The sequence below is a fragment of the Eschscholzia californica genome, unplaced genomic scaffold (assembly GCF_041429995.1).
Source record: "Eschscholzia californica isolate CP2 unplaced genomic scaffold, dmEscCali1.0.p SCAF_3, whole genome shotgun sequence".
NCBI lineage: Eukaryota > Viridiplantae > Streptophyta > Magnoliopsida > Ranunculales > Papaveraceae > Eschscholzia > Eschscholzia californica.
In genome coordinates, this window is record NW_028238420.1 from 34369905 (window position 1) to 34423818 (window position 53914).

General features: G+C 39.4%; 1 long non-coding RNA gene across 1 annotated transcript; it reads left to right on the plus strand.

Annotated features, from left to right (window-relative positions):
- The first annotated feature begins 8054 nt into the window (after positions 1-8054).
- LOC147549759 (uncharacterized) lies at positions 8055-31231 on the plus strand. Its single transcript, XR_015237857.1, has 2 exons — positions 8055-9608; positions 28400-31231. It is a non-coding gene; the product is annotated as an uncharacterized LOC147549759 (long non-coding RNA).
- The last annotated feature ends 22683 nt before the right edge of the window (positions 31232-53914 follow it).

Below are 53914 nucleotides of genomic sequence, written 5' to 3' on the forward strand. Positions count from 1 at the left end.
TGGGAATTAGCTCACTTTCTCCTCTCTACTTGATGTGGTAGAGTAAGAAAGCTTAGAGAGAAATTCCACACCTTATTCTCTGCCCTAAGAGTGTTTATATAGAACCCTAATAAGAATCCACCTCCTTTTAGGTTTCCTAAAACACCCTTTAGAATAAGATTTAGGGAAATAGTCGAAAATAGCAACTATTGGTATTTTCTCAATTCCCTAAGGAGGAGGTGTCCAAACACCACGAAAATTGGCAGATATAATTTTTATTATATCAGAAACTAACCCTCCAAAATTCAGCCCAATCCGAGTCCTAGAAGTACCCGAACCGGTCTAGGCCCAAAAACCCTGTTTTTGGCCTTTTTGTACTATCTTTGCCTAATTCCTTTTAGGCCTATGAGATATGTTTATGGGACACTCCCATGATTATATCTCACTCCCACTAGTCATATCCTAGATCAATTTGTCACTCTTATGTGTAACCCGTTGTAGGATCCGATCGAAGTTAGCCGCGAATTACTTCGTAATTCGACGATCGTAGTTGGTCTCTAGCTACAACTCTACGATCCCTAAATCAATCGGACTTGATGATCTTCCACATCAATTGTCCTATCCGACAAATTGTTCGCATTGTCACCTTGGTCGAAGGACATCTCCTTCAACTCCTTCAACTGTCACAACGAGGCAACAGTAAAAATTAGTAGGTTGTTCTTACTTTGATGGGATTTGACCTAATTTTCTCTATTTTGCACCTGAGTTGTTCTCATTTTGATTAGATTTGTCTTATATTTTTTTGATATTGAATCTGGTTCACCGGATCTAGAGAGAGGGAGTTAAAATAAAATAAAAATTTAGAGAGAGAGAAGAGAGAGTTTAAATTTTTTATTCTTTTTTAATGTTTGAAGGTCGTCGGTCGGAAATTACCCGGCCGGCGACCTTCGCCGGAGAAGATGATGAGGTGGCGAGAAGATGAGGTGGCAGAGAGAGGCGATGAGTTGGATGAGAGAGAGGTGATGACTAGTTAACGGTGTTATAACGGAATCTGAAAAAGGGGGTCATCTGGGTATTTTTTTATAAAGTAGGGGGTTAGGCAGGAAACTGGTCACAAAGTTGGGGGCAATTTGAGAAATAACCCAAATAATAATGTAAATGGATATCTAGTCCATTTGTATTCATCTAGAGAGAAAACACAAACCCCTAGAATACATATTAAATCTTAATACCTAAACCAACCTTCCATATATATAAAAACTGTTTAACCTTCAAAATCCCCAAATATCCGTTTCCATTTTTATCTCCCATCTTCTCTCTCCAATCACGTTTCTATTCAAAGTAACCATTATCTTCACCATCCTCCAAAACGAAAACCTGTTTATTTCCTCTCTCTAAAACCGAATCATCTTCATAAACCTCCAGCAAACCTCCATTAAACTCAGAAATCTTGTTCCTTCTTCATTATAGCAGCTGAATCATCCAAGTTTTATCAGATTTTACATTGTCAAAGTATTTGTTCGTTCCATTGATAAGATCTAATATTCCTTCTCAGGTTAAAGTAACAGATTCTCTCTCTCTTTCTCTCTCTCTCTATCATTAAACATAACAGATTTTGATTTTGTTATCAAATGTTTGTTTACTAATTCATTAACTTCGTATTTGTGAGGTTTCTTTTCTCTTTCTAAGATATTCAAAACTGTTTATGATGTTGATGTTTAATCCTTCTTTACTGATTCCTTCAAATCGATTATGTTTTCTTTTCATCCGATTATCATATCATTTTTCATTATATTTAGGTTTAAGCTTTTTGTTTTTCTGATATTTCTTCACCTCAGATTTTTGGTTCCGTACAATTTTACGAACCATTTGTTATTCCGTACGTTTATCATAACAGAATATACAATATAGGTAATTTACAATACATTTTCATACTTTCTGGTACATTACGCAAACATCTTTCGTACGATGTTTTTATCAGAGAATACAAAATATAAGTAGTTTGTTATAAATTATATATAATTTATCATAAAATATAAAACATTTCATAAGAAGACAAAAATTATGTATAATTTATTTACCATAATGCGTAATTTTCACCCTTACCAGTAGCCATGTTAAGCTGACCAAACTACTCAAATCCTTCAAATATTGTCAAAATTTGTCAAACATAAAAATTATATGTAATTTATTGCACATTATACATATTTTTTCACCTAACAGTGACCTTTTGATTCAAACTAAAATTCTGTTTGTCTCCCAACACATTATGAAGTTTAACAAACAATATGCATAATTTACTCCATTATACATGTCGTTTCTAGCAAATTATATGTTTTGTTGACAAATGTATATGTTTTCTTTTTGTAGTTTTGCTGTTACTTATGGAATTTCCTACAAAATCATCCAATCGAAGTAAGACCACAAAACTAAAATCTGATGGCTGGAATAAAATATTTACTGAAGTTGGTCATTTGTTTCCTGGTGGTGCAAAAGCATTTGGATATGCTCAAGACTACATCTCTTCGACAATATAGTGTAAACGTTTTTTTTGTAACAGAATGTAAACGATGTGTAATGTAAAAGAAATTATGTGTAATTTATTGAACATGACACACATACAGTTAATAAATTACGTTGTATACATGACAAATGATGGTTTCCTCGTCATAAATAACACATAATTTACGTATTTGTTTCCTAATTTGTATTCGATGTGTATTTATGTATGAGTAAAAACGAAAACAAATGTTGTTGTAATGTTTCTAGAAAATATATACTATTTCCAAATCTGAAAATTAAGTGAGAGAAAGTGATATATACGTTTTGTATATTAACCCCCAAATCACGCTAAATTGATCCCATAAAATATACTCTTTCCAAATCTGAAAGTTAAGTGAGAGAAAATTGATTTGAATTGAAAAAAAAAACTACATAGTAAGATAGAGAAAATTGATTTGGTTTCCAAATATGTAAAGAAGAGAAAAAAAATTTGATTTCCGAATCTGTTTAGAGGAGAGAGAAATTATGATTTGTTTCTATCCGCTTTTTGCTAATAAATCCCCCAAATCACGCCCAAATTGATTTTCGTCTTTTCAGCGTTTGATTAGTTTCTGGTAATGGCGTTTCGAAGATTTAGTTAGGGTTTTTGAAAACGATTGGTTTTGGGAAAGTTTGAATTTTGTTTCTAACTGATTTGTGGATGAGAGAGAAAGTTTAGATTCAATTATATCTGTTCTCCTACTTTTATCCCCAAATCACGGTACATAATAGGACATTTCAAATTTCAGTCTGACCCCGCATTTTAAATCCTGCGAAAATTGAATAGGACATGGAAGGAATAAAATCATATATAGTAAGGGTTTTTAGTCCCAAGTGCAAAAGGATTAAAAATACATTTTTTGGGAAGATTGGACCCTAAACTTTTTTTTAACATTTTTCGGTCTATATACCCATGAACCCATTAATGAATCTCTTGACCAAAGAATTATAGAACATCAAAACCATAATCAATGAGACTTTGTCATAAGTATACAATGACAATCCATGAAACGAAAAATTAATAATTAAATGATTCGTTCTTTTTTTCTTGTGAAAATAAAAACCAAGATAAAAGTACAAAATTAGATAGAGGAGATGATAAGTATTAAATGGGATTATTTCCCAAATGGCCCCCCAACTTTGTGACCAACTTCCTGTTTGGCCCCCTACTTTAGCAATAATTTCCGTATGGCCCCTTTTTTCCATTATCTTTAACTTTTCGTTACTCTCTCTTCTCCATCTCATTTGCTCTCTCTGCCATATCATTTCAAGACGCCACATCATCGTCTTCACCGGCAGGGGTCGCCGGCCGGCTACCTTCAAACTTTTTTTTTTCTCTAGAACAGATCTAGAGAGAGGATTCATCATTGTAGACGGTAAAATGTCTACGGGTCGGAAAGTCTGACAGTCAACGGGTCGACGGTCAAAAGTCCTGTCGGGTCGGGTCGGATGCTTCGGGGACCGGCTACGTGTCGAAAAGAACCTGCACACAAAAAGAGAGAAGAGATCGTGAAGCCTCTGGGACACCGGGATGGTGCCGACCTAAGGGGGCTCCGACAGTCAAGTCAGATACTCGATCAAATATAAATAAAGTGAAAGTGGGCGATAGGGAGGTAACCGTCGTCGGAGTGCTTAGGTGTCACGGCTCGTGGAGTTGTCGGAACAGATCCCCACGGTAATGATATACTTACTGTTATTAGAGAGTGATGGTGATGATATATTGTCGTTAACTTGCTAGTTGTAAGTGAACTTGCGATAAGGTGCTGGTCGTAAGTGGATCGGACGGTGAGAATCGTTGGATGGATGATGATGATACGTCTAGCGTCTTCTCGCTAGGTGAGTGATGCGGCGAGGAGGTAGCCGTATTAGGATGGTGATACGGCCAGCTAGTTACTGCGAAAGGGTATTACGGCCAGCTAGTTACTGCTGGATGAGAGGAATATGAGACCTGAGAGCTTTCTTATGCGATAAGGTGGTGGTGGTGGTGGTAACGGTGTCGATACGACTAGCCAATTACTGTTCAATTCGGGACTACCAAGCTCTTATCTCCCAACTTTTAAGACAATGAGTCAGAGACTTTGGAAGAGTGAAGAGCTCTTTGAGAGACTTATCGAAGGGAATGGTAGTGAAGATGGATTACTCGAGTGTTGCAGTCGAATATTGGATGCCCTTGTCTGAGTCTTGTTTCTCGTATTTATAGTGGTGGAGAGGGATTGCCTTGATGACAACCAGCCAGTAACCGACGTATTTATTTCGTGACATTACTCCTGAGAGATACGTTAAGGGCTAGAGCATCTGACCGTCAGATGAATATTCGAATTTCTCGAGGGACAACCAAGATGTTACCGCGTGTGCGGTAAGCTACTGGCCGGTAACGCCCGTCTTTAAGTGGCAGATACAGAATATTTACCACTAGTGCGGTTATGGATTGCGCAATAACCCTCTGGCCGTAAGACTGCCTAGTACTGGCAGGTGGCTGTCGCGTGACACGTGTCAGATACGCTTAGTGCCAAGCGGGTATGGATTCGGTGACCGGAGTAGCGACTTGGGCCGTTATTGGGCCTTCTTATTTAGCCTCGCGGGTTTTACCCATACAAAGCGGTTGTTCCCTTATTCTACAGGCACCTCGTGGGGCGGATATTTGCCCATACAATTTGCCCCCCACTCTCTAAGTCTGTATGCAGAGTTAGAGAGTAGTGAGGTATGACCATGTGAGCGGAAGAGTGCGCATCTCGATCATATTTTATCAACGGGAGTGCCACTTTGCATCGTAGAGTGTTTTGCTCGAATTATCGAGGCGCCGATAGCTTGTGGAGACGTGGTCAGACAGAGAATCACGGAAGGACTTGTCGAAAAGAAAATGGTCGCGGAAAAGGATGCGACAGAGTAGTAAGGGGTCGTTCAGATGTCACGCGTTGGTCGCCCGGGGACGACCAGCACGCTACTGCGCGGACGACCAGCTCGCTACTGCGCGGGCGCACCGTAGCGCGCCACGTTGCGGACGCTGGTCGTCCCAGCTCGCGTCTGCGCGGGCGCGCCGACGCGCGCCGCCGCTGGTACCGAACCTTCTTCCGTCAATCGAGTTCCCCAGAGACACCTAGTTTGTTCTCGCGTTTCGAGGGTCCTTGCTGCGTTTTTGTGTGTCTGCGTGTCCATGGGTCACTCAGTCGCTTTGTGCATATCCGGAGTTTTCGACGATCGAAGGTACTCGCATACGGGGACCTCCTTGGCGGGAAGGAGGTGGATGACACCTTGGATTAGACCCTATAAAAGGGGTGGAGTATCATTATTTTACTTACCATTTGAAGCTTGAAGAGAGAGATTTTTTGGGGGATTCTTCACTTGTAATCAGGTATTTTTCTCTCTCCTATTTGGTTTTGTTGAGTTCTTGAATTGTTCTTCAATTGATATTGAATATCCATGATGTTTTGATCTTTAAAGTTAGTTTCCTTATTTGTCGTAATGTGTTTTTGAGATTGCATACCTTGAGTTAGTTACTGCTAGGATCGATATGTTGAGTGAACTACTGCTAGGATCGATACCTTGAGTGAATTATTGCTAGGATCGATACGTTGTGTGAACTACTGCTAGGATTGATACCTTGAGTGAACTACTGCTAGGATCAATACCCTGAGTGATCTACTGTTAGGATCGATACCTTGAGTGAATTACTGCTAGGATATGTTTCGTTTAAATGCACCCTTCAAGCTAGTTGTTGGGTTTGAAGACTTATCCCTTTGTCCTACAGACTTTGCATCCCGAGATGAGTCATCATGGGCAAGGTAGTTCTTCTAGATCGCTTCGCGTGCCAGAACCTTCTGAGTTCCGGCGACAGAAGGTGCTTGAACGGGTGGCCTTGAAACCCTCATCTCTAAATCTGGCTTCAACCATTACGGAGGGCGGATTACGGGATATACGGTTTATGTTCAATATCCCCGACTCCATAGAGCTTAGGCTTCCGCAGCCTAACGAACTTGTTGACGAAGACCATGGCGGCTGGACCGCGTTCTACATGATTTCCTTCTTGATGGGATTTAGGTTTCCCATCCCTCGTTTGGTGCATGGGGTTTTGAGTTACTACGAGATAACTCCTTCACAACTCATGCCTAGCGCGTGGAGACTTCTCTTGTGCTTGGAAGTGCTGGCCTACCTACAGCAAGTTGAGCTTTCAGCTAGCGATGTAATTCGCTTCTATCACTTGACGAGCCATTCTAGGGACAATGGTCGTTATGGTTTCAAATTTCGGAACCCCGGTGCTCACTTAATCACTGGAATGCCGGCTAGCGACCGAAAGTGGCAAACTTGTTACTTCCTTGCGCGCGGTGACCTTGTATATGGTGACCGGGGGTAGGGCAGATTCCTTTCAGTTGGCAAGATGCTCGTAAGTATGTAATTGTTTAACTTAGAGTACCTTATGCGTTTGCGTTGCTGTAGCTTAAGTTTGTATTGTTCCTTTGACAGATTGTTCGTTCAACAACAAGCATGTTGAGCGCCTGCCGCATTGGAAGGAGAGGATTTCAAAGTTATTCGAGCGCCGTGATCCAGAGAGGAGTTCTTCCTACCTTCTGAGTCACTCTCTTATTACAGGTTCCCCTTTGTGGGACTTTGTTCCTGGTGCGACCCTAACAAGTCGTCCCCCTGCACCTGCAACGGCTATAGAGATTCGAGGTGCGCTTCTAGCCTACGAAGAGTTATTTGGTGCTCCGGTACTCTTTCCACCTCCTTCAGCAAGTACAGAGTCATTCGCATCGTCGCAAATGGTGGGATCTGGTTACATCCCTGCTCCTTACGCGGACATCCGGAAGGGTGGCCAGAGGAAGAGGTCCAAGACAGGCACCGGTTCGAGTTCTCTTCTGCATTCTTCTTCGTCTGTTCCTGTTACCGAGGAGGTCCCAGCTACAGAGTCGGTTTACTCGGCGATACCCCTATCTGGGTCTTCTGGTGGGGTTTCTATGTGGAGGCATGATGTGATGTGAAAACATCACATTTAGGTCACTTAACTTAGATGAATTAGTCCATTTTATGCTTCAATTCTAATAAGATATGTTTATATTCATGAAAAGGTACCATAAAAGAACTATGCAAGGAAATGAGCTAAGGAGACCCTAGAAGAGTCAAAAGCACTTAAAAGACTCTAAGAAAAGGTCCTTAAAGTCTAAGAGCAAAAGGGAGCAAGTAAGGAGATAAAGACTCACCAAGGGTATTATGGTCATTTGCATCTAAGAGGGTCAAAATATAATTTGAGAAAGTCTATGAAGTCTTTGGAACATGATTATCACTTTGGTGAAGACTAGAGACGAAAAGCATAAGAAATGAGCAAGTTAGGAGACAAGGGCAAAATTGTCATTTGCACCCTTTGGTCAAGTTAGAGAGCCCATTATTCAAGTTAAAATGAAATGGAGTCATTGAATGAGTCAAAATAACTTGAAGAAGTCAAGCTAGACAAAGGAGTGACTATAACTACTAAGGAAGGGCAAAGTGGTCTTTTGGGGTAGGAAATAGAAATTAATGCCCTAACTTGGTCTCTACACTTCATCTTCTTCCTTATGTGCTGATTTTTAGAGAGAGAAAATGTAATGGAGGCCAGGGTTTTGAGTTTCATAAAGATCTAGAGAGAGAAACTTAGATTTAGAGAGAAATAGCAAGGAAAACACCAAAAAAGGAGCAAAAGGGGCACTTGGACAACAATTATAGCATCGGGGCAGCAGCTACAATGGCCGATCAGCAGCTAAAACGGCCGACCAGCAGCTCCATTGGCCGACCAGCAGCTTGCTAAGGCATGGGACAACACCTAAAATGGCCGGAGAGCAACCCTTTTGGCTCCTTTGCTTGGTTTGCTTAGATTTTTCACTCCATTTGTTCTCCAAGGGTTTTTCTTACTCATTTTCCTCTTGTTCTTGTTTGGGGTGATTTAATTGATTATCTAGCTTAGTCTTGTTTGATTTTAGGGTTGTTAGCTACTTGTATGTGATGAATTCTAGAGAGAAATTAATTTATATGAGGGATTCATGTTATCAAACTTAAATTGGAGTATGTTTGTGAATGATTCCTTTTATATACGATTGAATTTGTTTATTAATCTTTCTAGAGTTTGATTGCTACTTGTTCTTGCTTAATAAACCTAGGTAGAGAGAAATTAGAAATAGAGATAGTGTAATTACTTGTCTCACGATGTCTACACCATTAATTACACTCTCATTTGGGGTTGAATGCAATAATCTCTCTATGTGTAGCTAAGCCTCTTGTTGAGGATTATGATGAAATCTTGATATGCTTATGTATGTGGTTGTATTGGTTAGATGAGTATGTTTTGATGTCTCTCTCACGAGGTTAATCGTTTAAGCTTGTTTCATGTCTTATGTCAAACATATGTCATAGTTACTTCTTAAGCGATCTTTCTGATTTTAGACTCGATGTTTAATGGAATATGATGACCCTTTGACTAGTTATGACCATTAGGTATATCTAGCACTTATAGCATCTAATGTAAAGTCGAGATGACTCAAACTCAATAACTGACCCAAGCAAGAACTTACATAGGTATATCTCGATGGATTCACGAATCCTTGACCTCTTTCATATGTTGAATAAGACCCTAGCCTCCCAATAAGCTTTAGTTAATAGTTTAAGTTTAGTTATTTCCCTTTTGTTTATTTTCGATTCATGCCTAACTATCAAAACCCCCATTTATCTTTGTTCTTTCTATTTTTGTCTAAGTTAGCTAGTAACACTTAAACCCGTGAACGAGACCCTCCGATAAACAAGTTATTTTCCTATCCTTGGATCGATCCTGGTTTTGCCGGGTTACTACTTGATACCTCCGCTTGGGTGTGCAACCTTTCGGGTGCATCAAGTTTTTGGCGCCGCTGCCGGGGATAGGTCTAGTAGTTTGAATATCGTTTGTCGTGTTGTTCATTAGTTTGGTGTTATTTGTTTACTTAGACGTTTTCTTTGTTTATTTTCGTAGTTTCTTCTTAATTTTTTTTTATTTTCTCTAAGGTACTCATCCAAGGAGTTTTAAAGGACGAAAGTTAACAAGTTTGGGGATATAAAGGGAGACAAAAGAAAAGGGAAAGGATCAAATTATGGTAACAAACGCCACCTCTAGTATCGTTCCCTAACCTTTACCTATTTGAGCGGCTTAAGTGCATTTGCATCTTGTCTATTATTGATAGTAGTAGTTGAATTGAACACTTGTGATTGCTTGCATTTTGCTTTAATTGTGCTTCAATGGATGTTTATGGGAATGATAGTTGGAATGATGGGTGTGAGGTTCATCGACCACTTAGAAGTCTTAGAGACTACCTTGAACCTAATATGGCTAGCATACCTTCATGCATCATATTTCGAGTAATGAGTGTGATTTAGACATAGACCCTAAGATTATTCCATTACTTCCTATATTCCGAGGCCTAGAGAATGAAGATCCATATTTTCATTTGAGAGAGTTCGATGAGATTTGCTCGATACTCCCAATCAATGGAGTACTTGAGGAAGTCGCTAAGCTCAAACTATTTCCATTATCACTAAAAGAAAAGTCGAAGATATGGTTTCATTCTCTAAGGCCTAGGACTATAAGAAGTTGGGATGAGATGACTAGGGCGTTTTTGAAAAAGTTTTTCCCAATCCATCGAACCAACACCTTAAGAAGAAAAATTATGAATTTTGAGCAACACAAAGAGGAGACCTTCTTTGGGTGTTGGGAGAGATTTAAAGACCTCCTTCTCGCATGTCCACATCATAACTATGAAATATGGAGGGTCATCGGATTCTTTTACGATGGCTTGACCTCTAAAATGAAACACTTCGTGGAAGTGATGTGCAACGGAGGGTCTATGAGTAAAAATCCTAATGAGGCTTGGGAGTATCTCGACCTCTTAGCGGAGAAGGCTCAAGATTGGGACACACCCGTTAAGAGTGACGGAGATATAGCCGAAGGAAACCATTACTCAAAAGGAGGCATATGCTTTTTAAAGGAGAACAGGGAAGTAGAAGATAAAATTGCCTACATGGCTCGGAAAGAATTTATAGATATGCATGATGGTGATTTAGCGATTGATAGTGTCTGTAGCATTTGTGCAAGTCAAGAACACCTAGCAAGTAAATGCCCTACTATTTCTCTTTGTCGAGATGTCTCGCTAGGATGCACAAATGTCGTAAACACTCATATGAAGCCTGTAGGTTTGAGGAGTGATGTCTTTACCAATGATTATGAGAATCTTCAAGAGCCCTTAGTTAGTTCTTATGTGTCTCATCATGAGAGGACTCTTGAAGATGTTTCGAAATCATTTTGTGAAGCAGAAACTCAAATTAGCCAAAACACCTTGCACGCCCTTAAAGAGATGGAGGAAAAATTGAAAGACATCGAGAAAAGGGTTTCACAACCCCAAACTCCAACAGATCTCAAGGGTATAGGTGAGGGTAATACAACTAGTGCTAATGTTAAGTCCAACTTCATTCTTGGAAGTGATGAAATGATTAGATTGGATACTCCTATGAAGGTAGACATACCCGAGGATCGTACAAATTCTGAGAGAGGAGATGGACATAACGAGGTTTTAAAGTCGAAATCTAAGTCTGAACTAGTTGATGAACTTCATTCCGCTTTTCATACACAATTGTTCCCTACTCGTGATATGAATATGCTTGCATTGATAGTTAAGAGGGACAATACTACTAGTGCTCAGGAGAATCATAACGACATGACTAGTTTTTTAGCTGAGACCTTTGTAGCTAGTAAAGATGGACGAGATGTGGATGCCCTCTTGAGCGGGGCTATAGATTTCCCTAAGGACACATATGATATCGAGACAAGAATAATGTTTAAAGGATTGGTTGAACCCTTACTTAAGGAAATTTCTGACTTAGTCTTGAGCCTTATGGGCAACCCCTTAGGTTTTAGTTCGACATCTCAACCAATATCTCATACCTATGTAGATCCTTTTAGTGAAATGCATGTTTTCCCTGTTAGTATATCAAACTTTATTGCATTGTCATCATCCAAGTTTGGGGATTACCTTTACCGTCTCACTTATGTACCAATGCCATTACATTATTGTGAGACGGTTCTTACCGGTTACATTTTTTCTTTGGGAAGACCCCCAAACCTTTCGTCTTTTGTTATATGATTGGTTGGTCTATTGAGGTGGGACCTTGATGTTTGTGGGTAGCATCTCTGAAAACCCTCCACGAGACAAAACTCGTGCTCTCGTGCATACGAGAGACTCAAAGGCTAGTTGCATAGCTTGATGCAATCGAGTGATCCTGTGTGAGTGGTCATTTTTATATGGTCTGTAAGGATTTACACCCTTCTACTAGTGTTTATAGCGGAAATATGACATCTAATGTCTACACTAGTATTCCCAGGATCACATGCAAAACTAGTAATTAATCTAATGGAGATAGTGGATTACCTTAATCGCTTTTCCCTCGAACTAGTTGAATTGATTGAAGAAGACCAAGAGCTTCAAGTGTAGCTCCTCTACTTGGGACACGAGCAATCAATTTGATCTCCCACCTTGTTGTATAGCTAGCACACCAATGGTGGTTGGAAAGGAAGAACACCTTCTTCTTTGACTAGATTGATAGTAATGGGAATTAGCTCACTTTCTCCTCTCTACTTGATGTGGTAGAGTAAGAAAGCTTAGAGAGAAATTCCACACCTTATTCTCTGCCCTAAGAGTGTTTATATAGAACCCTAATAAGAATCCACCTCCTTTTAGGTTTCCTAAAACACCCTTTAGAATAAGATTTAGGGAAATAGTCGAAAATAGCAACTATTGGTATTTTCTCAATTCCCCAAGGAGGAGGTGTCCAAACACCACGAAAATTGGCAGATATAATTTTTATTATATCAGCAACTAACCCTCCAAAATTCAGCCCAATCCGAGTCCTAGAAGTACCCGAACCGGTCTAGGCCCAAAAACCCTGTTTTTGGCCTTTTTGTACTATCTTTGCCTAATTCCTTTTTAGGCCTATGAGATATGTTTAAGGGACTCTCACTCCCACTAGTCATATCCTAGATCAATTTGTCACTCTTATGTGTAACCCGTTGTAGGATCCGATCGAAGTTAGCCGCGAATTACTTCGTAATTCGACGATCGTAGTTGGTCTCTAGCTACAACTCTACGATCCCTAAATCAATCGGACTTGATGATCTTCCACATCAATTGTCCTATCCGACAAATTGTTCGCATTGTCACCTTGGTCGAAGGACATCTCCTTCAACTCCTTCAGACTCCCACTTGGACTTAGAACAAGTGCAATGCCTCGATTCCCATGTCAATTTAGTATCCCATCTGATACGTCACATCATTCAGACTTTCTTGATATCCGAGTACAACTGTAAAAGACAAACGATTAACTTTTAATCCGTTTGAGCGCGGCCACGCATTTTCAGTTGCTACTCATCAAGTGGCCTTGAGACACTTTGTACCTAATGTGATTAGGGTGACACAATCCATTCTTGCGCTCCCACTTAACTTCATGTCTATCCTGTCCTTCCCAGTATCCGTCTTTATAACCTCCTTTTACGGCGCGGCATTTAACGGAACCAAAGTCGGGCATTCCTTACATAAGATGAGTGGAGCACTCATGTTTTGAGGAATCTCTCCAATTGTCTTTATGAGAAGTATTGACGTTCATCACGAATGATGTACTTCTCATTTGAGGGTTATCCAGTGTATAAACCTTTTATACACCCACGTAGTCGAATAGAATATACTATTCCTATAGCCCATGAAACTGCGCTAACCCATCGACTCCCGTGCTAGTCTTCGTGAGTCATTGTTGTCCATGCAATGACCTGGACCAGGGATTTTTGATAATAAATATTCCAAGTTCACTTAATAGGGTTTCATTCATCAGATCACGTATCTGACAAACCTATTCGGAACGTTTTATTATCTATGGACTGTCGTTTAAACACTAAACCAAGTTTAGACGACTGGTGAAATAATTCTTATTATTTCTGATAACGAGAGTTGTAAATCTGAGCCTCTTCCGTAAAACTCCTTTTACCCACTCAGTTTTACTTGTCGAGGTTTAAAATTACACCTCATGCCTTAGACTGTGTATGAATCTCATACTATGTCTTAGGTGACAGTTTAGTTTGACTACCGTGGTAGTCGGTTTTAAACTTTGCTTATTATCAATTAATTTGAAGATTACTATCTTCAACCTTGATAATATCTAGTAATCTTTACTAGAGTTAAGGCCTTTAATTCTTTGTGTAGTATTTGCAACAGTTCCCGGCTTAAAACACTTTTAGCCTACTTTCCTTCCATGTCTGGAAGTTTGCTACGATGACATGTTCAACTTTGTACTATTTCATCCTTTAGCCTTCTAGGATGTACTAAGTAGTGTTTCGGTTTTCCAATCCGAATTCGGATGTTTAAATGCTAATCATGTCCAACATGATTGACTTTACGTTTTCGAACATAAATGTCTCTCTCATGCGTGCTAGCTCATCGGTGTCTTTTAGACTCCGAGTTTTGCAACGCCCTCTGTCATGAGTTTTTGGGTCGAAATTCTTTTAGACTTTCCGAGTCTTAGATTTTCTGTTTTGGATCTCAAGCATCTCAGCGTACTGAGTCTCTCTAATCCTATCATCCTTTTGATCTATGCTTATAGATCTTCAGATGCCCAAAATGACATTTTATCCTTTTGTGTGTGGTCCTTTATTGAGTCAGTTCGTTACTGTTATACAACACCTTATGTCGTACTCAATCTTTTGTATGTAGTCTGCATACGGACCCGGAAGGTTTGTTTCTCCCACTTACCTTCTTGAAACTCGTGATTCAAGATTTTCTTCATTCCTCAGGAATCAAACTTCTTTGATTGCCTTTTGAATCGAAGGTTCTAACTCTTGCGTGCTTTTAATCCGTCGATAGATTTCTGAAGCATGCCTATGGACATAACTTGATTGGAAGAATCTTATTCTTCTTGTCTAGTTTCGGGAAACATGAATGTTTCCATCCTTCTCAGTTTTCTACTTTGGAAAACCAATTTAGGTCTTCTGTTGACTTAAATTATCAAGCTTCATGTCTTGACGAGATATGGATTCCACGATGATTTTGGCTTCTAGCCAAAATCTAGAGTCAGTTTCCGTTTCTGCGCAGGTCTTTTATCTCTTCAGAAATAACCTTTATTCTCTGAGTCTTTGAGATTTTATTTTGACCTTTCAGGGCTTTTGAACAACAACTTGGAGTTTATCTCAACTACTTTGAGATATACCTTTAGAGACACTTTCACTTGCTTTGAGAGTTCTCCTGCGAATGACATTCGCATTTGTGCGGTGGGTTTACAAGATCATATCTTTTACCTTTCCTTTTCCAAGGAGCCGCAGTTTGTTGCTCTTGGTCGAATTTAATCGTCTTGTACAAGTTTTCATGATTATTCTTCATGACTCTTCATGATTTTTCTCATGATCGAATTAAATCGACTTGTACTTTTCTCCCACTTATTCTTGTAACAATTAGTGCTTTTCTCCCAGACTGCTAATTATTAGAAGAATACTATCATGAGCAACAAACACTTTGTTCTCTTGATTGGTTGTGGAAGAAGCCCAAATTTCTTTCAAAAGAAATTGCGTCAGATATTAGCTAGTTTTGTAATGCTTTTACAAGCTTAGCTGTTAGACGGACTTTGGTAAGTGTGAAAACAATCGTTTATAGAATATGTCCCAAAATATTCGGAAGACTGGCTTAAACCCATCTTTGATCGAATTATGCATAGCAATGTTCGATTACTCCCACTGAATCCACCATCCCTCAGATGTGTTCCATGGAGCGAGTTGGGAAACGGTTTCTCAACTCCTTTGATGGTTATCAAGTATTTGACTCAAGTTTTTACCACTCCAATCTAATCGGATGACTTAAACTCTCTGGTCAAAATGATTCTTTTACTTCGGTTTGTACTTTGTTTGAACCTTTCAACATTCCGACTTATACTTTATGATTTGTACGTTTCCATACTTCATGAAGTTGTCAGAGTACGTATTTGAAGTTTCTCTCGTTAGCTTCTGCAAGTAAACTTATAGGTCTGCATAACACCGTATGAGTCCTAATAGATTACTAGTCTCTATGCCTTTTGAAAAGGGTGACTTTGTCAATTAGTCCTCAAGACCCAATTGACAATGCTGAAGTTTAATGAGTTTGAATCTCTTGATTTTAGCCATTATCAATGTTAACCTTCAGTTAATTTTGCCACTTGTTTAAAACATCATATGTTTCTAAAAGAACAAAATAATCACTATTAAGTTCTAAGCTAGATCAGTGTCTAAAAGAAGACTTTGATCCCTTTCAGCATCCCTAGCATTACTGCTTCTGCTCCCTCTTGGATCTTTACTTCTTTTAGTCAAGTATGTAATTCCCTTAAGCTCCCACTGAGCAGCTCATCTGGTCTTAAATACCTGATGAAGGAATTTTACGATACTTGTTTTTAACTTTGTTAACAAGGATACGGAACCGGAATTCGTAATTCCATTCCTTTTGTCCTCCAGGTTCTAAAGGTAGTTTCCTTTTAAATGGTCTAGCCATTGTTTTAGAAACATTCACAGTAATGAGGAATACTCTTGATCATGTACTCGGCAACTGCTTTTCTTTGATCAAATGTTTGTCTCATTTGACTGATCCTTTTGCCCTTTTGAATCTCAAGATCTCTTTCTTAGATTCTTTGTACCAAATCTCAAGAACCTTTCTTAGACTGGATATTCCCGTATGTTCTGCTCAGTTTGTTTGTAACAACCTGAGTGACTCATTTAAGGTCTTTATCAATCTCTGTTCAATCGATATTGAATTGGGTGATAGATGTATTCTGTTGTCTTCCCTTAGGATGACTTTCAGATTGCCTTGGAGGTCTCGTACCTCTCCATTTATGACTTCTGTAGGAATTTCTTCCTTAGTTTGTCTTAATGGTTATGCTAGCATTCATTACTCTTCCAAAGAGAATGTTATACGATTGCTTGCAAATGGCTTTTGACCTTCTCTTGTATGAGTCAACATTGGGATTGGGTATTCTAGTGACCTTCCTTTTGAATCTGAGAACTATTCTCGGATTCATTCTTCCATTCTAGGAAGTGGATCAGCACCTCCCTTAGGTGTGATTCAATGTTGAAATCGTTTGTGTCATCTTAAAACTACATAAAGAAATGGCAAAGTTTTAAAACTCGTTATCGTTTTTGAAAAACTTAGTTTTCCCACATTATTCAATAAAAATCGTCCCCGATTGAATAAGTGATTCCAAGACCCCAGTTCTTCGGAGTAAAGCGGACGAAGGCCCTACCCTTTGACTCCGTCGTTCCGGGTGAGTGAACTACTTCACTGATCATACCTTATGACTCTTGGTTGATAGATTTCATTAATGAATGACTAATCTATCCTTTTGCCTCGAGTATCCAAGACTCTCTTGCTGATCTCGTTGAGTAGAACCATTTAGATGTGTAGGCCTCTTCTATAGACCTACCCGCATTGTCCCAAGGTAGAGGAGGTACTCTGCGAAGGCCGACCCACCTTCCTCGAACAAGGGCGCAACGAGTGTCTTAATCTGGATAGGCGATTACTCAAGATTACGTTTTGGGGACTTTTACGCTAGTCTGGCGTTTGTTATAGTGAACTATTTAGCCTAACTAACATTAATGCACCCGAAAAGGTTACACACCCAAGCGGAGGTATCAAGTAGTAATCCGGCAAAGCCGGGATCGATCCAAGGATAGGAAGGTAGCTTGGATGTCGAAGGGTCTTATCCCCCGGTCTATGTATCAAATGCTAACTTAGGTTAAATAGGAAAGGAAACAAAGATAAATGGGGATTTTGATATGATGAATAAGTAATAAGAGAAGAAAACGAGTAAAACTAAACTAAGCAATCAATGTAAACGGGCGAGAGAGGTTTGAGAGAAGAGTCGAAGGAACAAGAGTCGGGAGACGGTAAGACTCGATTCGGGCAACAAATAAGTGAGAAAGGTGTCGAAGTCCGGGAATCCATAATGATAAACCTACGACTATGTGTAGTCCGATTTAATGTGTCAAAGTAAAATCGATATTCGACTCCTAAAGTAGATGTCTCTAAGTACTACGTATATCCGGAGATCATACTTAGTCAAACAAACGTCTATATCGAGTTAATCCCGAGTCATCGAAAGTGTCGTCTAGTCGCCTAACTATGTGAAGTGCATGACAAGACACATGAAATTATGACTTAGACTACGATTGATATCGAATACTTCGTTTCGTCTATTAACTATGCGAAGTGCTTGACAAGACACATGAAAATACGATCAAAACGATAATCGAAATAAATGAACATCAATTTCAAATCAAAACATCAAATCATATTAAACGTAATCACGAATTCATCACATTTCATCTCATATAATCGACACACTAAAGTTAGCTAACATGGTGATTAAATAAGAAATGGAAAGAAGATGATGAGAGAATCCCCCTTTTTCAATGTGGTTCGAGGCTAAGATCGTCGGAAAATATGAGTCTTTAAGGTGCAGCCGATCTCCCCTTAGCAAATTTTGGGTTCCCCATAGCGATCACCATCATCTTCTCCATTTATCACAAACCTCCATTAAAGCTAAACCCTAGCTTTCTCTCTCTAGCAATTTCTAACCCAAAATCAAATCAAACCATATAGGAAGCAAGCCAAGATGATGGGAAGTAAAAGCCCTAAAGTTTCGGATCAAGAAAGTGACCGGAAACTATAGCAAAATCCGGCCAAAGAATGGTGAAATTCCGGCCAAGAACCAAGAAGATCCGGCCAAAAAGCTTAGGTCCGGGCCAAAGGCTTCTTGAGTGCGCGTCCCGAGCTTGCTCCCGAGCTGCAGTCGCCTCCAAACCTGCTCGAGGCTGCTGTTCATGGCTGTACCGTGCGTGAAGCTTCCTTTAATGGAGCTGCTCGGGCTGCAGCTGCTGTTCCTGGCCAAATCCCGAGCTGCTCGTGCCGTTCTTTAGCTTCCCGTGCTGATGTTCGTGCACACTTCAAGACCCGAGCAGCAGCCATCTTCTTGTGCTCGTCCCGAGCTGCTGCCGGCCAAGACTAGGCCGGCCTTAGTGCTGGCCGGCCTAGCTTGGCCGGATCTTCCTCCTTTCTTCTCTCTTTTCTCTCTCTTTCAACCTTCAAAACTTTCTCAAGAACAAACCCTCAAGCTCTAGCCTCCTTTTTCTCTCCCTTCCTTCTTGCCTCCTTTCCCATGGTTGAAGATGATGAATAGTGTCCCAACTTGTGTTTACACAACCCTAGACTTAGTCAAACTTGACTAAGTCTTAGGCCATTTTGACTTGGACCAAAAAGGTGCCCATAGAATCTCTACTATTCTCTTCCTTTTTGGGCTCTTGGGTTGGGCTTCTTTCTAAAGCAAGGGAGTGCCTTCATCTTGTCTCTACATTTAGAACCAAGGGGGGTGCCTTCATAGAATCCTTGTTTCAAGACCGAACCTCGGCTTCTTTCATTCCCAACTTCTCCGTCCGAACTCCGAATCGACTTCCGTTTTCACCGTCGGACTCGTCATTGACTTCACTTGTTGTTTGACTTCTGATTGTGACCAAAATGACCAAAATACCCCTGGTTCTCTTTTCTTCCCTTTTGCCGCATAAGATAAAAATGTGATAATTCGCTCTCTTTATTCCGAATTACACACCAAACCCCAAATAAACTACCTAGCAATGAAAACACATAAATAATTAGAAATAAAACTCGAAAAGAACTAACTCATCAAAGTTAAGTGACCTAAATGTGGCATTTTCACGCCACATCAACATCCCCAAACTTAGAATTTGCTAGTCCTCGAGCAAACAAACAATACAAGACAATAAAGTAAACCTAGCTCACTTTCGGAGGACTCCCGGTTGCATTTAGCATATGCAACAAGCCTTTAAACCCTTAGGTTACCCCTAAAGGACGAGTTTTGTCTCGTGAGGGTTTCCAGTGAATACACCCACAAAGTTCTAGATTTCCAAGAGACATAAGGGTTCAACTATCGATGCAAATAAGGTGATGATCAACAAGTGAGAGACTTAAGTATGTCAAACATATGAACCAAACCAATAAACACAAAAGCATGCTAAGAGTCTCTTCACTAATAGTTTCATACTCAAGTGCAAATATCTCATCATCATGAGTATCATCGAAGGCTAAAGTTACAAAACCTTGTTTCCTATCATAGCACATTTCGCCTCGACTTTAGCCTCACGGTCATACGCTCTTAAACATGAAATCACTCAAATCGAATTGTAATGGTTCACTCTCATGTGTGAGCATGGAATAACGGAAACTCAACACATACAAAATTAAATGAGGATAACAAGTTCTAAAACGAAATGATCTCTTAAGAATGGAAATAACCACTAACGGAATGGGGAAGCTCACTCACCCTTCTCACCCACTCTACCCTCTAATAATGTCTCTTAAAAGTCAACGGATACAAGTGATGGAATGGAAGATGATGAAATCCCGAGAATGTCGACGCCTTCAACGATAAAAGAACACTCAAACAACCTTTAAACTTAACTTCTTGCCTTGAATACTTTATTTTCCACAACACTTACACAAACACAAAATAACACATATAGACACTTTCTTTCTTTTTCCTTTTTTTTTTTCCTTTTTTTTTTTCTTTCTTTTCTCTTCTTTTCACTTTTTTCTTTTTTTCGTTTTTTCCTTTTTTCACTTTTCACTTTCTTACACACATACCCAAACACCAAAACAAAAATACAACTAGTATTCTCAACAAATCACCTTTACTTTCACATTTTGCTTTCACATCCTTTCTTCTTTACTTTTCATGTCTTCATTCTCGAGAGTAGTATGATGAATGGATGGTGGAGTACCCGTTTCCCTAAAGTTGACACTATTATCGGGTTTCATGGACTACAAGAGTAAGGTTTATTCGCTATCCTGATGTCACTCCTAGTGGCTAAGGAAGTTGAGCTCATGAGATCGTCTAAGCTCTATTGAAAGTTGCGAAGTTGAGTAGCTCTTCATTCTACTCAGAGTTAACGCGGAAGAGTACACTCAAAGGCAATAAAAAGGCTCAGATATCTCACATGGGTTTAAGTCTCCACTAATGACTATTCTAGGTCACTCAGAAGTGTTCCTTCTTCCTTAAGATGATACTCATATGATAAAACACCAACACCAAAGGACTCAACATTCATGAAAAGACTAAGAGCATGCATATGATTTATCGAGAAAGACACACATGCATCAACATACTTAAGAAAATCACTAGAATCATACCAAATCTACCCAAAAAATTTCAAATTTGGTCGAATTTGTTGAACTCTCTTGTCTTTTGAAATCTAAGGTCATGATGTCATGCGACCAAAAAGTCGTATCCCCATCCCCAAACTTAAAACTACATTGTCCTCAATGTTCTAAGCATATACTCACCAAAAGATAAGAGGTACAATAAGTTAAAGAGAAGAGTGGAAGGATATTACCATAGCCGGTGGAGATAAAAATTTATACTACCAAGACTTGTGTATTCGAGTTCCAAGTTGATGATAAGCCCATCGCCATCCCCAAACTTGGAACGAACCACGTCCCAAAGGTATATAAAGTGAGAAACACTCCTAAAACATCAATAAATAGAATAAGAATGAAGCATAAGCATGACAACATAAAAATGACCACTCACGCAGGATCACTCGATTGCATCGAACCATGCAATTAGTCATTGATTCTCTTGCTTTCGCAAGAGCACGAGTTAGGTCTCGTGGAGGGTTTTCAGAGATGATACCCACAAACATCAAACCCATCTCAATAGACCAACCAATCATATAACAAAAGACGAAATATTTGGGGGTCTACCCATACGAAAGTTTTAACTGGTAAGAACCGTCTCACAACAATGTAATGGTATGGGTTTATACGTGAGACGGCAAAAAATAAGAGGTAATCCCCAAACTTGGATGATGACAAGGCAACAAAGTTTGATAAAATAACAGAGGGGGCATGCATTTCACCAAAATGATCTACAAAGGTCTCAGGAATCAAACTAGTCATGTTGTTATGGTCCTCCTGAGCATTAATAGTATTGTCCCTTTGAACTACCGGTGCAAGCATATATATATCACAGGTAGGCAATAATAGTTGAGAGAATGAGGGTTTAGGTCTATCAACTGGTTTAGACTCAGATTTCGACTGAAAAACCTCGTTATGCCCACCACCATTCTCAAAAATCGTACGATCCTCGGGTATGTCTACCGTCATGGGAGTCTCTAAGTTAATCATTTCATCACTTTCGAGAATGGAGTTGGACTTAACATTAGCACTAGGTGTATTACCTTCACCTGTACCCTTAGGAGTTTGGGGTTGTGAAATCCCTTTCTCGATGTCTTTCAATTTTGCTTCCATCTCTTTAAGGGCGTGCAAGGTGTTTTGGCTAATCTGAGTTTCTACCTCATAAAATGATTTCGAAACATCTTCAAGAGTCCTCTCATGATGAGATGCATAAGTGATATCAACTAAGGGCTCTTGAAGATTCTCATAATCATTTGTAAAGGCATCACTCCTTGAACCTACGAGCTTCATATACGTGTCTACGACATTTGTGCATCCTAATGAGACATCTCGACAAAGATAAATAGTAGGGCATTCACCCGTTAGGTGTTCTCGACTTGCACAAATGCTACAAACACTATCAATCACTAAATCACCATCATGCATATCTGTAAATTCTTTCCGAGACACGTTGAAAATTTTATCATGTACTTCCCCATTTTCCTTGAAAAAGCATATGCCTCCTTTTGAGTAATGGTCTCCTTCGGCTATATCTTCGTCACTCTTAACGGGTGTGTCCCAATCTTGGGCCTTGTCCGCTAAGAGGTCGAGATACTCCCAAGCCTCATTAGGACTTTTACTCATAAACTCTCCGTTGCACATAACTTCCACGAAGTGTTTCATTTTGGAAGTCAAGCCATCGTAAAAGAATCCGATGACCCTCCATGTTTCGTAGTTATGATGTGGACATGCGAGAAGGAGGTCTTTAAATCTCTCCCAACACCTAAAGAAGGTCTCCTCTTTGTCTTGCTCAAAGTTCATAATTTCTCTTCTTAAGGTGGTGGTTCGATGAGCGGGAAAGAACTTTTTCAAAAACACCCTAGTCATCTCATCCCAACTTCTTATAGTCCTAGGCCTTAAAGAATGAAACCATATCTTCGACTTTTCTTTTAATGAAAACGGAAATAATTTGAGCTTAGCGATTCCCTCAAGTTCTCCATTGATTGGGAGTATCGAGCAAATCTCATCGAACTCTCTCAAATGAAAATATGGATCTTCATTCTCTAAGCCTCGAAAAATAGGAAGTAATGGAATAATCTCAGGGTCTATGTCTAAATTACACACATTACTCGGAAATATGATGCATGAAGGTATGCTAGCCATATTAGGTTCAAGGTAGTCCCTAAGACTTCTAAGCGGTCGATGAACCTCATACCCATCATTCCAACTATCATTCCCATTAACATCCATTGAAGCACAATTAAAAAAATGCAAACAATCACAAGTGTTCAATTCGACTACAACTATCAATAATAGACAAGATGCAAATGCACTTAAGCTGCTCAAATAGGTAAAGGTTAGGGAACGATACTAGAGGTGGCGTTTGTTACCACAATTGGATCCTCTTCCCTTTTCTTGTCTCTACCTTTTTATCCCCAAACTTGTTTGCTTTCGTCCTTTAAAGCTCCTTGGATGAGTACCTCAAAGAAAACAAGAATTAAAAAGAAACTAAAAAAAACAAAGAAAATAAACGTCCAAGTAAGCAAATAACACTAAAGTAATGAACAAAACACGTAAACGATATCTAAACTACTAAACCTATCCCCGGCAGCGGCGCCAAAAACTTGATGCACCCGAAAAGGTTACACACCCAAGCGGAGGTATCAAGTAGTAATCCGGCAAAGCCGGGATCGATCCAAGGATAGGAAGGTAGCTTGGATGTCGAAGGGTCTTATCCCCCGGTCTATGTATCAAATGCTAACTTAGGTTAAATAGGAAAGGAAACAAAGATAAATGGGGATTTTGATATGATGAATAAGTAATAAGAGAAGAAAACGAGTAAAACTAAACTAAGCAATCAATGTAAACGGGCGAGAGAGGTTTGAGAGAAGAGTCGAAGGAACAAGAGTCGGGAGACGGTAAGACTCGATTCGGGCAACAAATAAGTGAGAAAGGTGTCGAAGTCCGGGAATCCATAATGATAAACCTACGACTATGTGTAGTCCGATTTAATGTGTCAAAGTAAAATCGATATTCGACTCCTAAAGTAGATGTCTCTAAGTACTACGTATATCCGGAGATCATACTTAGTCAAACAAACGTCTATATCGAGTTAATCCCGAGTCATCGAAAGTGTCGTCTAGTCGCCTAACTATGTGAAGTGCATGACAAGACACATGAAATTATGACTTAGACTACGATTGATATCGAATACTTCGTTTCGTCTATTAACTATGCGAAGTGCTTGACAAGACACATGAAAATACGATCAAAACGATAATCGAAATAAATGAACATCAATTTCAAATCAAAACATCAAATCATATTAAACGTAATCACGAATTCATCACATTTCATCTCATATAATCGACACACTAAAGTTAGCTAACATGGTGATTAAATAAGAAATGGAAAGAAGATGATGAGAGAATCCCCCTTTTTCAATGTGGTTCGAGGCTAAGATCGTCGGAAAATATGAGTCTTTAAGGTGCAGCCGATCTCCCGTTAGCAAATTTTGGGTTCCCCATAGCGATCACCATCATCTTCTCCATTTATCACAAACCTCCATTAAAGCTAAACCCTAGCTTTCTCTCTCTAGCAATTTCTAACCCAAAATCAAATCAAACCATATAGGAAGCAAGCCAAGATGATGGGAAGCAAAAGCCCTAAAGTTTCGGATCAAGAAAGTGACCGGAAACTATAGCAAAATCCGGCCAAAGAATGGTGAAATTCCGGCCAAGAACCAAGAAGATCCGGCCAAAAAGCTTAGGTCCGGGCCAAAGGCTTCTTGAGTGCGCGTCCCGAGCTTGCTCCCGAGCTGCAGCCGCCTCCAAACCTGCTCGAGGCTGTTGTTCATGGCTGTACCGTGCGTGAAGCTTCCTTTAATTGAGCTGCTCGGGCTGCAGCTGCTGTTCCTGGCCAAATCCCGAGCTGCTCGTGCCGTTCTTTAGCTTCCCGTGCTGATGTTCGTGCACACTTCAAGACCCGAGCAGCAGCCATCTTCTTGTGCTCGTCCCGAGCTGCTGCCGGCCAAGACTAGGCCGGCCTTAGTGCTGGCCGGCCTAGCTTGGCCGGATCTTCCTCCTTTCTTCTCTCTTTTCTCTCTCTTTCAACCTTCAAAACTTTCTCAAGAACAAACCCTCAAGCTCTAGCCTCCTTTTTCTCTCCCTTCCTTCTTGCCTCCTTTCCCAAGGTTGAAGATGATGAATAGTGTCCCAACTTGTGTTTACACAACCCTAGACTTAGTCAAACTTGACTAAGTCTTAGGCCATTTTGACTTGGACCAAAAAGGTGCCCATAGAATCTCTACTATTCTCTTCCTTTTTGGGCTCTTGGGTTGGGCTTCTTTCTAAAGCAAGGGAGTGCCTTCATCTTGTCTCTACATTTAGAACCAAGGGGGGTGCCTTCATAGAATCCTTGTTTCAAGACCGAACCTCGGCTTCTTTCATTCCCAACTTCTCCGTCCGAACTCCGAATCGACTTCCGTTTTCACCGTCGGACTCGTCATTGACTTCACTTGTTGTTTGACTTCTGATTTTGACCAAAATGACCAAAATACCCCTGGTTCCCTTTTCTTCCCTTTTGCCGCATAAGATAAAAATGTGATAATTCGCTCTCTTTATTCCGAATTACACACCAAACCCCAAATAAACTACCTAGCAATGAAAACACATAAATAATTAGAAATAAAACTCGAAAAGAACTAACTCATCAAAGTTAAGTGACCTAAATGTGGCATTTTCGCGCCACATCAAACATCCACGACATAAAGCGTAAATAAGTAAGTAAATGCGCGCGAGAAAGTAAATCAAGCAGACATGGATCCTAGTATGGCCCCTAACCTAGAAGATCTAATCACCCTTGGTTTTCTTCTTGTTTCGCCTTTTGGTTCGTCTTAGATCGCCATCTTTTAACCTCCATTGATTTCTCCCACTCGCCTTTGGATTTCATCCTCGAGTTTCTTCAATGGACTCATAGACCCTAAACTCTAATTACAAGACTCTAACGATTCGCAGATCGTATAAACTTGAAATTAAAATTAATTACAAAGCATGCACCCATCCGTGCTTAAAACAAGAATAAAGAAATAAATCTATGGCCATACTAGTTTCCCGCATTCACATCACATGCAATCATATAATATATCAAGGCTAAGAATTATATATGCATGATTATCTTGGGAGATACTTTTGTTGACATCACATGTCACATTACGGACCTTAAGTCTAAATTCGAAGAATTCTACTAATGGTGCTTTCCGGTTTTATCTTTTATGATTTCTAAACTCATCTTTAAGAAAAACTCCGTTTTGGGCTCGAGAAAGCCCGGGTCAATTTCGGAAAAAATATTGGTTCGATTCTTAATGATTTCATAAATCAATTTTAAGAGAAATCCGTTTTGGGCTATTGGATGGCCCGGATTGATTTTGGAATTATTTGGTTGGAATCGGAAAATTTTTTGGCAAAAACTCCCACTCGAATGATGGTCCCTTTTCGTGGTCCGAAAAGCCTCGAAAAAGCCCGGGACAAGTCATAGACAAGTCCCGGCCCAAGCCCAAAAAGGGCTCGGACAAGGTCCGGACATAGCACGGCCCATAGGGCCGGCATGTCCTGGCCGAGGCCTATCAAGGCCTGGTCTCGTCCTGGCCGGAGCCAGGACGCTAGTCCATGTACCAGACGCGTCCTAGACGTGTCTGGTACTGGACCGGACCAGCACTAGGTGTCTCGGACTAGTCCGAGACACCCAGAACCTCCCAGACGCGTCTGGTCGAGTGCTCTGGATGCGTCCTAGACGCGTCCAGGAAGCTCCTTCGCAGCTCCTGGTCGCGTCTTAGACGCGTCCTTAGTAGCTGCTCTGGACGCGTCTCAAAGACGCGTCCAGAAGCTTCTGTCGCAGCTGCTGGTCGCGTCTTCAAGACGCGTCTCCGCAGCTGCTCTGGACGCGTCCAGAGGACGCATCCAGGAGCTTCCTGGCCGGACACTAGGGTTTTTCAAAACCCTAGTTTCCAAAAAGAAATTTTTTTTTTTTTTTTTTTTCTTATGCAACTCTAAGTTGCTATTTTCCAATTTTTAAAACTTTTCTTAAATTTTTGAAATTCCTTTTAGAACACTTCTAAAAATTTTTAAAACTTTTAGAAACTTTTAAATTTTTCCAAATTTGTTTTGAGAGCTTCCTAAAGTCAAAACTACTCTTTTTAGAACACTTCTAAAATTCTAAAATTCCAAAATTTTGTTTTTCAAAAGTTTCCAAAACTTAAAAACAACTCTTAATCAAACCAATTTTGGATCAAAATCTAGGTTTTTGAAATTTTTCAAAGAACAATTTTGAAATCAATTTTGAAAAATCTTTGAATCCAATTCAAAATTAATCAAATTTTATGTTTTAAAATCTTTTTAAACATAACTATCAATTTAATCAAGCATGGATTAGTTTGAAATTCAATCAAATTGAGACTTTTAAAACACTTTTAATCATCAATGTGATTCTCAATTTGAAAATTTATTGAATCCCATCAAATTATGAGTTAAAATACCTTTTTAAAAACACCTTTTAAAATACTTTTATAAACTCAATTTTCAAATTATCAAGCATATAAATTAGTTCGATTCTTAGCAAAAACTAGTTAATAGCAAGAGGCTCTGACGCCACTGTAGGGATTTACACCCTTCTACTAGTGTTTATAGCGGAAATATGACATCTAATGTCTACACTAGTATTCCCAGGATCACATGCAAAACTAGTAATTAATCTAATGGAGATAGTGGATTACCTTAATCGCTTTTCCCTCGAACTAGTTGAATTGATTGAAGAAGACCAAGAGCTTCAAGTGTAGCTCCTCTACTTGGGACACGAGCAATCAATTTGATCTCCCACCTTGTTGTATAGCTAGCACACCAATGGTGGTTGGAAAGGAAGAACACCTTCTTCTTTGACTAGATTGATAGTAATGGGAATTAGCTCACTTTCTCCTCTCTACTTGATGTGGTAGAGTAAGAAAGCTTAGAGAGAAATTCCACACCTTATTCTCTTCCCTAAGAGTGTTTATATAGAACCCTAATAAGAATCCACCTCCTTTTAGGTTTCCTAAAACACCCTTTAGAATAAGATTTAGGGAAATAGTCGAAAATAGCAACTATTGGTATTTTCTCAATTCCCCAAGGAGGAGGTGTCCAAACACCACGAAAATTTGCAGATATAATGTTTATTATATCAGAAACTAACCCTCCAAAATTCAGCCCAATCCAAGTCCTAGAAGTACCCGAACCGGTCTAGGCCCAAAAACCCTGTTTTTGGCCTTTTTGTACTATCTTTGCCTAATTCCTTTTTAGGCCTATGAGATATGTTTATGGGACACTCCCATGATTATATCTCACTCCCACTAGTCATATCCTAGATCAATTTGTCACTCTTATGTGTAACCCGTTGTAGGATCCGATCGAAGTTAGCCGCGAATTACTTCGTAATTCGACGATCGTAGTTGGTCTCTAGCTACAACTCTACGATCCCTAAATCAATCGGACTTGATGATCTGCCACATCAATTGTCCTATCCGACAAATTGTTCGCATTGTCACCTTGGTCGAAGGACATCTCCTTCAACTCCTTCATGGTCATGCTTATGCTTCATTCTTATGCTATTTCTTGATGTGTTAGGAGTGTTTCGCTTTGTATACTTTTGAGACGTGGTTCGGTCCAAGTTTGGGGATGACGGTGGATTTATTATCAACTTGGAACTCGAATACATAAGTCTTGGTAGTAGCACTCTTTATCTCCTCCGGCTATGGTAATATCCTTCCACTATTCTCTTTAACATATTGTACCTCTTATCTTTTGGTGAGTATATGCTTATAACATTGAGGACAATGTTAGTTTTAAGTTTGGGGATGGGGATATGACATTTTGGCCTCATGACCTTGGATTTCAAAAGATTAGAGAGTTCAAAAATTCGACCAAATTTGAAATTTTTTTGGGTAGATTTGGTATGACTCTAGTGGTATTCTTAAGTATGTTGATGCATGTGTGTCTTTCTCGATAAATCTTATGCATGCTCTTAGTCTTTTCATGAATGTTAAGTCCTTTAGTGTTCGTGTGCTATCATGTGGGTATCATCTTAAGGAAGAAGGAACACTTCTAAGTGACCTAAAATAGTCATTAGTGGAGACTTAAACCCATGTGAGATATCTGAGCCTTTCTATTGCTTTTGAGTGTACTCTTCCGCGCTAACTCCGAGTAGAATGAAGAGCTACTCAACTTCGCAACTTCCCAAAGAGCTTAGACGATCTCATGAGCTCAACTTCCTTAGCCACTAGGAATGACATCAGGATAGCGAATAAACCTTACTCTTATAGTCCATGAAACCCGATAATAGTGTCAACTTTAGGGAAACGGATACTCCACCATCCATTCATCATACTACTCCCGAGAATGAAGACATGAAAAGTAAAGAAGAAAGAATGTGAAAGCAAAGTGTGAAAGCAAAAGTGATTTGTTGAGAATACTAGTTTGTACTTTTGTGTTTGGTGTTTGGTTATGTGTGTAAAAAGGAGAAAAGAGAAAGAAACAAAAAAAAAAAAAAAAAAAAAAGAAAAAAGAAAAAGAAAGAAAGTTGTTTTTGTGTAAAAGTTCATGTGAACTTTTGAGTGTTTATGTAAGTGTTTGGAATAAATAAAGTATTCAATGCAAAAAGTCAAGTTAAAGGTTGTTTGAGTGTTCTTTTATCATTGAAGGCGTCGACATTTCATCATCTTCCAATCCATCACTTGTATCCGTTTACCTTTAGGAGGCATTATTAGAGGGTAGAGTGGGTGAGAAGGGTGAGTGAGCTTCCCCATTCCGTTAGTGGTTATTTCCATTCCTAAGAGATCATTTCGTTTTAGAACTTGATATCCTCATTTAATTTTTGTATATGTTGAGTTTACTATGCTCACATATGAGAGTAAACCATTATAATTCGTTTTTGAGTGATTTCATGTTTAAGAGCGTATAACCGTGAGGCCAAAGTCGAGGCGAAATGTGCTATGATAGGAAACAAGATTTTGTTACTTTAGACTTGGATGACGCTCATGATGATGGGATACTTGCATTTGAGTATAAAACTATTAGTGAGGAGACTCTTAGCATGCTTTTGTATTTATCGGTTTGATTCATATGTTTGACATATTTAAATCTCTCACTTGTTGATCATCACCTTATTTGCATCGATAGTTGAGCTCTTATATCCCTTGGAAATCTAGAACTTTGTGGGTGTATTCACTGGAAACCCTCACGAGACAAAACTCGTCCTTTAGGGGTAACCTAAGGGTTTAAAGGCTTGTTGCATAGGCTAAATGCAACCGGGATTCCTCCGAAAGTTAGTTAGATTTTTTGCTTTGTTGTGTAATTTTCTATTGTTTGCTTGAGGACAAGCAAAGCCTAAGTTAGGAGTGTTTGATGTGATGTGAAAACATCACATTTAGGTCACTTAACTTAGATGAATTAGTCCATTTTATGCTTCAATTCTAATAAGATATGTTTATATTCATGACAAGGTACCATAAAAGAACTATGCAAGGAAATGAGCTAAGGAGACCCTAGAAGAGTCAAAAGCACTTAAAAGAATCTAAGAAAAGGTCCTTAAAGTCTAAGAGCAAAAGGGAGCAAGTAAGGAGATAAAGACTCACCAAGGGTATTATGGTCATTTGCATCTAAGAGGGTCAAAATATAATTTGAGAAAGTCTATGAAGTCTTTGGAACATGATTATCACTTTGGTGAAGATTAGAGACGAAAAGCATAAGAAATGAGCAAGTTAGGAGACAAGGGCAAAATTGTCATTTGCACCCTTTGGTCAAGTTAGAGAGCCCATTATTCAAGTTAAAATGAAATGGAGTCATTGAATGAGTCAAAATAACTTGAAGAAGTCAAGCTAGACAAAGGAGTGACTATAACTACTAAGGAAGGGCAAAGTGGTCTTTTGGGGTAGGAAATAGAAATTAATGCCCTAACTTGGTCTCTACACTTCATCTTCTTCCTTATGCGCTGATTTTTAGAGAGAGAAAATGTAATGGAGGCTAGGGTTTTGAGTTTCATAAAGATCTAGAGAGAGAAACTTAGATTTAGAGAGAAATAGCAAGGAAAACACCAAAAAGGGAGAAAAAGGGGCACTTGGACAATAATTATAGCACCGGGGCAGCAGCTACAATGGCCGATCAGCAGCTAAAACGGTCGACCAGCAACTCCATTGGCCGACCAGCAGCTTGCTAAGGCATGGGACAACACCTAAAATGGCCGGAGAGCAACCCTTTTGGCTCCTTTGCTTGGTTTGCTTAGATTTTTCACTCCATTTGTTCTCCAAGGGTTTTTCTTACTCATTTTCCTCTTGTTCTTGTTTGGGGTGATTTAATTGATTATCTAGCTTAGTCTTGTTTGATTTTAGGGTTGTTAGCTACTTGTATGTGATGAATTCTAGAGAGAAATTAATTTATATGAGGGATTCATGTTATCAAACTTAAATTTGAGTATGCTTGTGAATGATTCCTTTTATATACGATTGAATTTGTTTATTAATCTTTCTAGAGTTTGATTGCTACTTGTTCTTGCTTAATAAACCTAGGTAGAGAGAAATTAGAAATAGAGATAGTGTAATTACTTGTCTCACGATGTCTACACCATTAATTACACTCTCATTTGGGGTTGAATGCAATAATCTCTCTATGTGTAGCTAAGCCTCTTGTTGAGGATTATGATGAAATCTTGATATGCTTATGTATGTGGTTGTATTGGTTAGATGAGTATGTTTTGATGTCTCTCTCACGAGGTTAGTCGTTTAAGCTTGTTTCATGTCTTATATCAAACATATGTCATAGTTACTTCTTAAGCGATCTTTCTGATTTTAGACTCGATGTTTAATGGAATATGATGACCCTTTGACTAGTTATGACCATTAGGTATATCTAGCACTTAGAGCATCTAATGTAAAGTCGAGATGACTCAAACTCAATAACTGACCCAAGCAAGAACTTACATAGGTATATCTCGATGGATTCACGAATCCTTGACCTCTCTCATATGTTGAATAAGACCCTAGCCTCCCTATAAGCTTTAGTTAATAGCTTAAGTTTAGTTATTTCCCTTTTGTTTATTTTCGATTCATGCCTAACTATCAAAACCCCCATTTATCTTTGTTCTTTCTATTTTTGTCTAAGTTAGCTAGTAACACTTAAACCCGTGAACGAGACCCTCCGATAAACAAATTATTTTCCTATCCTTGGATCGATCCTGGTTTTGCCGGGTTACTACTTGATACCTCCGCTTGGGTGTGCAACCTTTCGGGTGCATCAAGGTATTTCTTGTCATATTTACATGCTCATCTTTGTTTTGGGTCTTGGTAGGCTCTCATGGCATCGATTTCCTCCCGTCGTCAATTGAGCGAGAGTGTGGATCGAGTTGCGGAGTTGACGGGATCATTCTCCAGGTTGCAGACTCGTTACGACAGCCAGGTGGTTTCCTTTCAGGAGCAGGGTGACAGGATGCGTGCCCGGGAGAGAGAGCTGGAGTATCTTCGGGGGCGGTACACTGTGCTGGAGCGAAAAGCGGCGTACAACCAACAACTAGTTGATGAATTTCCCCGTGAGAGGGATCAGATTGTGACTGACACGGCGTTACGGACCCGTGCAGACTTGTTCGTCGAGTACCGCGAGAATGGGCCCGACGGATGGGATATGGATGATAACATAGAGGCCTGGCGGGTTCGTCACGAGGAGCTCTTGGCGGAGCAGCGGGCGGGAGAGATGACGATAGATATGGACGAGGTGATGAGGGGCGATGACGCAACTGGAGGTGGTTCGCCTCACTAGTGCTTTCCTTTGTCTTGACTTGCGTAGAATATTATGTGTGTTGTTGATTTCTTTTCCTTAGTGACGAACTATATGTAGTCGTCGTCGTGTGTCGTTAGGCGCTCAGCCCTTTTGTTCGGACGACACGCGTCAGATATATGTTGTTTGTAGAGTTGACTTCTTGTATTTTGATGGTTCAGGTGAACCCACTGGATTTCTTTGAGACTCTTCCTTTAAGGATATATTGTTATGGTTATGTACTTGTTTTTCTTCTTAGTTGAGTGGTTGTGATACCAACTTATGTAGGGAAGACGACTAGCGCCTTATTGCGTTTAGGTGTCGGCCAACAACTTACTGTCTTATCTTGGACGGATTACCAATCCTCACTTATACAAGTGATACGGCCAGCACCTTACTGTGTTCAGGTGACGGCTAGCACCTTACTGTGTTCAGGTGACGGCTAGCACCTTACTGTGTTCAGGTGACGGCTAGCAACTTACTGTCGTCCTAACTTAAATGGATTATGAATCCTAGCTTACATACGGGATACGGCCAGCGCCTTACTGTGTTCAGGTGACGACTAGCAGCTCGGGCAGCGCCTTACTGTGTTCAGGTGACGGCTAGCAGCTTGTTGTCCCAACTTGAATGGATTACAAATCCTACTTCTATACGGGATACGGCCAGCACCTTACTGTGTTCAGGTGACGGCTAGCAGCTTGTTGTCCCATCTTGGATGGGTTACGAATCGTCTAGCGACCTACTGTTCCTCTTCAGACAAGTAATTAGATGACATCGATATTGATAAAATTTGCACACAAGTAAGTACTGGATAAATACTTGAGATTTTATTTCTAGATTTTTGTTTACATTGGAAGTGATAACTTAGATTTAAAGAACATTACATTGAACTTGAGGAATAAGTGCAGGACTTTGTTCCTTTTAAATTAATTTTGATGAACAGTATGTTGAACTCGTTGTTGTCAAATGAAGAAGTGTTCGTCATTCAACTTAGGTGCCTGGTGATTTTAGTTGCCTGTTGGACAGGTGAGGGTTGTTTAACCCGTATTGTTCTTGAGTTTCTTCATAGTCTTCTTATAATATCCTCATGCCCCCCAGTCGAAGTGCGGAACTCTTCTGGTGGTTTGGACTTCGACTCTGACGTCCAGCCTCTTATTGTTTTTGCTACTTTGTTGTGTCTTGGAGACAATTCCTGTCATCATACGTAGATAGTGAGGGGTGGTTGTTGGCGTAACCCTCCGACGCCCAAGTCAGTAGGTGATCTTTTGGAAAAAAGGCAAAATAGGAGAAGTTTCAAGGTTAGAAGTAGTACCTTCGTAAGTGAATGGCATTCCAGCTATTGACTATGTTTAGGCCATCTTTTGATTGAAGTTTGTAAGCTCCTTGTCCCACTACCTTGGTAATGAGGTATGGGCCCTCCCAAGTAGGGGCTAACTTGCCAACTCCTGTTTCCTTAGTATTTTGAAATACTTTCCTCAGAACCCAGTCGCCAACTTTGAATGTACGAACCCTGACGTTCTTGTTGTAATGTTTGGCTGCTTTTTGTTGGTATGCGGCATTCCTGATTGCCGCCATGTCCCTTACCTCGTCTACCGTATCCAGGTTATGGTTAAGTAGTTCCCAATTGCTCTCTTCTGTGGTCCACTGGTATCGGGCAGAGGGAACTCCTGTTTCAGCTGGTATTACCGTCTCACAACCGTATGCAAGGGAGAATGGGGTTTCCCCAGTTGGGGTCTTTGAAGTGGTTCTGTATGACCACAACACTCCTGGTAGTTCATCTGCCCATGCCCCTTTAGCTTTCTTGAGTCGTTTTTTCAGTGAGTTCATTATCGTTTTGTTTGACGATTCTGCTTGCCCATTAGATTGAGGGTATCTGGGAGTCGAAAAACTTAGTTTGATTCCCCACTCCTTGCAGAAGTCTTGGAAATCAAAGCTGATAAACTGTGAACCATTGTCTATGACAATCTCCTTGGGAACTCCAAACCTGCAAATGACATGTTTCCAAACAAAACTTGTTACCTCGCGGTCTCTGATTTGGTGGTAGGCTTCGGCTTCCACCCACTTGGTGAAGTAGTCTGTGACAGCAAGCATGTAGACTCTCTGGCCTGGGGCCGTTGGTAGTTTGCCTACTATATCCATCCCCCATTTCATGAAAGGCCATGGGGATAGAATTGAACTTAGCTTCTCTGGAGGGAGGTGGGAAGTTTGGGCGAACCTCTGGCAGCTGTCGCAACGTATAGCATAGTCAAGAGAGTCTGCTCTCATAGTCGGCCAGTAGTAACCTGCAGTCAGTGCTCTGTTGGCCAGGCTGCGACCACCAGAGTGGTTACCGCATTCCCCCTCATGTAATTCCTTGAGGACATACTTGGATTCCTCTTGGGTGATGCATTTCAAGTAAGGCCCAGAGTATGATCTCTTAAGGAGCTGGCCGTCCATGATGCAAAACCTTGCAGCTTTGACTTTGAGTCTTCTAGCTTCATTTCGATCCTGTGGCAACTCGTCGTTAGTTAAGTACCTGATTATTGGTGTCATCCAAGTCTCTTCTGCATCTGTAACCGCTACCTCTGAAGGCTTTGTTTTCCATACTGCCGGCCACTGAAGTAGCGTTAGGGGGATTGTTTGTGCATCCTTGGTTAGAATTGATGACCCTAAATTGGCTAAGGCATCAGCGTGCCCATTCTCGAGCCTGGGTACCTGTTCAAAACTAACATCGGTGAACTGACTTTGCAGTTCTTTTACATGCGTGATGAGACATGAAAATGTCCCATCTGAATCTCTTAACTCTGGTTAGTTAGTCCATTTCGAGCAGTTACTCTCATGAATTACTTGTTTCTCTTTCTCAGGGGTCTCTTACGGAGTTTAATGTGAAAGACGGATAAAACTGGGAGAAAGGCATACAAAAGGGCATTTTGGTAATTTGGAGATTAGTGTAGTCTGGTGATTAGGCCAATTTTAGTGCTCATGTGAAAGTAGAGTCCAACACGAATCCGACGGCGAAAGCGGAAGTGAAATCGGAATCCGAGTGCGAAAATTATATCGAGTCAAAGTTTTGGTCAAAAATGGGTCAAGTTGGAGCTTTTCAGTGCCACGTGGCGGCAACCTGACGATGAGGGACACACTCTCGGTACACCAGTGGGCAGAAGAGACATTTTTGGGAGTCAGACCTGGCTTTGATTCAGTGCATTGCGTTGGAAATACTTCGGTGTTCCCCGAACGATCCAGTGATCCCATTTTGCAACACGTACCCGATCGGACGGCTGTTGTTAGTTCCTTAACACATATACGTGATTGGTGGGAGAATCTTCCTTACTTTCTCTTTTCTTCCTTCCACGAACAGTAATGGTTGAAGAGATTTTCTCTCTTCTTTGAGATACCAAAACAGAGAAAGATTTTCTCTTATCCTTTCTCATATACACATGAGATTTTCAAAGGAAACAAGAGAAATATAGAAATAACCGAAATGGGAAATTCCTTTTGGAGTTTCCAGAGAACGTAGAGAGAGAGAGAAAGAGAAGGAAATAAATCCTATTATATGGAGAAACCATCTTCTAAATGGAAAGAAGATGAGACCGAGAGGAGGGAAAGAATCATTACTTGATAGAAGATGGGATTGATTGACAAAAGGTGTGGACGGTTTTGATTCTCGGCTATAACAACAGGGATCACTCCACGGTTATAAGGACATCTCGGCTTTGAACAAAGGGGGGGGATCTCGGATTAATCATTATCTCATCTCGGCTGGGATTGGAGGAAGCTCTCGAGCTCAACTTGACAGAAATACTAGAGAGAGAGAGAGTGATGTAGAGATCACAAAGCCGAGAGCTAGAGAGAGAAAGAGAGTTTGGAGAGTTAGAGTTTCTGTCTTTGTTTCTTATTCTTCTTCTAATCCTTCTCTTTGTGAGAGAGAGAAGATTAGTTAGAAAGAGTTAAGAGAGAGAGAGGCTACTGTATAGAGAGAGAGAGAGATTTTGAATTAATAAACCAAGCTTTTAAATCTATTCTTTCTTCTTATTTCTTTACTGTTTTAGTTAAAGAGAGAAAAAGAGAGTTATAGTATTGTTTTAGAGAGAGAAAGAGAAAGGTTAGAGTGAGAAATAAAGAGAAAACAGTAGAGAAAGAGAAAAAACAGTTGAGGAAAATAATTTTCTCACAGAGAAGTATTTTCCGAGAAGACGAGAAAACAATTTTCCTTAAGGGTCTGTTTGGCTGCACAGAGGAAAATCAGCGAGAAAAAGTTAAGTTTTCTTCCATTCTCTTTTATTATTCATATTTATTTAAATCTCGATCATGATTAGCTAAGACTCTCCATCTAGGGTTTTACGATGAAACCCATTTTTGATCTTTTAGAGATATAATTTTTATTGATTAACTCTTGATTAATGCTTCATAGTTTAATTCATTTTGGTTTGATAAATAGATTTTCTTTTCACTATTTATACTTTTCGATTTGATGCATCGTGCTTATGTTAAATCATTTGACGGTTCATACTTATTAATTGATAAATAGTAGTTTAGAGATTTATTTATTTAAAATAAAATGATTACATTGTTATGTTTTATTCGGTTTTAACGAAAACATCTCCCGGAATTAGGATAGTTCATTATCCGAAATTCTGAGTTATAAAAAAGAGAATTAACCATTTTAAGTATTTGTTTCTAAAAGTGATTTTATGTGGTGGAATCCTAAACTCTAGACTCCTCTCCCCATTTGAGTTCATTTTCATTCCCGTAATTTTATTTTAATATTTTATTATTTTATTTTAAAAACCAAAACCAAATCATTTTACAATCTTATTACTTCCTAATTTTAGAATAGGTTTAACTAGTCTCTGAGGAACGAACCGGACTTACCGGAATTATCACTTGACGCCCGTATACTTGCGGGTGGTGACCTATTTAGGAAACTTTCTAGGCCCATCAAGTTTTTGGCGCCGCTGCCGGGGACTAGTTTTTAAATTTATTCTAATTTTGGAAAGGTTCTATTTTTGGTAAGTTTTAAATTTTGGATACTTTGACTTGCTTCTCTGTTTTTGGTGTGCAGAACACTAAGGAGCTGAAGAGGAGGCGCAACAAGGAGGAGGACCTCAAAAGGAGAAATTTACAGTTTTTATTTTTTTTGTATTTATTTTGGTGAGAAAGAGAGACTTTAGACTTTCTAGTTTTTATTTTTGGATTAAAGTTTTGACCCTAAATTAGAGGGCTTTTAAATTGTAACCGAAAATCAAATGAAGCCTCGGGTTCGAACACTTGAGGGAAGAGTGGCCCGGGTCGTCTACAAAGGTCGTCGCCCGTCTTGAACGGGAGGTAATTTTTCTAATCACCCACGAATCCCCTGTTAGTGGGTACTTTTCTATAGGATCTTCGTAGTGCTTCCTCGGTTTTCGATTTCAAAAAAAAAAAAAAAAAAAAAAAAAAAAAAAAAAAAAAAATTTAAAGAGAGATGGATAGATCGTGGTCCCATCATGAAGAAGTTGTTGATTTGAAGTCGTCTGACTCGCTTAAGGACGATGAATCATGGTTGATAAATGTGTTAAATGAGACCATTGTCTCGCTTGACTTTGGTGAAGATATAAAATTCTTTAAGGGCCCTGAGTACATCGCGATCAAAGAGAGTATAGAAGGTTTATCTAAACTGACTTCTAGGGAGTGTGAGTCTGATATTAGGGTTTCTACATTGAAGGAACCCGAAGTACCTCTTTTAGAGAACCCTAGTTTAAGTCCGGGTGTCATTGATAATCATCTAGATTTCTTTGTATTTTGTCCCTCGAAACCATGTGTAGATTTTGAAACACTCACTCCCTCTGTCGATCATCCATATGAAGACCCATTCTATCCAATCAGTACTCTCTCTAGTGCGGTGCCAAACTTAACGACCTTATTGTCGTCTAAGTTTGGGGATTGCCCTTCTTACTTGATAGTCTCACTTAAACTATCACTAATTCACAAAAATGTGAGACTATCATTCACCGAATATTTTGTGTTTTGGGTGGACCCACAGATGTATCGAATATTGGTTTACAGTTAGTTACACTTCTGTAATCCAGTAGGTATAATTTTTTCCATTTTTCGAATCATCTGTTTCGTCTGGCTGAAGACGTTAAACTTAGCGCTTTCTGGGAGGCAACCCATGCTTAGGACTTCCGAATCAGGTAATATCTTTCCCTTCACCCTGTTATTTTTTTTTTTTTGCATAGTCTTTAAAACATTGAGGACAATGTTTGGTTTAAGTTTGGGGATAGGGGATTGAAATTTTGCTAAGTCCTTATTTCAAAAATTCAAAAAGGGTTTAAAATTTTTCAAAATTTCTAAATTTTTGGACTGAAAAAGTGAGTCTAGTTGTTTTTGTTCGTTAATGGTTATAGAGTCTAGTTGGTTGTACTATGCTTTTGCTAAAGGTTTTTCCACGAATTTCGAGTCTTGGAGTTGTATGTGCACTAGCCATGTGAGTGTTAGATAGGTGAAGAGTTGACTTTTCTGAGAGAACTTAATCGATCATTAGTGGAGACTTAACCTATGTGAGATTCTGAGCCTTTCTTTTTGTTTTGAGTGACCTCTTCTGCGTTAATTCTGAGTAGAATGAAGAGCTACTCAGCCTCGCAATATTGAAAGAAGAACTCATTTGATCTCTTGAGTTCAAATTTTACAACCACTAGGGATGTCATCAGGAAGTAAACCTTTCTCTTGTAGTCTGAGAAACTTGAAAACAGTGTCAACTAGAAGAAGATAGAAATCCATTTGTTAGAACCCTGAGAATAAGGCATGAAGCAAAGTATAGAGAATTTTACCCAAGGAAAGAGTAGTACCAAGAAAGTGGTTTTTGTATTATGAGTCCATTGAAAAAAAAAAAAAAAAAAAAAAAAAAAAAAAAAAAAAAAAAAAAAAAAAAAAAAAAAAAAAAAAAGAAGAAGAAGAAGAAAAAAAGAAAAAAAGTGTGTTTGTTTAGTTTAAGTGTTTATCCCTTGAATTAGTTCTTGAAGATTTGAAGACGTCGAGTTCTCAGGAGTTCTAGTCATATCCTCATTAGTGTCTATCGACCTCTAGGAAACATTGTTAGATAGTTGATCAGGTGAGAAGAGTTGGTTAGCTTCCCCATTCCATATTAGTGGTTGTTTCCTTTCTATGAGATCAGTCGTTCACGAAAAATTTAGTCCATCTTTTGTAATGTGTTGAGTTTTCCTTCATACTCATACTCGCGCATTGAGTGAGCCATTTCTGAGTGACTTTAATTTTCGAGTGTATGACCGTGAGGCAGTAGTCGAGGCGAAATGTATTGAGAAGGTAATCGAGGTCTTGTCTGTTTGGAACCGAAATGATACTCATATTGGCTGGTCACGTGCACTTTAGGTCTTTATTACTAGTGAAGGGATTTTTAGCATTTGTATGGTTTGGTTGACTTGGATTTCATTTCTATTAGCTTTCAAAAACGTTTCTACCGGCTCAACATTTTTAGTCCATATCATATTTAGACCCTTCTGCATTTTTGAAAATTTTGAATTTTGTGGGTATATTCACTGCAAACCCTCACGAGACAAAACTCGTCCTCTAGGGTAACCTAGAGGTTTAACGGCTTGTTGCACGTGCTAAGTGCAATCGTGATTCCCTACGAAAGTGGCGAAATGGGTTTAGTTTTATTTTTCTGTTTTGCTCGAGGACTAGCAAAATCTAAGTTTGGGGATGTTTGATGAGACATGAAAATGTCCCATCTGAATCTCTTAACTCGGGTTAGTTAGTCCATTTCGAGCAGTTACTCTCATGAATTACTTGTTTCTCTTTCTCAGGGGTCTCTTACGGAGTTTAATGTGAAAGACGGATAAAACTGGGAGAAAGGCATACAAAAGGGCATTTTGGTAATTTGGAGATTATTGTAGTCTGGTGATTAGGCCAATTTTAGTGCTCATGTTAAAGTAGAGTCCAACACGAATCCGACGGCGAAAGCGGAAGTGAAATCGGAATCCGAGTGCGAAAATTATATCGAGTCAAAGTTTTGGTCAAAAATGGGTCAAGTTGGAGCTTTTCAGTGCCACGTGGCGGCAACCTGACGATGAGGGACACACTCTCGGTACACCAGTGGGCAGAAGAGACATTTTTGGGAGTCAGACCTGGCTTTGATTCAGTGCATTGCGTTGGAAATACTTCGGTGTTCCCCGAACGATCCAGTGATCCCATTTTGCAACACGTACCCGATCGGACGGCTGTTGTTAGTTCCTTAACACATATACGTGATTGGTGGGAGAATCTTCCTTACTTTCTCTTTTCTTCCTTCCACGAACAGTAATGGTTGAAGAGATTTTCTCTCTTCTTTGAGATACCAAAACAGAGAAAGATTTTCTCTTATCCTTTCTCATATACACATGAGATTTTCAAAGGAAACAAGAGAAATATAGAAATAACCGAAATGGGAAATTCCTTTTGGAGTTTCCAGAGAACGTAGAGAGAGAGAGAAAGAGAAGGAAATAAATCCTATTATATGGAGAAACCATCTTCTAAATGGAAAGAAGATGAGACCGAGAGGAGGGAAAGAATCATTACTTGATAGAAGATGGGATTGATTGACAAAAGGTGTGGACGGTTTTGATTCTCGGCTATAACAACAGGGATCACTCCACGGTTATAAGGACATCTCGGCTTTGAACAAAGGGGGGGGATCTCGGATTAATCATTATCTCATCTCGGCTGGGATTGGAGGAAGCTCTCGAGCTCAACTTGACAGAAATACTAGAGAGAGAGAGAGTGATGTAGAGATCACAAAGCCGAGAGCTAGAGAGAGAAAGAGAGTTTGGAGAGTTAGAGTTTCTGTCTTTGTTTCTTATTCTTCTTCTAATCCTTCTCTTTGTGAGAGAGAGAAGATTAGTTAGAAAGAGTTAAGAGAGAGAGAGGCTACTGTATAGAGAGAGAGAGAGAGAGATTTTGAATTAATAAACCAAGCTTTTAAATCTATTCTTTCTTCTTATTTCTTTACTGTTTTAGTTAAAGAGAGAAAAAGAGAGTTATAGTATTGTTTTAGAGAGAGAAAGAGAAAGGTTAGAGTGAGAAATAAAGAGAAAACAGTAGAGAAAGAGAAAAAAACAGTTGAGGAAAATAATTTTCTCACAGAGAAGTATTTTCCGAGAAGACGAGAAAACAATTTTCCTTAAGGGTCTGTTTGGCTGCACAGAGGAAAATCAGCGAGAAAAAGTTAAGTTTTCTTCCATTCTCTTTTATTATTCATATTTATTTAAATCTCGATCATGATTAGCTAAGACTCTCCATCTAGGGTTTTACGATGAAACCCATTTTTGATCTTTTAGAGATATAATTTTTATTGATTAACTCTTGATTAATGCTTCATAGTTTAATTCATTTTGGTTTGATAAATAGATTTTCTTTTCACTATTTATACTTTTCGATTTGATGCATCGTGCTTATGTTAAATCATTTGACGGTTCATACTTATTAATTGATAAATAGTAGTTTAGAGATTTATTTATTTAAAATAAAATGATTACATTGTTATGTTTTATTCGGTTTTAACGAAAACATCTCCCGGAATTAGGATAGTTCATTATCCGAAATTCTGAGTTATAAAAAAGAGAATTAACCATTTTAAGTATTTGTTTCTAAAAGTGATTTTATGTGGTGGAATCCTAAACTCTAGACTCCTCTCCCCATTTGAGTTCATTTTCATTCCCGTAATTTTATTTTAATATTTTATTATTTTATTTTAAAAACCAAAACCAAATCATTTTATAATCTTATTACTTCCTAATTTTAGAATAGGTTTAACTAGTCTCTGAGGAACGAACCGGACTTACCGGAATTATCACTTGACGCCCGTATACTTGCGGGTGGTGACCTATTTAGGAAACTTTCTAGGCCCATCAATGCGACACATAGGCTTCCATCTAAACGTCTTTGGCTTGGTAGGTTCCTTGTAGCGATTAAGGACTCCCATCTCAAGTTTATCGCAAGTTTCCTTGTAGCGATTAAGGATTACGAGTTGGGAGTCTGATTTTATCGCAAGTTTCTGGACTCTCATCTCCTTTGCCAGGTTCATTCCTGCGATTAAGGCCTCGTACTCTGTTTCATTGTTGGTGGCTTTGAACCCACATCTTATTGCTTGTTGGATTAGGTCACCTTCTGGGAAAGTGAGAACAACACCAAGTCCTACTCCATTCATGTTGCTGGAACCATCTACTGATAAGGTCCATTTGAGTTGGCTATGTTCCTGTAGATGGAGCAATTCTCCTTGTGCCTGCACTAAGGTGTTAGGTGTAAAGTCAGCAATAAAATCAGACAGTACCTGAGATTTGATCGCTGTCCTTGGCTGGTAGCTGATGTCATGTTCGCTTAACTCCACTGCCCATTTGGTCAATCTCCCAGACAGCTCTGGTTTGTGAAGAATATTTTTCATTGGGAAAGTTGTAACCACCACAATTGGGTGGCATTGAAAGTAAGGTCTCAGCTTCCTGGCTGCAGTAACAAGGGCAAGGGCTAGCTTCTCTAGTTGGCTGTATCGAGTTTCAGCATCGAGCAATGACTTGCTTGTGTAGTAGACATGCAGCTGTTTACCGTCTTCCTCATGAACGAGTACTGCACTTACCGCTGTCTCTGAAACAGCAAGGTATATGAACAATTTCTCTCCATCTTTTAGTTTGGAGAGCAAAGGTGGAGAAGTGAGGTATCTCTTCAGCTGTTGTAGAGCTTCTTCACAGGCAGGTGTCCACTCGAAATTTTTCCCCTTTCGCAGAGTGGTGAAGAACAAGTAGCATCTCTTGGAAGACTTAGAAATGAATCGGCTAAGTGCCGCCACTCTACCTGCAAGCTTCTGGACGTCCTTGATGCATTTCGGGGAAGGAATACCCATCACGGAATTGATCTGATCTGGGTTGGCTTCGATCCCCCTTTGAGTCACCATATAACCTAAAAATTTTCCAGAGGACACACCGAAAGAACACTTAGCAGGGTTTAGTTTCATATTATACCTCCTGAGTACCTCAAATGCTTGTTTGAGGTGTTCCAAGTGTTGCTCTGCTACTAAGGACTTGACCAGCATATCATCGATGTAGACCTCCATAGTGTCGCCTAGCATGTTGGCGAACATTTTGTTTACGAGCCTCTGGTAGGTGGCACCTGCATTTTTTAGTCCAAAAGGCATGACTTTGTAACAGAATATACCTCTCTCCGTGACGAAGGCGGTTTTCTCCTGGTCGTTTGGATGCATAAGGATCTGATTGTAGCCCGAGAATGCATCCATGAAGCTCAAGAGTTCATGTCCGCCTGTGGCGTCTACTAGCATGTCGATGTGAGGTAGTGGGAAGGAATCCTTCGGGCATGCTTTGTTCAAGTCTGTAAAGTCAATACATACCCTCCACTTACCATTCTTTTTTTTTACCACTACCACATTAGCGGCCAATCTGGATAGTGCACTTCTCTTACTGATCCGATGTTGAGTAGCTTCTGGATCTCCTCGTTGACCACCTTGTTGCGTTCTGGTGCGAATTTCCTTCTTTTCTGTCTGACCGGGGTATGGGAAGGGTCTACTTGTAATTCATGAACTATTATAGAGGGGTATATCCCTGTCATATCTGCATGAGACCAAGCAAAACAATCAGAATTAATGGTTAGGAATTCAATGAGCTTTTCTCTGAGAGTAGGAGGTAGTTGTGCTCCAATTTGGACTTTGTGCTCTGGGATGTCGGGGTTAATTTGGACTTCGTCTAACTCCTCCATGTTCGGTTGGTTGAGGTTTGAGTTGAGGGGCACTTTGTTCTGTAATTGCTACAAGGGCTTCTTGGGAGCCTTCATTGTGTTCTTGTAGCAGTTCCTGGAAGCTCCTTGGTCTCCTTTGATTTCCCGTACTCCCCAAGGTGTTGGAAACCTCAATACTTGGTGGTATGTTGATGGTACTGCCCTCATCTCATGGATCCAAGGCCTTCCAAGGATCATGTTATAAGCTGATGGGCAGTCCAGTACCACAAAAATGGTGCTAAGGTTAATTCCTCCTGCATATACCGGTAGCACGATTTCTCCCAAGGTATACTTCTGTTCTCCACTAAATCCTATAAGGACAGTAGAACGTCGGCAGATGCTCGATTCTTCTAGTCCCATTCCTAGCAAGGCATGAAGAAACAAGACATTAGTGGAGGATCCGTTATCAATTAGTATGCGTTTAACTAACACATTCGCAATAGTGAGAGAGAGGACAAAAGCGTCATGATGAGGGTTGACGAGCCCTGAGACTTCGTTGTCAACGAAGCTGATGGTTTGGTTGGTGAAAGTTTGGGTTGACGCCTCTGTTGAGTGGGCAGTTGGATTGGCTGTGATTCGTGCACTTCTTTTGGCTGCCGAGTGGCTTACTCCACTCACTTCCGAGCCTCCTATGATCATGATGCAAGTCAATGTTGGAATCGGCTCCTCTGGCTCTTTGGGTCGGGCATCTGCTTGGGACATGGTTTTCTTGCCTTTATCTGTCAGTAAGTCGGTGAGGTGACCCCTCTTTAGGAGCTCAGCAACTTCAAGCCTGAGGGCAATGCAATCTGCAGTAGCGTGCCCATGGTCCGAGTGGAATTCACACCATTTGGAAGTATCCCTCTTGTCGCTTGGCATCTTTGTCTTCCCTGGCCACCTTACCGTGCTACCCATCCTCTTCATTACAGCAATCACCTCACTTGGTTCAATGTTGAGGTTGTATTCTGGAATCTTGGTACGGATGGGTCCTTGAGGTTTCTCGTTTTGACGATTAGGTGGAGGGTTGAATGGCCTCCTGTTGGGTACGGATCATTGCTCCTGGCTTCTGACCGTCATTCGTATCTTCTGGAGTGACGGTCTCTTGACCTATCTTCTTGTGAATAGTATCTGTTCCTGTGGGCTTCGTCTTCTTCCCACCTAATTTCAACCCAGGCTCTGGAAAGGACATCCTCCATTGTTGTGCAATTGAACTAGGTGAGTTCTTTGTACAACTCCCCATCTGGCAGTAAACCTTTCCTGAATGTATCAACTGCTGTCTCCTGGTTGCAGTAAGGAATTGACACCTTCTCCCGATTAAATCTTCCCACATACTCTCTGAGTGGTTCACCTCTTCGTTGTTGGATTCGGTAGAGATCACCAGAGAGTTTCTCGAGCTTCTTACTGCTTGCAAATTGCTCGACAAAGGTGTCTGTGAGCTGGGCAAATGAAGCAATTGAGTTATGGAGGAGGTTGGTGTACCATTGCAGAGCTGGGCCAATCAGACTAGACCCAAAACTCTTGCACATACACGCTTCCCGCAAGTCCCTTGGAATCGCAGCAGTAAACATCCTCTGTTTGTAAGAGGCTATGTGATCGTCCGGATCAGAGGTGCCGTCATACATCTTCATGTTGGGAAAAGTGAATTTTCTGGGCATCTCTACCAGAGCAATTGCATCGACGAACGGAGAATCGGCATAGCTTTGAGGAAGACTCTTCTTGAAGGAGGTCGGGACTCCTGGAATTCTAGTGATCAGGGCCTCCATTTCAGCTAGCCTCTTTGCTAAAGCTTGCTCTAAAGGGGTACATGTATGTGAAAACAATAAGGAATTAGAAGCCATGGTGGGTTGAGTAGACATAGGGAAGATAGTAGGCATAGCAATAGTAGAAGATGAGTAAAGAGGAGCAGCCATGGTCTGCTGTGGAGTGAGAGTTTGTTGAAAGGTAAGTGTTGGAGCTATGAATGGGGCACTTGCGGATCCTGTCCCTATTTGGCCGGTGGTGAAGCCTGCAGTAGTGTTGTGAGGGGGTGTTGGGCGATTAGATGGTCCTCCTACTTCAGAACCGTTGGGAAGTGGTCGATTGTCCTCTAAACTTTGTCTTCTTGGAACCACCAACTCGATAATTCTTTCTTGCAGTAGCATGTTCTCTGTTCGGACAGTAGTGTTCTCCTCCTCCAAAGCTCTCAATCTTTCGGCGTTTTCTTGCATCTGGGCAGTGAGTGCAGCAAGTTGTGATGAGAAATCCACAGAAGCGTTGGACATGTCTCCTTCCATGGTACTTGTCTTTTCGGTAGTTAGTGGCCGGCCCCCTCCTTCTAGCGCCAAATTGTAGACGGTAAAATGTCTACGGGTCGGAAAGTCTGACAGTCAACGGGTCGACGGTCAAAAGTCCTGTCGGGTCGGGTCGGATGCTTCGGGGACCGGCTACGTGTCGAAAAGAACCTGCACACAAAAAGAGAGAAGAGATCGTGAAGCCTCTGGGACACCGGGATGGTGCCGGCCTAAGGGGGCTCCGACGGTCAAGTCAGATACTCGATCAAATATAAATAAAGTGAAAGTGGGCGATAGGGAGGTAACCGTCGTCGGAGTGCTTAGGTGTCACGGCTCGTGGAGTTGTCGGAACAGATCCCCACAGTAATGATATACTTACTGTAATTAAGAGAGTGATGGTGATGATATATTGTCGTTAACTTGCTAGTCGTAAGCGAACTTGCGATAAGGTGTTGGTCGTAAGTGGATCGGACGGTGAGAATCGTTGGATGGATGATGATGATACGTCTAGCGTCTTATCGCTAGGTGAGTGATGCGGCGAGGAGGTAGCCGTATTATGATGGTGATACGGCCAGCTAGTTACTGCGAAAGGGTATTACGGCCAGCTAGTTACTGCTGGATGAGAGGAATATGAGACCTGAGAGCTTTCTTATGCGATAAGGTGGTGGTGGTAACGGTGTCGATACGACTAGCCAATTACTGTTCAATTCGGGACTACCAAGCTCTTATCTCCCAACTTCTAAGACGATGAGTCAGAGACTTTGGAAGAGTGAAGAGCTCTTTGAGAGACTTATCGAAGGGAATGGTAGTGAAGATGGATTACTCGAGTGTTGCAGTCGAATATTGGATGCCCTTGTCTGAGTCTTGTTTCTCGTATTTATAGTGGTGGAGAGGGATTGCCTTGATGACAACCAGCCAGTAACCGACGTATTTATTTCGTGACATTATTCCTGAGAGATACGTCAAGGGCTAGAGCATCGGACCGTCAGATGAATATTCGAATTTCTCGAGGGATGGCCAAGATGTTACCGCGTGTGCGGTAAGCTACTGGCCGGTAACGCCCGTCTTTAAGTGGCAGATACGGAATATTTACCACTAGTGCGGTTATGGATTGCGCAATAACCCTCTGGCCGTAAGACTGCCTAGTACTGGCAGGTGGCTGTCGTGTGACACGTGTCAGATACGCTTAGTGCCAAGCGGGTATGGATTCGGTGACCGGAGTAGCGACTTGGGCCGTTATCGGGCCTTCTTATTTAGCCTCGCGGGTTTTACCCATACAAAGCGGTTGTTCCCTTATTCTACAGGCACCTCGTGGGGCGGATATTTGCCCATACAATCATGAACAAAGTATGTTCGGATTCTGTTCGGGTTATCTTTAACGGCCGGAAGTTTAGCCGGTCGGCGACCCCTGCCGGTGAAGACGATGATGTGGCGCGTTGAAATGATGTGGCAGAGAGAGAAAATGAGATGGAGGAGAGAGAGTAACGGAAAGTTAAAGATAACGGAAAAAGGGGGTCATACGGGAATTATTGCTAAAGTAGGGGGTCAGGCAGGAATTTGGTCACAAAGTTGGGGGCCATTTGGGAAATAACCCTATTAAATGTAGGAACCCCAAACTAATTAACCCACAATTTCCTCTATTATCTATTGTGATTCTATTATCTTCCATCTTCTAACTTAACACAAACACCAAACACACAAACGTAACGAGAAATATAGAAAAAAATATTACCATGAAAAATGAGAGCAAAAAATAGTGAAAGTGAAGTGTTTATGTTTATTCCATTGAGATTGTTATGCGTGTAAAAAGGAAAAAAAATTAATTAGCAAAAACTTTGACAGTGGTTAAAGAAAAATAAGAAATGTAATTGGCAAAGTCAAGAGTTGATCTCAAAAAATTAATTGGTAAAAATAAAAGTATTAGTTCCAAACGGAATTTTGCTTTATGGGCACCGCATCAGAAATTGCCTCATTAAAACCTTGCTAGGAAAATCCAATGGGACAAAAGCATAGTGAAGGGAAAAGAGTACAAATTCTTTGCTCCCGTACATCTTTGATGAACACATAATCTGTCACACTAAAACCTTGTTAGGAAAACCATGTGGAAAAAAAATCTTAACGAAGGAAAAAGAGTACAATGTGAAAATATAGTATACATTGTCTTCATAAACTTGCTCCCCCTCATGAAGGTTGAGGGCATTGTTCAACTTTTTATCACCAGCTCCCTTTCGGTATATACACACAAAAATATAATTAGTAGCATTTGACATTTCAAGTTGCATTTATACAATGCCTTAAAGTTCATGCATACTTAAAATTTAAGCTTGTTAAATCCTTCAGGGATATCAATTGAAGTCACTATTTAGTGATCCGTATTTGTGTATCATGTACACCAGTAAGATAACTATAACATCTTGTGAAATTGATATACTTATCACATTTCGTTGTACAATCCACTTGACACGCATAAGAGTTGTTAACTCCATCATTCGATGACTATTGTCTTAAAATAGAGTTGTTGCCAAAACCTTGTCAGAAAAATCCAATCGGATAAAACCTGAACGAAGGAAAAAAGACTACAACTTTTAGAAAATTAAAATTTTCAAGTATGAATAGTTGCCTCATTAAAACCTTGGCAAGGAAAACCCGATGGGACAAAACCTTGACGAAGGAAAAAAAAAGTACAACGCGATTGACATTTTATACATGAATGATGGTTGTTTTCTGAAACCACATTACAACATATGTAATGTATTGTCTGTATTATATTAGGTACTTCTGAACCTAAATTTTTATGACGGATGATAAATCGAGACAAATGAGTTGCTTTTAAGCTTGGAGCCTTTTAGTATTTCAAAATATATTTATTTTCAATTTTCAATTTTCAATACTCTATTCCGAAGTTTTGATAAACTCTTCAAGAGTCACAATAATATTTATCAATACTTCATAACTCAACTTGAGAACTTTTTATTCATATAGAAAATTTATAAATGGAGGTCAAACCCTTTATAGACCAAATGACTTTTTATTTCTTACATATATCTACTTTATTACCTTCAGGGTAATTCTTGATTAGTGCTTCGACTTCATGTCTGAAGACTTAATTATTTTGTAAGAAAAATTCAAAAGTAATGAATTATTTCGTCAAACTTTTACCAATTACCTAGAGTCATTCGGGATCAATATGCTCCCAGTAGCTAGTATTTTCATAAATACATTGTCTGAGATGATTTATTTGATTTCTCAAAATTTTAACAGCATACCTCGTTTAATATTCTCATATATTTGCCTAAGTAAAAAAGCCAATGTCTCTTTTTACACACATCCTCTTAAAGGAATTTTATTAGGAATATGAATCACATTCAAATCTAATTTTATAGCCTCTTCAGGAGGATTCTTTTAGAAAATTATTCCGCCAGGAGTATATGCTACTTTGATTAGCTTTGATTATTTTCCATGACCTTTATCCGTGTATAAGAATATTAAGCTCTGGAAAATATTAAAATTTCGAGGTACAAATCTCCGTATATCTATTCCAAATAAGGGAACTCGATCAATATCAAGTATTTTACGACATTTAATATAGGACTTCCTCCCCCTAATGTCGATAGATTTTCGTCTTATTTGTGGGCACATACTTCGAGGATGTGACAAAGACGAAAGAAAAATCAATTGCTTCAGGCAAATTTTGATTTCTATTTTCATATCATATGATCTGTAGAAATAAAATTATTATCTAATCACAACTTTAGGTGTGAGCAATTTCTTCTAATATCACAACTTCAAGTGTGATTGATTACATGTGAGATATATCATCTTCATGTGATTTTTTTCTATTAAAGTTCATCATCACTTTCTCTTTGGGTATACAACTTCAAGTTAATTTGCAAGCGGATATCATCAACGTCCAAAGAGGCGAAAAACAAATATCACCATTACTTGAATAGATATTCCGAATTTCCACTTAATATATGATGAGAAATTTTTGCAATATAAGTGCAACCAAGACTGTGATATTTTCTCTTCCGTTTTTCTCACAAAGATTGGTCGCCTTACACGATGAAGATCTCTTTTAAATTTGACCAGACTATATCTTGATATAGTAAAGTGATATTTCAAATTTTGCAACTCCATTTAGAAATCTGAACCTAGTGTCATATTTTCTTTACAACAACTTCAATTGTAATCTCTTAAAAATCGATGGAAACTAATTTCAATACTGAAATTATCAATATTTGTCATTCTTTAGGAATGCATAGATAAATTTTTTTTTTCTTTTTTGGTGATAATTAACCAACTCATAGGGAATATATCAATTAATCCTTAAAGATTATTTACTCTGGTAATTCTTTTAAAAATTTTTAGATTTGAAGAAATATATACACCAAACTTCTGGTTTGGTAATCTCATATACGTATAAATGTTTCAATTTAATTGTCACCAAAATCTGATGGTTAAATATGAGATAATCCATCATTCTTAACATTTATCAAATATACACTTGCATATAAAACTAAAAATGAGTTATGAGAATAATATCAATTTACTTTGGAGGAATAATTTACCTTGACCTTACCATATAATGAATTGGATTTACATTCATACGAGTTTGCAATATTGACCCTTTAGTCATTATCATCTAGGTAATTCTCATATCCTTTTGATATAGTTTATTATGTCTCAACAAACATAAAATCAATGGTTAGAGATAAATAAGAATAATAAGAAAGTTCGAATAACAAATTAACAACAAAGAAAATCCAAATACCTTATAACTTACCAATTACAATTGAAAAATTTACCAATCGTTTAATTTTTTATATTTGAATAAAGGAGATGAATAAATTCTTCTTTCCTTCGATCATAGAGCAATTCGTGCTGATAACGTGTTGTGAAAAATAAAAGAGAGAAGAAGAAATATAACGGAAATATGAGCCAAGATATAGAGACAAGAAAACAAGATTTTATTCTTATATTGTAGAGAGTTTCTATATTTTGGTACATTGGTATTTGGTACACCAGTACTTCGATATATTGGTATATATGGTGCTATGATCCATTAGCTAAAGACCTCCTTATATAGGCCTTTGAAGAGATACGCATCTAATACAAGAGTTACATCTAATGAATGGTGCTTGAATACAAATAGTGATGGAGAACTTATGGTGGTGGGAGTTACAAAGTGTGGTGGTCTCCACCATAAATTAAAGATTTATAATATCCATATATTTGCATCAAAAGATATAACTATTAGTAATCAAAATCAAATAGAAATGATATGAAGCTAATTTCTAATTTTATAAAATAATTTAAATAATAAATTGTCCATAAATTCCAACACTTTCTCCACTCTAGATATGGTCGCCAAGCAAATGCACATTGTTGGCGCCTTTAATTTCCTTTTTTTTCAAATTTCCTCTTCCGGCAACATCTCCCACCACCACCACCTCCTTCCACCATTATTTATCTCTCCTTCCTTTTTCTTTCATTTTTTTTTCTCTCTCTTTCTCCAACTCTTGTTGTAAGTTGTAAACCTCTTCCAATCAGTTGCAAATTTCTTGTTTTTTTTTGTTGAAAGATTGCAAATTTCTTGTTGCAGCCATCTTGCAATTAGTTGCAAATTTCTTGCAATCAATTTTGAAAATACCTTAAGAAACGAAAGACTAAAAAAGGTCACGACTTCGGGGCATAATTTTTTTTTTTTTTTGAGGAATAATGGCTTCGGTCAACTAAATTTGATCTACTAGCATATTCATTTTGAGTCAAAAAATCAAACATTGTGATCATTGCCCCTTAATTTTCATCTCTTTCTTTTTTCCTCTCTCCTGCTCATCTCTACCTCTCTCTATCTTTCTCTATCTCTTGTTGATTCACTCTCTATATTTATCATGTCGATTCTCTCTCTCTTTTTCTCTCTATCTCTCTCTGAATTAAAGATTTCAAAAGCGTAAGATCAGATCGAAGACTACTGAGTTCACGCCATCAACACTGAAAATACAACGACCTAAAGATCACCCAAAATTTTTTGAGAAAGTTTTACCTTTTGGACTATCAAATCTTGTTTTGAGTATATATTCAACTTTTTCTGGATTAACAGTGATTATATTATCAAGTACATGAATGCGAATCGTCCTGAGTAGGTGATTTATTAAGTAAATGAGTATACTAATCACAAAGATTATTGAATTCAAGAGACCAATTTCCTGTGAAGGTGAACAAGATAAGATAGAATAGAGTTTGAGTGGGGTAATCGAAAAACCTATTTTCCGACTTCCAAGTTCTCTATTCTAAAAAGAGAAAAAGATACAGAGAGGCTGAAAGAGGAAGAGAGAGAGAGAGAAAAGTGTGTGAGAGAGAAAGAGAAGTGTGGGAGAGAGAAAGAGAGAAACTGAACAACAAAGAGTGACATAGAGAGAAAGGAACCGAGAGAGAAACAACGGGAGAGAGATAGAGAGGGGAAAAAAGAAAGAAAAAAGAGAGACAAAAGAGATGGCAATGGTGGTTTATGGTCGGAATGGTGGTGGTCGGTGGTTAGAAATGATAGTAATGGTCGGAAGTTGTTGTGGTGAGTGGTGAAGGTGATGAAAAGATGAAGATTAGGAGGCAAAACGCGATCAAATAAATTTTTAAAACTAAGAAATAAATATGCCCCATAAGTAAATCTTGATTGACTAAGTCTTTATGTTTCAGAGATTTTTTTTAGGGAGATTTAGACATACACCCCCAATATTATATAGATATTAGGGCTTCACCCCCGATTTTTGAAAACTTTTGATCTGTACCCCCACTTGGACGGAAACCGTCAACTCAATGTTAACGTGTCAGTGTGCGAAACACACGCGTGAAGTATGACATTTTTGACCCTTCGAATCGGACGGATATCTGTATCTTAGATCCAACGGTTCAAAGAAAAACCTAATATTAAATAGGCTTTAATGGAAATCGTTTTAACTGCCAATAGCCCGCGCAAATTATTCCACAATTTTCTTCTTCAGCTACTTCACGAGAGAGCTAGGGTTTCGGGTTTCCTTGACTTTTCGAGATTTTTGGATTCTTTTTGGTGTTGGTCGATCAAATTGAACAATAACTCGATATCTCAAGCCTTAGAGTGTCTGTTTCTCTCACTAAAATCAGGAACATTTGAGTATTGTTTGGTGATTTGAAGATACAATTTTTGGTTTTCTTGTGAAGAAAGCCATCAATGGGAGAAGGAGGAAGGTCTGGCAGTAATCAGTAAGTTAATCCTTAACTTCTTCAGTTGTTCTAATTTGGGTTTATGTACTGATTAAATTTCAATCAATTTGTTCATATATTTAGGGTCTAGAATTTGAAATTCTCACCAAAATCGACTAAAGAAGTG